At 47.1% G+C, this 70,871-nt stretch overlaps 2 protein-coding genes across 2 annotated transcripts; both read right to left on the bottom strand.

The window, feature by feature from the left end:
- Positions 1 to 5,027: 5,027 nt before the first annotated feature.
- On the bottom strand, positions 5,028 to 11,400 carry ELAC1 (elaC ribonuclease Z 1). The gene is made up of 3 exons (XM_069881019.1): positions 11,107 to 11,400; positions 7,220 to 7,687; positions 5,028 to 6,387 (listed from the first exon to the last, which is right to left on the bottom strand). Exons 1-3 carry the CDS (start codon positions 11,261 to 11,263, stop codon positions 5,924 to 5,926), a joined length of 1,089 nt encoding a protein of 362 aa, XP_069737120.1. The 5' UTR covers positions 11,264 to 11,400; the 3' UTR covers positions 5,028 to 5,923.
- A 5,341-nt stretch (positions 11,401 to 16,741) lies between these two features.
- ME2 (malic enzyme 2) lies at positions 16,742 to 64,432 on the bottom strand. The gene is made up of 16 exons (XM_069880995.1): positions 64,315 to 64,432; positions 52,972 to 53,098; positions 41,684 to 41,817; positions 38,711 to 38,860; positions 36,496 to 36,571; positions 35,599 to 35,760; positions 34,969 to 35,072; positions 34,521 to 34,630; positions 34,311 to 34,408; positions 33,063 to 33,176; positions 32,855 to 32,969; positions 31,633 to 31,775; positions 25,017 to 25,119; positions 23,962 to 24,032; positions 22,708 to 22,806; positions 16,742 to 22,323 (listed from the first exon to the last, which is right to left on the bottom strand). Exons 2-16 carry the CDS (start codon positions 53,077 to 53,079, stop codon positions 22,174 to 22,176), a joined length of 1,737 nt encoding a protein of 578 aa, XP_069737096.1. The 5' UTR covers positions 53,080 to 53,098; positions 64,315 to 64,432; the 3' UTR covers positions 16,742 to 22,173.
- Between the last annotated feature and the right edge of the window lie 6,439 nt (positions 64,433 to 70,871).

Below are 70,871 nucleotides of genomic sequence, written 5' to 3'. Positions count from 1 at the left end.
GGTGCTACCGTTGGTCTCTGGAGCCCCAAGCTTGGCATGGTGTCCATAAGCCTCCATGTCCACAAGCCTCCATGTGCAGTGGGTGTTGGGGACACAGTAAATCCCACAACAGCGAGATCGAGGGCACCCTCAGAAAGTCTGTAGATGACACCAAGCTGAGGGCTGCAGGTGTCACACCAGAAGGAGGGGATGGCATCCAGAGGGACCTGGACAGCGGGAGAAGTGGGGCTGTGAGAACATCATGAGGTTCAACAAGGCCAAGGACAAGGTCCTGCACCTGGGTTGCGGCAATCCAGAGCTTCCATACAGGCTGGGGAATGATTGAGAGCAGCCCTGAGGAGAAGGATTTGGGGTGCTGGGGATGAGAAGCTGAACAGGAGCCAGCAACATGTTCTCGCAGCCCAGAAACCACCCGTGTCCTGGGCTGCATCCAAAGCAGCGTGGCCAGCAGGGCGAGGGAGGGGATTCTGCCCCTCTGCTCCACTCTGGTGAGACCCCACCTGGAGTCCCATGTCCACTGCTGGAATCCCCAACAGAAGAAGGATATGGAACTGTTGGAACGAGTCTAGAGGAGGCCACAGAGACGATACAAGGGCTGGAGCACCTCTGCTCTGAGGACAGGCTCACAGAGTAGAGGTTGCTCAGCCTGGAGAGGAGAAGACTCTGGAGATACTTTAGAAAGGGGCTCCAGGAGAGCAGGGGAGGGACTGTCTACAAGCGCCTGGAGTGACAGGAGAGGGGGGAATGGCTTTAAATTGGAAGAGAGAAGATTTCGATTAGACATTAGGAATTAGAAATTCTTAATGCTGAGGGTGGGGAGGCCCTGGCCCAGGTTGCCCAGAGCAGTGGTGGCTGCCCCATCCCTGGAGGGGTTCAAGGCCAGGTTGGATGGGGCTTGGAGCCCCTGATCCAGTGGGAGGTGTCCCTGCCCATGGTGGGGGGTGGAACTGGATGGGGTGTGAGGTCCCTTCCAGCCCAAACTATTCTATGACTCTATGATTCTAACATCCAGTACAGCATGTGAGGAAACTGAAGTTCTCCATGATCCTGGTGGGTCTCTTCAAAGTCAGGACATTCTGTTCTATGATTCTGCAAAAGGACTGATCTGGAACTGGAAAGGGACTGTGGTGACCCCAGGTAGGTTTTTCTTTAGGGAAGATGGTGAGCTGCAGCCTCATATTTATCCAAGCTCAAACATCTCCAGCAACAGTTGGTCCTGGGGAGAACCTTCATAGCCTGTAACATTGATCTGAAAGGCTATAAGGATACCATGTCCAACAAAATGGTGCTTTTTCCAACCAGTTAAACTCCTTTGAACTCACTTGATTTTCAAATATCAAACACTGCTACCAGCAGGATCAATTTAACATGTTGTGGTTTAGCATCCATCCCCACCTCCGTCTCCAAAATCTGACTTTGATTGAATTTCTGCAGCTTGTTCTACCTCAAGATCAGAATCAATATGTTTTTATTATTAATAAAAAATGCATTAAGCTGCTCTAGTGACTACGGGCCAAACCATCGATTTGAGTGAGACTTGGATCCGTCCTATCACCTCACCAGAAGTTAGATTTCTAGAATGAAACCATATGAGGTAAATAATTAATAACCTTTCCTTATAAATGAGCACAATTCAGTAAGAGCAAATTATTTTAGAATAAGAAGTCTGTTTTAAAAGTTTAGAAGTCTGTTTTAAAAAAAAAATAACAATGCTCCCAAGTGAAGATTGTGTTTATTCTACAAAGACATGAAGAGCTGCAACATGGGACATGGGGAGCAGCTGATACCAAGGGCTGAACCACCCCTAGCATCAAGGATCCCTTTCCCACTTGGATTTAGAACCCAGATTCGATCTCGTTCTCCATCCTCATCACAGACTGCACCACGCTCAGACCATGCAGGTAGCTTATATCTCAAGCTGTATCACAAGCTCATGAAGATGTTGGCACAAGGAAGATTTACCCTTACCCCCTTGGATGAGTTTCATGAGCTACACATAAAACTCAGGCACATCTCTGCTGTTAAAAAACCCTTCACATCTTATTTCCCACCCTCTGCTCTTTCCCATAACATAAAAAGCTTCTTTTACAGTTTGTCAAGTCTCTCCGCTAGCACCAGCTAAATAAAGGAACTAAACTTTCTTCCAGGACAGCAGAACAATTTAAAAAATAAGTTATTCAAAGCTAAAAAAATGAAAATTATCTTGATTTACATACCCAGAACTTGTTAAAACACCTTCACGGTCGCTATGGGTCCAGACCAGAGTCCCTCACCTGCTGTCTGACAAACTGTGCTCAGGCAAACACACTTTGAGGCAAAGGAATTTTGTTCTTTGGTAATTAACGAATGGTTACTGGAAAGATAAAGCAATTCAGAAAATAAACAATTTGTGGTCCAAATTTTTCTGTCCTTCCTGGCGCACACGTTCCCATTAATTTAATTCAAGTCTCACCAGCAGTCAGATTTATGAAGTCATTTAGTATCCGGACTGAGATAAGAGGGGAGCCCAGTAAGCAAAGACACATGGGGCTGCTAAGAAAAGAGACAATGCTAAAACACATTATATCAAAAAACCAGGAATTTCACCTAACTCCAGCAGTAAATGTACCCATATTCACCGACACATCAATAAGTACCTGGACTCCTGCATTCAACCTGCGCTCAGTTCTGGCGTGCTCAGCACGCAAAGGACATGGATCTGTTGGACCAGGTCCAGAGAAGACCACAAGGATGATCCCAGGACTGAAGCACCTTTGCTGCGAGGACAGGCTGAGAGAGTTGGGCTTTTGAACAAGATAAGCTCTGGGGAGATTTTATAGCAGCTTCCAGTACTGAAAAGGGGCTCCAGAAAATCTGGGGAGGGGCTATTGATCAGGGAGTGCAGGGGTAGGATGAGAGGAATGGTTTTAAGCTGAAAGAGGGGAGAATGATATGAAATCTTAGGAAGAAATGTTCTCCTATTAGAGTGGTGAAACACTGGCCCACGTTGCCCAGAGCAGTGGGGGCTGCCCCATCCCTGGAGGGGTTCAGGGCCAGGTTGGATGGGGCTTGGAGCCCCTGATCCACTGGGAGGTGTCCCTGCCCATGGCAGGAGGTGGAACTGGATGGGCTTACGGTCCCTTCCAACCCAAACTATTCCATAATTCAGTAATTCTATGAAACTGTTTAAGAAATGTCAGCTGTAGTTAATCCAGCTTTCAATACAGAGCAGACAACTCGCAGCTTTTCTTCTCAGCTTATGTGACACGAGTATTTCCATCCTTGATGGCTCACACAGAATTAATTGCTATAAAATTGCACTAACACATCAACTCTGAGCAACAGAGCACCCAGACCTAATGCTTGAAAAGGACCTGGCCAGTTGCTTTGGTTTGATACACTCTTCCCCTTGCCATTCTTTATCCAAATGGACCCGTTCTCGTTTAGGATTTAGATCCTAAAACATTTTATAGGATGTTGCTGTGTGGTATGACGGACCCTAACAACACGAATGAAAATCTGTATTTGACAGAATCATGGAGTCATGGAATGGTTTGGGTTGGAAGGAACATTAAAGCCCATCCAGTCCCACCCCTGCCATGGGCAGGGACACCTCCCACTGGATCAGGGGCTCCAAGCCCCATCCAGCCTGGCCTTGAACCCCTCCAGGGATGGGGCAGCCACCCCTGCTCTGGGCAACCTGGGCCAGGGGCTCCCCACCCTCACAGGAGAACATTTCTGCCTAAGATCTCATCTCCATCTCCCCTCTTTCAGCTTCAAACGATTTTCCCCTTGTATTATCCCTGCACTCCCTGATCAAGAGCCCCTCCCCAGATATCCTTGTAGGTCCATGAAGGGATGGATAACCTGGTTGTGGAGCAGCTTTGTCCAGCTCCGCACGGAGATGAGCTGCAGTGGTGGGTTGCATGGGCTTCTGGATTGCTCTTTCTTTTCATTTCCACCCTTTAATTTTTCATTCAGAGGTCATATTCAGTGAATTTCCTTGAGGTTGCTCCCTAAGCCTCCTATCACAACTGGCTTAGAAACAGGAATATTTTGTTGTTGCCATGTTGAAGCAGACATAGCAGAGCAAGTCAGGTCAACAAGGGAAGTTATTCCTTCGCTGTACGAAACATGGAATAGCTGGAATCTGCTCAGCTTTTGCCAACAGAAAGCAGACTGCAATGTCAAGAACCCTGCACCTGCCTTTTTTATCTCAGAAAGAAAAACAAATATGGGGGGAAAGAATGTGCCACTGCATGATGTGTAGACTGTGCTCAATTTTTAACAAAGAAGTCATTGAGATCCAGAAGTTTCTGCTCCAAAAGTCGTGTTCTTCAAGTTTGCAACTTGCCTCAGTATTCATTTTTTATAGAAATCAGAGATCTCCTCTAGTTCTGAAGCACAAAATATTAATGTTGGTGTAATTCTGTTCAGTTACTGGAACCACAGGTAAAACAGAGTCTGTTTGAAGGCTGGGGAGAAGACATTAAATTCATCAATTTGGTCAAAATCATACCTCCTTTCTTTTTCTTTGAAGACCGTTTCTTCATTACAGCCAAGTATAGCAAAGAAAATGTAAGAGTATAGAAACATTATCTGCGGGATTTAACATCCTCATCACCCCTGCTTGGTCTGGGTGAGGCTTGTCCTTGGATGCCAGTAGATCTATGTCTATATGCACCATATACCATTTACAAGGGAGAGATCATCAAAGAGTGGGAGTGTTTTCAGGCTTTGGAACTTTGCTTTTCTACATTTAAAGCAGGAAGGGAAATGATAGATTAAAACCAACTCATTTTACTTCTGTATTACCATCAAAAAAAGTACAAACACAACCTCTCGCAGCTGTAATTAAACCTGCCAGGGTTCTCTGTGTTTATTAGAAAGCTATGAAGTATTTCAACTTTCAGGAATCCCTGCTATGGGAAACATAATTAGGGTGGATTTTTCAAAATACGCTCGTTTTATTTTTGAATAGAAAATTGAGCTAAAGTTTTGGAAACACTAACTTCCAGTTTGTTTTGAGGTGGTAAGAAAAGGAGATAAAACTTGGTCAGCATGTCCCTTAAATGAAAAAATAAAGTCATAGCAGAAATAGGCTGAGCTATACAAAGGTGAAATTCCTCCTGTAGGGGTATTCCTACAAACAGAAATTCGCTTTTGTCAGGATGATTTGTCTTTGAAAATGCACTTGGAGGAACTCTTCAGGAAAGACTATTTACCATCTGCCTGAAGATTTCCAGCATGTACTCCCAAAACTGTACCGATGCAGGGAACAGGAATGCAAACTTAGGACTCGTGCTTCAGAGCTTTATATGAATCAAGTTGTCTGGAGTGATTCACTTTTGACAGGAAGCCTAAACTATACTTATTTATGAGAAAACTTCGTACACAAAGGGAGAATTATGAGAGCTCCTCAACCTGAGCACAGCAACGCCCGAGGTACAAACACTTGGCAGAGTTATAAGCCCTTTATTAGCTTTGGCGTACTGATCCTCTTATGCAGAAATCCGGTAACAGTTACAAGATACTGTATGCACATTTGAAAGAGATGTTATTCAAAAGCTTCTAACAGGCAAGATTAAATTCTGGCGCAGAACAGAGATCTTCCAGGGGTTGCATTAAACCAAACGATCCAGTGCTCTGCTCTAGGAATCTGTGGTCCAAGGAAAACCCCTGGGCTATGCCAGGCTACACATTTGGCTTCTGGGGAGGCTAGGTGTCCAAAAGCACCACTTAGGAATTTATTCCAAGTCCCAGATGTTCCAGTATGCCTTTTAACTGCTTTACAAGAACAATGTTAACTGTATCTGGTACTCTTTCCAGTTCACAGTGGTTCTCTGCATCCACAAGACACCAGAAACCCAGACGTTATTTCCAACTGCTATCCAACACCCTCCTCCTTCACGTTTCCATACAGAGTTAGATAACAATGCTATTTTCACTTTTTCATTGGAATTTCTATTGTCATAAAGTCCTCAGCCAGTGTTACTTCTTGACCATCTAACGCCAACTCTGCTTGTCTCTTCAGTTCAGTGATGTCCATATCCCCCTCACCTCTCTGAGCAGCTGGTTTGTAACGCTGGCTGAAGTGAGTCAAAACCAGCCTCTTAACTTTACACAACTTCGCAAAATCCGATGCCATTTTTGGAGTGCTATGACCATGCTCTCTGGCCTTTTCCTCCTGGGTATCGTCCAGTGTGGCTTCATGTATCAGTACATCTGCTTCGCAGCAAAGCTTCATGGCCGCATCTCCAACCACCCCTGAACAATCCCCCAAAATGCAGATTTTTCTTCCAGGAATAGGGTCTTCTAAGACATCTGAAGGAGAAATCGTTACCCCATTTTCTAGAACAACTGTAGTTCCACTCTTCAGTTTCCCATATAAAGGACCTGGTTGAATTCCTGGTAAGTAAACACAAGTCCATAAGTATTACGATGAGTGTCAGGGTTAAAAAAGAACCCCTGAAGAAGAGGTACGCTATATATAGAGCTGTCTGACTGAGAAAATACAACCTCGGTGTAAATAGCAATTGATATCTCACATACTTCATACAAATGAGGAGCTTCTAATGTTAGCAGGAAGCGTGTTTGAGCAAAAGCTATATTCATCATATTAAAGTCAATAAAGTCATGCAAATATACCGGCCATGCATCTCCTTAAATGCCACGTGGTGCTTTTTAAACTTTTAACATCTCAAATTAATTGCTTTTCCCAGTTTGAAAATGGTCTGTAGTATTAATTGGCACTAGTGTTACACACTGGTTCAGACTGATGCATCCGTGTGAGGTTTTAAAATGTCTTTAATGCAAAATGGAAAATCGAATTAAAACGGATTATTCAGAAATACAGGAGCTCTGATTTGCAAGAACCCCCAGAACACTGGTCATAATAAGATTTCAGCTGTCTGGGAACCCAGTTCTGTTACATTTACTGAAAATCAAAGTCACTACTCGGCTTCAACACATAGCATTATGGAATCAAGCTTGGAGAAGACCTCCAAGATCACCCATTCCAGCTGTCAGCACAACCCCACTGTGCCTACTAAGCCATGTCCCCAAGCACCAAGTGGTTTTTCAACCACTCAGGGGATGGAGACTCCACTACTTCCCTGGGCAGCCTCTGCCAGGGCTTCACCACTCTTTCCATAAAGAATGTTTTCCTAATATACATTTCCACATTCATCTAGACTTTTAAAAAAAATTAAAAAGAGGAAAAATAAATCAAAGTGGTTACCAAGGTCTTTCAGTTTCTGTACACTGAGTTTACCAGTCCGAGGCTTCTCTTCCACCACGAAGCCAAAAGAAGGAATGCGGTGAAATAGGCGAAATGCTTTCACAACCAGCTGCTTATCCTCAACCAGCAAATAAGAGTTTTCTACAGGATCCAGGTGGAGTATTCTCCCTTTCACTCCTTGCGGAGACACCTCATCTCGCTCCAAGTAAGAAAAATCTTTGAATTCTTCTGTGGGGCATTGGTCCCGTGTGGGTACCAGCTCATGAACAGTGTAGGGAAACAGCAGTTGGGAGTGGGAGAGCTCCAGACTCCTCCATACGAAGTCTCGCAGTCCCAGTGGCCCATAAATTTCCACAGGTGGTTTGTTCGCGTCAGGGCTACTTTGGAGGCTAATGGTACACAACAGGCCAGGAAGTCCAAAAAAGTGGTCACCGTGAAGATGAGTTATGAAAATCTTGGTAATTCTGCCTATTGATATAAACAACAGAAAGAAAAAGAAGCCAGAAAAAAGAAAATAGATGAACATAATAACGACTCAGAAATAATCTTTTTTTTTTGCAAAAAATAGGAAATAAAGAAGGAGGGAAATTAAAATTATAAAAGTGTTTAAGAAATAAATCCCAAACCACAAAGTATCCTTTTTCCATAGTCGTAATAACTCTCCATGCAAGGTTCATTTTTAATTTCTTTCCATTTTAAGCTGCAGGAAGGGAGATGGAATGTTAGGTAGAAATGTTTTGCTGTGAGGGTGGGGAGGCCCTGGCCCAGGTTGCCCAGAGCAGGGGTGGCTGCCCCATCCCTGGAGGGGTTCATGGCCAGGTTGGATGGGGCTTGGAGCCCCTGATCCAGTGGGAGGTGTCCCTGCCTGTAGCGATTAAGGCACGGACCTCATCCCCCATCGATGAGGCAACAAGCAAGATCAACTTTATTGAGAGGATGCAAACCTTATATAATGTTTCTATATCCAGTAAACAGCTATCCCAGTGAATTCCCACCTGTGAGAATCCTGCAGTTACAGTGATAGAGTGCAACCCACTATTTTCCACAGGTGTGTCCCTTATCTTCATCTTTTCCATCTAGTGCAATCTTCTCTTATTGACTCGCGGGTGTTAGTAAAGATTCCAAGGCCTCACCAAGCCAGCAAGCATGAGAACACCGGCTGTTTGCTCCCTGCTTGCTGCTAACATTGCAGGTACACCAAGGCATCGGCTACTTGTCCCAGCACACACGCAATGCTGGAATCTTTTATGCCTGCACCTGCCCATGGCAGAGGGCTGGAACTGGCTGGGCTTTGAGGACTCTTCCAACCATGAATGGTTTAGTGTTTGATAGGAATGGTTGGACTCAATGATCCTGTGGGTCTCTTCCAACCTGGTGATTCTATGATTCTGTGATTCTATGATTCAACCGAAACCCTTCTATGATTCTACTTTGGCTTGGTTTGTCAGGAAAAGACCACTGAGACAGAAACTTTGGTTGCTTCCAAGCAAAACGTGGTACAAGCACGGAACAGAACCAACAGGCGATATCTGCCTTATTAAAAGAGTGCTGTAAAGCGGTTGCACTTTGATCCATCGCATGGACACTGTCAACTAATAAGAAACATGAAGTGGAATTTGTGTTGCTCCTAATTTTGAATTCAACACAGGAAATGATCATAATTAGGAAAAGTAAAACCATCCATGTTTGATTTTAAACTTCTTTAAAACACAAAAACCCTGCAGTTCCTGAGTGATTTGTTTCAGACAGATGAACAATTGCACTTAAAGATTTGAGCTTTGATTCCTGCCTGAGTTTGTCCCACTCTAGCTCCACAGCTCGAGGTCCTGTGCTTGCTAGATTAAAAAAGGCTCAGTATTTAATCTCATTACAGAGGAATGGTTGGACTCAATGATCCAACCTGGTTATTCTATGATTCTATGAGCAGTTTAATCAGGCGGCCTCAGTCTCTTCTTGTTGAGTTCCCCCTTCCTTGAGGTAAGGCATTTTTCCAGTATCTGTTAGGACTTAACAAACAGGAAGGACAGAATTTCTTTGTCTTAATTAAAGAATAATTCTGTAAACATCAGTAAATTTAGTAAAAGTTAATCCATGCACTTGGTCACTAAATCATAGTATCATGGAATCATTAATGTTGGAAAACACACCTAAGATCAACCAGTCCAACTGTCAGCCCAACACCACTGTGCCTGCTGAACCACATCTCCAAGTGCCACATCTACACTGCTTTTGAACCCCTCCAGGGATGGAGACTCCACCACTGCCCTGGGCAGCCTCTTCCAGGGCTTCACCACTCTGTCGGTGAAGGAATTTTTCCTGATACCCAATCTAACCCTCCAACCCTGTACAAGTTGAGGCCATTTCCTGTTGTCCTATTGCTTGTCACTTGGGAGAAAAGACTAGCACCTACCTCACCACAACCTCCTTTTGGGGAACTGCAGAGAGCAATGAGGTCTCCCCTCAGCCTCCTTTTTCTCCAGACTAAACAACCCCAGGTCTCTCATCCACTCCCCTGAACCCTGGCGCGCCAGCCGCTTCCTCAGCTCCGTTCCCTTCTCTGGACACGCTCCAGCCCCTCAATGTCCTTCTTGCAGTGAGGAGCCCAAACCTGAACCCAGGATGTGAGGTGTGGCCTCACCTCAATGCCTTTAGATTTTGGGGCAGCAGGAGAGTGGTTTTCTGTTTTAAGTGGTAATTCCAACTTTAGAATGTGAAGAGTCCGAAGTCTGCCCTTGCAGACAGCGAGAGCCTAGCAACCGAAGGCAAGTCTGATTTCTACACAAAGTAGAAACTTCATTGCCAAAATGTAGAAATTACCACAAATCCACACAAAATTACTCAAAACCAGAAGCATAATATCTACTGATAGAGCAGAATTTGGGGAAACACAAATTGTGCCGGATCAAAGTTAGTCTGCAGCTCACATTGGAAATCACAAAGCCCAAGGATTTAATTCAGGAGAGTTTGGTTCTCGAACACAATTCTTTACCAAAGGGGCAGTCAAGGACTGCTGTGCAGCAGGTTCAGCGACTGCCGCCCAAATGCAGCACGTCCAGGTGCTCATGCATGCTCTGTACATATTCAAACCCACGAGAACGAGGACAAGGCATGTTGTTTATATCTCACGAAACTTCTACCCTTCATAGAATCATAGAATCATCAGGTTGGAAGAGACCCACCAGATCATTGAGTCCAGTGATTCCCATCAATCACTAACCCATGTCCCTCAGCACCTCGTCCACCCGTCCCTTAAACCCCTCCAGGGAAGGTGACTCAACCCCCTCCCTGGGCAGCCTCTGCCAGGGACCAATCACCCTTTCTATGAAAAATATTTTCTTAATGTTCAGTGTAAACCTCCCCTGGCGGAGCTTGAGGCCATTCCCTCTCATCCTGTCCCCTGTCTCTTGGGAGAAGAGCCCAGCTCCCTCCCCTCCACAACTTCCTTTCAGGTAGTTGTAGAGAGCAATGAGGTCACCCCTCAGCCTCCTCTTCTCCAGGCTAAACACCCCCAGCTCTCTCAGCTGTTCTGGGCCCAGAACTGAACACAGGATTCGAGGTGCGGTCTCACCAGTGCCGAGTCCAGAGGGAGAAGAACCTCCCTGGACCTGCTGGTCACGCCGTTTCCGATCCAAGCCAAGATGCCATTGGCCTTCTTGGCCACCTGGGCCACTGCTGGCTCATGTTCAGTCGCTGTCAACCAACACCCCCAGGTCCCTCTCCTCCAGGCAGTTTCCAGCCAGACTTCTCCTAGTCTGGAGCTGCTCAGGGTTGTTGTGCCCCAAGTGCAGGACCCGGCATTTGGCCTTGTTAAACCTCCTGCCATTGGTCTCAGCCCAGTGGTCCAGCCTGTTCAGATCCCTTCCCCTACACCTTTCAAAAGCACAAACCTGCTTTGAGGTGGCTCTTCATAAACTGCGTTTGAGTTCCCTCTCCACAGTCGAAGAGCCAGCACTCTCCTTCCCGGCGAAGCACTAAGGCCGATGCTCCTCGTATTGGAGAGGGAAACGCTGAGCCTGTGCCGAGGAAAGTTATATCCATTGCCATTTTAAATATGTTGGTGTGCCACCTGAAAGAGAGGTTTTGAGCCACTGAATGTATGTATTTAAGCTGGGAAAGAAACAAAACATTTTGCTTTCAGTGAAGGTATCCCACGTACTTCAATGTGAGGATCAAATTCCTCATCCCTTAAAAAATGAAACCTCCCTGCAGTAGGGTATAACTTTCAAACAACACATTATCTACAAGGAGCAGGTTTTGGTCTTGTGTCAGTGGAAGGCTGCAAACACGCAGCCCACTTAAGACATTTACTCATTACCTGCAGAAATAGCTCTATCCGGATGTTTTCATCTATTATTTCTTCCTTCTTTGCTTTATTCTAACTATGCGTTTTCCTGCACATGCTTCTCTCCAAAAGCCTTTTCAGACTGGCTGACACCAAAGAGCCCCTGATGACATTTAAATGCTATTACCAGACATAAGGACTGGGCAGCCCCTCAACGCCAAGAGGAAAAAATTGCTCCCCTCAAAACAACTCCAGAGATCCCAGGAGGCCAGAGCGAACTGATTTACTTTGCCTTTGCTATGGTATTATTGAATTATAGAATCGCTTGGTTGGAAAAGACCTTTGACATCGAGTCCAACTGTTCCTGTCCACTGCTAAACCAGGTCCCTGAGCACCTTTTCTGCCTGTCTTTTAAGTCCCTCTAGGGATGGGGACTCACCACTGCCCTGGGCAGCCTCTGCCAGGGCTTCACTACCCTTTCAGTAAAGACATTTTTCCTAATATCTAACCTGAATGCCTCCTGGCACAACTTGAGGCTATTTCCTCTCATCCTATCACTTGTTATTTGGGAGCAAAGACCAAGACCCACCTTGCTACAAACTCCTTTCTGGGAGCTGCAGAAAGCAATGAGGTCTCCCCTCAGGCTCTTTAAATAACCCAGGTCCCTCAGCCACTCCTCATAAGGCTTGTGCTCTAAAACCTTCCCCAGCTCCGCTCCTTTTCTCTGGATGCAGTTCAGCTCCTCAGTGTCCTTCTTGCAGTGAGGAGCCCAAAACTGAACCCAGGACTTGAGGTGCATCTTCATCCCTGAAAGTGATCCGCATTTTCCTTCTCATCAGACCTAAGTGAAGGATGAAACACCACAAAACCTTCACGGAAGGCTGCGTGAGGGACGCAAAGGGCTCTATATAATCAACAGCCATACGTCAGCTGTGTGTGTATCCAGATGAGGACCCCGGTGCCTCTGCAGGAGCAGGACACCCTTCTAAAAGCAGTGGAGCTTCCACACACAGGAATCCGATGCCGCCTCACCTTATGGAGAGACTCAGATGCCTTTCTCCAGACTCACTCTTCCCAGACTTACTACCTGCCCGGCTTTCAGACGTATTTTCAGCTCATTTCCCAACTCCGCATGACTCAACAGCTCCAGGTACCTTTCAAAGGAAAGGATTCAGCATTTCTGGGGATGAGCTGTTTCTAGCAGAGACCCCACAGCCCTCCCAAGGGCAGCAAGGATTCCCAGACACCGCAAGGGGCCACATGGCATTACCTGACATTAGGGAGGGTGGAAAGTGTATAGAAAACACCTTTTTGTGCCCCAAAGGCAGATACAGCCACTTTGTGCCTGGATGAGGTCTCCCCTCAGCATCCTCCTATCAGGCTGAGCATCCCCACGTTCCCCAGATGCTCCCCATAACCCTTGCATTCCAGAGCGTTCCCTGACTCTATTCCCCTTCTACTGGGCCAGATTCTCTCTCTGGGGAGCCTGGTGCCTTTGCAGGAGCAGGATTACCTCCTAAAAGCAGCGGAGCTTCCACGCACAGGACTCTGTCTCACCTCATGGACAGACTGTGATGCCTTTCTCCGGAGTTATTTCCTGCCTTGCTCTCAGACGTATTTCCAGCTCATTTCCTCAATAGCTCCAGGTACCTTTCAAAGGAAAGAATTTATAGAATCATAGAATCATAGAATCACCAGGTTGGAAGAGACCCACCGGATCACTGAGTCCAACCATTCCCATCAAATTCCCTAGCACCTCGTCCACCCGTCCATTAAACCCCTCCAGGGAAGGTGACTCAACCCCCTCCCTGGGCAGCCTCTGCCAGTGCCCAATGACCCTTTCTGTGAAGAATTTTTTCCTAATGTTCAGCCTAAACCTCCCCTGGCGGAGCTTGAGGCCATTCCCTCTCGTCCTGTCCCCTGTCCCTTGGGAGAAGAGCCCAGCTCCCTCCTCTCCACAACCTCCTTTCAGGTAGTTGGAGAGAGCAATGAGGTCTCCCCTCAGCCTCCTCTTCTCCAGGATAAACACCCCCAGCTCTCTCAGCCGCTCCTCATAAGGCCTGTTCTCCAGCCCCCTCACCAGCTTCGTTGCTCTTCTCTGGACTCTCTCCAGAGCCTCAACATCCTTCTTGTGGTGAGGGGCCCAGAACTGACCCCAGGATTCGAGGAGCGGTCTCACCAGTGCCGAGTACAGAGGGAGAAGAACCTCCCTGGACCTGCTGGTCACGCCGTTTCTGATCCAAGCCAAGATGCCATTGGCCTTCTTGGCCACCTGGGCCCCTGCTGGCTCATGTTCAGTCGCTGTCAACCAACACCCCCAGGTCCCTCTCCTCCAGGCAGTTTCCAGCCAGACTTCTCCTAGTCTGTAGCTGCTCAGGGTTGTTGTGCCCCAAGTGCAGGACCCGGCATTTGGCCTTGTTGAACCTCCTGCCATTGGACTCTGCCCATGGATCCAGCCTGTTCAGATCCCTTTGGAGCCTCCCGACCCTCCAGCAGATCCACACTCCCACCCAGCTTAGTGTCATCCGCAAACTTGCTAAAACCTTACAAAGGGAAGAATCCAGCCTTCCTGGGGCTGAGCTGTTTCCATCGGAGCCCCCGCCGCCCTCCCAGGGGGAGCGGCCCCTTCCCTGGGGCAGCAGCGAGGATCCCCACGTACCGCGAGGGGCCACGTGGCATTACCTGACAGTGGGGAGGGTGGGAAGCGTGTGGAAAACGCCTGTTTGTGCCCCAAAAGGAAGATAGAGCCGGGATGCGGCTCCACGAGGGAACCGGGGGGAGGAGGGGAGGGAGAGGGGGAGGGAGAGAGGGAGGGGCCGCCCCGCCCCCCCCGCGTGACGCCATCAGCGGGCGGGAAAACCCCGCCCCGAGGGACCCGCGAGGGTTGGGGGGAGGGAGCTCAGAGCCCGGAGAGACCCACCCCGGCCACGGGCAGGGACACCTCCCGCTGGACCAGGGGCTCCAAGCCCCATCCAGCCTGGCCTTGAACCCCTCCAGGGATGGGGCAGCCACCCCTGCTCTGGGCAACCCGGGCCAGGGCCTCCCCACCCTCACAGCAAAACGTTTCTTCCTAAGATCTCATCTCCATCTCCCCTCTTTCAGCTGAAATCCCTTCTCCCTCATCCTATCCCTGCATTCCCTGATCAAGAGCCCCTCCTCAGCTTTCCTGGAGCCCCTTTTCATATCTTAAGCTGCTTTAAAGTCTCCCTGAAGCCTTCTTTTCTCCAGGCTGAACAACCCCAACTCTCTCAGTCTCTCCTCACAGCAGAGCGGCTCCAGCCCTCACATCATCCTTGCAGTCTCCACTGTACCCGTTCCAATAGGTCTGTGTCTTGTGGATGACACCAAGCTGAGGGCTGCAGGTGTCACACCAGACGGAGGGGATGGCATCCAGAGGGACCTGGACAGGCTGGAGAGGTGGGGCTGTGAGAACATCATGAGGCTCAACAAGGCCAAGAACAAGGTCCTGCACCAGGGTCAGGGCAACCCACAGTTTCCATACAGGCTGGGGGATGAAGAGATTGGGAACAGCCCTGAGGAGAAGGACTTGGGGTGCTGGGGATGAGAAGCTTGACAGGAGCAGGCAACATGCGCTCACAGCCCAGAAACCACCCGTGTCCTGGGCTGCACCCAAAGCAGCGTGGCCAGCTGGGCGAGGGAGGGGATTCTGCCCCTCTGCTCCACTCTCATGAGAGCCCACCTGGAGCCCTGTGTCCAGTGCTGGAATCCCCAACAGAAGAAGGACATAGAACTGTTGGAATGGGTCCAGAGGAGGCCATGGAGACGATCCAAGGGCTGGAGCCCCTCTGCTCTGAGAGAGTAGTTGTTCGGTCTGGAGAAGGCTCTGAGGAAACCTTATAGCAACTTTCCAGTCCTGACAGGGGCTCCAGGAAAGCTGTGGAGAGTCTGTTCCCAAAGGCTTGTGGTAATAGAGCAAGGGGCAATGCATATAAACTGGAGATGGGCAGGTTTAGGCTAGACATTAGGAAGAATTTCTTCACTATGAGGGTGGGGAGGCCCTGGCCCAGGTTGCCCAGAGCAGGGGTGGCTGCCCCATCCCTGGAGGGGTTCAAGGCCAGGTTGGATGGGGCTTGGAGCCCCTGATCCAGTGGGAGGTGTCCCTGCCCATGGCAGGGGTGGGACTGGATGGGCTTTGAGGTCCCTTCCAACCCAAACTGATCTATGATTCTATAATCCATGTCCTTTGTGTGCTGAGCACTCCAGAACTGAGCGCAGGTTGAATGCAGGAGTCCAGGTACTTATTGATGTGTCGGTGAATGCGGGTACATTTACTGCTGGAGTTAGGTGAAATTCCTGGTTTTTTGATATAATGTGTTTTAGAATTGTCTCTTTTCTTAGCAGGCCCATGTGTCTTTGCTTACTGGGCTCCCCTCTTATCTCAGTCCGGATACTAAATGACTTCATAAATCTGACTGCTGGTGAGACTTGAATTAAATTAATGGGAACGTGTGCGCCAGGAAGGACAGAAAAATTTGGACCACAAATTGTTTATTTTCTGAATTACTTTATCTTTCCAGTAACCATTTGTTAATTACCAAAGAACAAAATTCCTTTGCCTCAAAGTGTGTTTGCCTGAGTGCATTTTGTCAGACAGCAGGTGAAGGACTCTGGTCTGGACCCACAGCGACCGTGAAGGTGTTTTAACCATGTCCACTGGATCACGGCAATTCCAGTTTCAATACAGGCTGGGAGACAGCATGACTGGGAACAGCCCTGAGGAGAAGGACTTGAGGTTCTGGCGATGAGAAGCTCAACATGAGCCAGCAATGTGTGTTCACAGCCCAGAAACCACCCGTGTCCTGGGCTGCATCCACAGCAGCGTGGCCAGCAGGGCAAGGGAGGGGATTCTGCCCCTCTGCTCAGCTCTTGTGAGACCCACCTGGAGCCCTGTGTCCTGTACTGGAGTCCTCAGCATAAGAAGGAGATGGAGCTGTAAGAACAGGTCCAGAGGAGGCTACAAAGATGATCCAATGTCATTAAGCAAGGCTCCACAGACGTCCCTTTGCAAAAAGCATCTTTACAAGTGCTGTCAAACAACCAGATGTTCCAGAAAACCATCTTAGAAATAAAATATTAATTGCTTTGCCTGCAGCCTATGTACCTGTTTTGTTTGATGATCCTTTGGCATGGGACCAAGGGAAAAAAGGTAAATAACGTCCCTGATTTCAGCAACTGTGTACCAGTTCTGTGCAGGTCCAGCAATATTGTTTCAGAATAAACAAAGTCAAAACCAATTTAGGCAAAGGGAATGCATTTTACTAAGAAAATAGAAGACCAGAACACACATTTCAATAGAGTTACAACATTATAAAGGAGAGAAAAAAAAATCCCCAATCAGTTCACATTTAAATACAATTTTAGTTTCAGCTGAGCAATGACCCTCCCAGGTAAAGTCAACTGCAGGCAGATTAGGCTAGAACTGTTCCCACAAGCACTCCATTAAGCTTATGCTTATTTGTTTAAGGTAGATATGTTTAACAGAGAAATAAATGTAAGTTACTTTGATGTTTTATTTCTTGACGAACTGGCCACCTTACTGTGTATGTGTAGTCCTGTAAGTATTTTTTGTTTCCTTTTTCATTAGAAAGGAACTACTTAACGGATGGATAAGTCAAAGTCAAAGGTGCTTGGAGAGTTCCATGTTGTGTGTGGAGAACGTAAACGCACACCATATGGTTCCTGCACAGCGAGATAAACATCTGATGCGAGGCCGCTTCTCACACAGGCTGTAGCCATAGTCCACCGTGCCACCAGGCTCCAGATTCCCCATGTACCATCTAGCTGTGAGCACACGTTCCACCAGAGAAGGCAAGAGTAAGCTGCACCCTTGGGGGTCGATGGTAAGAAGCAGAGGTCTAAAGCACGATGAATTTTCCTCTCGGCTCACCCAGAACGCCTGCAGGCTTTCCAATACCATGAAAACGTGTATTTCGGGAGTAGGTCAAGGTAGATCCACACAGAATGAGATGTCCCTTCACCAGCAGCAAATGAATTACACTGCTCAAAGTCCGCTGTCAAGTGGGTGCAATTAGAACTTTGCTCTAGATTTTCTCCTTGCTCTAGATGTAGGACCAATCCCTGCTTATTGTGTATGGTGGTTATGAAACAGGATAGCAGTAGGCATCGTCTTAAAAACGGTCCAAAAATCATAGTGGTTTTCTTAAACTCAGGAATAGCACTTATAGCTGAGAAAGGAGTCCAAAATGTACTGTTCTCAGTCCAATCCAGAGTCTCGCAGACAGCTTTATCTGAATGACAGAGGTGCCTCAAATCCGCACCTTGAAGTCAAGACCCGGAGCAAACGAAGGAAGACAACTTGGATTTACTCAGGCCCAGACTCAGCTGAACTAAAATTCACAGTTGTAGCTGTACAATAGTCACTAATCAGAATACACTAAAAGGTGTATCATTTACCTTTACAGTTTCTACCAGAGGAGTGTGACAAAGGGTTGCTGTACCCCACCTGCAAAACAGCGTGCTGGCGTAAAACAGTACAAAGACACGCACCTACCAAAGGAAACCTGTGATCTTCTATAACACGTCAAGTGTTGTTTTGTTTCAGGCTTGGAAAACAAACACAATGTCATGAAACAACGCTGTTCACAAACATAACCGAGAACTTACACCAGGAGTCACATCTGGGTTTTAAAAATCTATCGGCCAAATGTTTTAATGGTCTTCCTCTACACGTCAGTTGTTGGCATGCAGGCTACACTTCAGGAACACACAAACCTTTGTAGTATCTTGAATATCACCACACATATTCAATAAAAAAAGGCTGCGCTCCCTTGGCTACCTTCCTTCTCGTCCCCTAGACATCCCCATTGCTACTAAAAGGCTCTGTCCTGTTCCTGTTGGTTTTAAGGAAGAAAGTCTTGGATCAGGCTTGGAAATACTGAACTCAGTGGGAGTTTATGATCCTCTTGGACGTGTTCTACACATCCAGAATAGAATCATAGAATGGTTTGGGTTGGAAGGGACCTTAAAGATTATGTAGTTCCAACCCCCCTGCCATGGGCAGGGACACCTCCCACCAGACCAGGCTGCCCAAGGGCCCATGAACCTGGCCTAGAACATCTCCAGGGATGGGGCCACAGCTTCCCTGGGCAACCTGGGCCAGGGCCTTCCCTCTCTCATAGAGGAGAAATTCCTCCTTATGCCTAGTCTAAATCTGCCTCTCCAGTTTATCCCCATTGACCCCCCGTCCTCTCACTACAAGGACTTGGGGCAATTCAAGCTATTTCCTCACAAAAAATACATGGAAGACAGATTTGTGCAACATGCGGAGGGCAAAAGCCACCGGGGCTGGGTGAAGAGCTAGGCCAGTCATCCTTTACATAATAAACCTTCTTAAAGAACAGTATAAGCTTAACTTATGCTATGCAGCACTACAAAATACATCCTGGTGACAGCTTTTTCCCTTTGCATACCGTGCAAGAGAATTTTCTGTGTAAATAAAGACCAGTAAATGCTTTCGAGTACAACAGCAAACAGTAAAAATCAAGATAAGTGGAATATGTAAAAAAGATACTATGTTTCCTTACTAACATTAGCAGTTGTAATTAATTCAAAGATTAATTAGATCTGAAGAATACACAGAACTGAAGATGAATCTATGTCTTTTATTTTTAAAAAGTCTGAAAAGAAGATGAAAGGGAGGGTGAAATGCACGTAAAACTTTGTGAGCTGACAGGTTCCCTGTGGCTGACAGAAAACAGTGGCTGTACATTAGAGGCAACGTTCTGCCGTGTCCAAATCAAAAGCTGTAGAAGATCCATTAAACCTGACTAAACCATGTCCACAGGTCGGTATGCATAGATTAAGTCTAACTGGTACCACTGGGCTGCTGTAACTGGGAGAAGTTAGAGATGAAGCCAAGGCCTTCTCTGCTCCAGAGCTCCAACACATCTGCAGCCCCATCAGCGTAGGGCTGTGTTGTAACTGGAGCCTCTGAGAAGTTCAGGACTGGTTTGCCTCTCACCCTTGCAGTGGGATTTACAGAGAAATTGTGGACAACCCTTTGGACTTGGGAAAATCCTGCTGCTGGCCAGTTCTGAACAATCCCTCTCAGCACCTGCCTAAAGCCAGATGGGAGCCTGTGCCAGGAAGGGAAAGGACTGCACTTCACGAAACACGCGCCTTCCCTGGGCTTGACAGCAGCTGCTGCGAATTCCCTGCACGGATGCTCCCTTTGGGAAGCAAAACCGCTCTTGCCCAAAGCCAGACTCCTGCTGCGTGCAGGTAACGCTATTTTCTCACGCGCCAGGTTTTCCTGAGTCCTATCAACACGCACAGATTATGAATCATGACTGCACGTCTTGCCTGGAAAAAATAATCCGACCAAACAGATGGATGCAGATCTTTATGTTGTAAGACAAGGCTGTATTTACGGACTGATTGCCCTGCCTCCCTGATCCTTCTCAGCTAGGACAAGGGATCAGTGCATGGGATATTTTTGTTACTCCTCTGCCTAATTATTTTGTTGGCAGAAGAGAGGAAGTGTGCGTTCCCAATATACCTGAATCCATTGGTGCAGAACTCCACTGAAACACTGCAACAGGCTTCAGCTAGAGCTGGATTTTCAGAAGGTAAAAACAATTCGTACACTAAATAAATAATTTTTCAGTAGGATCACAACTTTAAATACAATAAAAACCAGGCATAGCAAAAATAGATGAAAAAAAGCATTCTTTGTAAAAACATCATGCGTGTGTTGGTCTTTTTTTGTACATATACTTACATATACAAGTTGCGAACCACCAATGTTGCCCAGCTTGGCCATGGAGCATTTCGAGCCTCACTAGACCGCACTTTACCACAGTCTGAATATTCAGTCTTTTCCCCATATCACCAGGGTCTGCGTTTAGGTAATCAGTCTTCTTTCCACACTTAGGTAAAACCTTCCTAAAATCTACTAGTTTTTTATCTAATACATGAACATAACTTTAAAATCAGATCCTAGGTGACAGAGATCATGTTCTGGGTGGGTACAGAGACTATTTTCCTCATTCTGTTTTGGGCTTGTTCTGTGGAGACTGCATTTTCCAATATAAATGAGGATATGAGAGCTGCTTGGCATGGGTAAATCCTGAGCAAGCTTTCCTTCCTCTCTTTGGATTACAGCTTCAGGTTTGCCAGTATAGCCCTTTCACATTGATCTTTTTGTTTTGTCCTCGTTTGCCTTGATGCAAACAAACTATGGAACGACACGTAGCATTTATTTCTGTTCCTGACATGCCATTGTTCTTGTTACAAGAGAGCAGATTTACAGAACTCACAGACTGTAACTGTTGCTGGGTGCCCTTGCCTGCTAACACAAAGTAATAGAGGGCACACAAACCTCACATGAAAAGGAAAAGGAATGCACATTGTGCTGTCTGCATCAAATGTGGGGAACAATTCATTGCAAGTAAAAATCAAACTCGGCATTTTTGCTTTTCACACAAGAATGCTGGCAAATTAGACCTATAAAATGGAGAGAGGAAGATGGAGTGATCGACCTGGAGCTTCTAAGCATTAAATCTTTCGAGCCCTGCATTCAAACCGAACTGAGACTACAAGGAACATTCAAACTTCTGTAAATGTGTGTGTCCATAGCTGCCTGCAACACTTTCTGTTTCAGCTTCATCAGCTGCACATGGGGGGTTTGTTCAAAGTGGCAAGTGAGTCCACTTAGGAGGTTTTGTGTCAGCGATGTCATGAAGACATCACGCACAGAGGTCTTTTTATGACAACAATGGTATGCAAGGGAGAAAACAATTTAGCTTGGAAGAAACAGAACCTTGAAATAATTAACAAATGAAACAAAAATCTTATGGTGCATCACCTTGGAGTCCACTGCAGAAAATCCCCTTGTAAAAATCTCTTAGATTTCCATAGATTACTTCAGATCCTGCCTTTATTATGCAACAGCGTAGCTTTGCTTTTAAAACCTATTAGAGTGATTAGTATAATTTTCAGGCTTTCTGAAGGTAATTTTAACTAGTTCACTTTTTGTTTTCCCTGACAACAGATCTCATGCAGCGCTGAAAACACAGAATTCAAACACTGCTGCAGGCCCCACTGTGCTCACCACACTGCTCCTCAAAGCACATTGATAGAAACAGAGCAGCTGATGCCACTAGGACAGACACAGGCATCTTTAACCACCAGACTAAAACAGGAAGCCCATCGACCGTTAAGCCTGTCTTAAACTGTCCTATTTTTTTTTAATGACAAATGCTTCTGGTGATGTCACAGATTATGCAGTGTGACAACACTAGGAAGAGTAGAAGACTGATTATTAAAAGCAGGAATAAATCATACAGCAATGAGAGAGCGTAAGTTCATCAACAAATGCAGGCAAAATGTCATTAATGGATTCTTCAGTGGGGTGCAGGTTCTAAGCTAGAAATGCAATGCCATTATTTAAATTAATTTTGGAGAGCTCTCTCATTCCTGCGACAGATGCCATCACCAATACAATTTATCAGGTACTTAGGAGCGTGGGGAGAAATCTACATCAAGTGAAAAACAAGGCAAAAGGGGAAAAAAGACAAGAAAATGAGTGAAAATAAATTACAGGACTCGAAGATCATGACTTAAATTGGTCTGAAAAAGGGATCCCTGCAGAGTAGAAGATACTGCCTGAGGAGTGCCATCTTCTGATGCATCAGTGAACCTTAGATTCAGGCCAGTCATACACATCTGGCATGAAGGATTCATATTCGTAGGTCCAAACCTTGGATCGAATGTAACGGTTCTTGTCCGCAGGCTCAGGGTAATGGAAAGCCATGTTGTTTGCATACAAAAATTCCATAACCTGGGAAGTTAAATCACCATGTGGTTTGTGCCTTTTACTACATTCACATAACATCCACACTTCCACTGCAATATGTTTAGGACTCACGAACGGGATAAAGGCAAAGGCTTTTTAAAATTCCAAAATGCTTTCCAGGGGTCTGAAAATTTAATTTCAGAAATCAAAGGACCATCATTTTGGCCCTTTATTGCTGCCAAACTGAAGCATCCTACAAACGTAGGTTTTTTTATAATTGCCTCTCATTAAAGGCATTTATTCCCAGACAAAGAACTGGGAATCTTGTGCCCAATCACCCAGTGTTCAAGGGTCATACTGTGCAATTCAGCAAGTTAACGTACACGTAAACCACTTTTAGTTTAGTCCAGTTTTATGCGTCGTACTCACCTTGACAGCAATATAAATAGAAACTTCCCTGATATTAGACAATGGAGGATAAAGTCTTCCTTGTGCAAGTTCTTCATCGGTCAACTGTTCTGCCAACGCCTGAGTTAGAAAAACAAACAAGTTCTATTTACTGCATCCCAAATGGGATCAGCAACATGCTAAAACACCTGTGAGAAATAAGCTGCCATATTCTTACTGCAGGAGTGCTCCCAAAGCACTAGGATATGACAGTCACAAGCTCAAAATTCTCAAAGATCGACTCTGCAATCTGTCCTTGTATCAGTAAATTCTGCTTGTGGACCATTTAGTAAAACAAGATCCTTTTTTTTTTTTTTTTTGAGGCTGAACTACCCATAACCACAGAACCTATAAGGGCACAACATGCCCATGCATCTGGCCAGTCGATTCACTGACTATTCTGATGTGGTAGGAGCTCCTGCTCCAGAGTGGAAAGGCAAGAGAGGACGGGACACTGGGGGTCACGTACATTCCTGACCACATCATCAGCTGAGGAACCCAGAGACGGGGCAGGAGGCAGCAAGACTGCTGCCAGACTTAGGAGACTGAGAACCAGTTTGCATATGGCTTTCCTACTTCAATGTTTGGTTTTAGGATGAAAAATTAAATACCATAGAATCATAGAATGGTTTGGGTTGGATGGGACCTTGAAGATCATCCAGTTCCACTCCCCTGCCATGGGCAGGGACACCTCCCACTGGATCAGGGGCTCCCAGCCCCATCCAACCTGGCCTTGAACCCCTCCAGGGATGGGGCAGCCACCCCTGCTCTGGGCAACCTGGGCCAGGGCCTCATCACGCTCGGTGTGAAGAATTTCTTCCTAATGTCTCATCTAACAGATTAATCTTCCCCCTTCCAATTTAAAGCTATTCCTCATCATCCTATCCTTACACATGTTATGTAGTCACTTGTAAAATGTCCCTCCCCAGCTTTCCTGGAGCCCCTTTCAGTACTGGAAGCTGCTCTAAGGTCTCCCCGGAGCCTTCTCCAGGCTGAACAACCCCGACTCTCTCAGCCTGTCCCCAGAGCAGAGCTGCTCCAGCCCTCGCATCATCTTTCTTTCATGTCATGGAAGACAGAACTTCTCACAATTCTGTTTGATCAAAACTTTTTTTTTTTTCCATTGGGGATGGATAAAACCAACAGAAAACAAATAGGAAAACTGAGAGTTTCAGCAAGAGTTGAGAAATTGCCCATCATGTCAGAAGCCACGGCCTACGCTGCTTCCACACTTACCTTAGCAGCCTCTAGGAAAACCTTATCACTAATATGTCGAACGCTGCTGAGGATCACAGCGAGAGCCACGCCTACAATAAAATTATTGCCAATTAGGGCCACAGCATTTTAAAACATGCAGCCTGCTGCCAAGAAGCTGTGAGTCATCTAGGGTCATAGAATCATGGAAGGGACCTTAAAGACTATCTGATTCTACCCCCTGTTACGGGCAGGGACACCTCCCACTGGATCAGGGGCTCCAAGCCCCATCCAACCTGGCCTTGAACCCCTCCAGGGATGGGGCAGCCACCCCTGCTCTGGGCAACCTGGGCCAGGGCCTCCCCATCCTCGCAGGAAAAAAGTTCTCCCTAGGATCTCATCTCAATCTCCCCCTCTTTCAGCTGAAAACCGTTTCCCCTTGTCCCATCCCTGCATGCCCTGATCAAGAACCCCTCCCCAGCTTTCCTGTAGCCTGTTTCAGTACTAGAAGATGCTCTAAGGTCTCCCCCGAGTCTCTTCTTCTCCAGGCTGGAGAAACACAACTCACTTCTAAAAACATTCCCATTGCTTTCTACGCACATTCACAAAACTATTACTATGTGCTACTCATTTACCATAACAGGTGATTTTCAACAAGAGGCTGGATCTTAGTAGCTCAGGGAAGAAAAGGAGGAAAGAGGAAGCCAGGAAAATATCTCTAGTGCTTCTTTTGTACCCTCAGTTGTATAGACTAACTTCAAGAGGATCATATCGACACTGATTTTCTCCTCTTCCCACCCCAGAACAAGCAGAAGAACCCATAATGCAGCAGCTTTCAAAGCCTTTAATCGCACTGTTTTGTTTTCTCAGAAATTTCCAGTTGGGTGACCTCACTGTGTGCGTGTAGCTGCACAAGCCAAACATCCATCCTTAACCGATTTTCTCTCTTTCATTCGTTTGGTTAAGTTCTCAGCTTTAAATGCTGCTAACGTCTCTCAAGCTTCTTCAGTACCTGTGCCTCATGTGGCAGGGGAACACAAGAAGAGGTCCTAATAGCCTAATCTTGAATATGAGAGGAAGACAACTTTATTTGTTACCTGGAAAGATATAAGCATTGTTTCCTTGGCCTGGTTTGAAGGTTCTTCCATCTTTCAGAGTGACCAGGTCAAAGGGGCTTCCACTGGCAAACAAGCAACGGCCCTGAAAAATAGAGGGACAATCACAGTCACGCAGCTTCCAAAGAGCCAATGGTACGGAGCAATAGAATCATAGAATAGTTCAGGTTGGAAGGGACCTTAAAGCCCATCCAGTTCCAACCCCTTGCCAGAGGCAGGGACACCTCCTGTTGGATCAGGGGCTCCAAGCCCCATCCAACCTGGCCTTGAACCCCTCCAGGGATGGGGCAGCCTGGGCCAGGGCCTCACTGCCCCCACAGGAGAACATTTCTCCCAAATGACTTATCTAAATCTCCCTTCTTTCCGCTTCAAACCATTCCCCCTCATCCTATCCCTGCTCTCCTTGATAAAGAACCCTTCCTGTAGGTCTCCCTTCAGTACTGGAAGCTGCTCTATGGTCTCCCCAGAGCCTTCTCTTCTTCAGGTTCAAAACCCACAGCTCTCTCAGCCTGTCTTTGTAGGGGAGGTGCTCCAGCCCTCGCATCAACTTACGTTACGAAATACAGGGACACCAGAGCCCTGCAGCTCCCAGGCAGTTCTAGGACAGTCAGGAAGGTGCTCAAGCACAGAGCCAAATGCATAAAGGCTTTCTGAATGCAACTGGACACAGGCACATACTTAAGTCCCTGTCTGATTCAATTCCTACCGTCCTAGAAGAACAACCACCAAACCCACCCTTCCCAGCAGAACCAGGCAGAGATGCAAGAACCAGTGAGCATCTGCCATGTTTCTGCAGCGAACATCTGGGAAGCAAAAGGCACAAGCATACACATCAAATTGTGCAGCTTTATAAGGGATGGAAGGAATCTGTTTGTTTTATCATTCACCTTTCTTTAAGGCAGCAGAGACTTTGAGGAACCACTCAAAACCAAAACAAAGCATTATTATAACCATAGCCATACATCAGGAACCGTGGCCACGAGCCAGGACCCACCACCACAGGGACTGCACTAAGACAGCTGAATAACGGCCCTTCCAAAAGGAGACTGAAACAGAGGAACGCGAACAAAAACATTGCTTGTTTACTGAAGGGTGGGAGGGTGAAGGGAGGTACTTCTGTATCATACTTCCATTGCTGACAGCTCTCTCTCAGCAATAGAGTGAATAATGCAGTTTGTTTATCATTCCTTTGAAAAGGATTTTAATCAGCACACAGTATCAAAACAAATCCAGAGTTTGTAGTGTGCAATGCACCCTCCAGATCAATGATCTCTTCCTCAAGCAGAAAAAGCCCTGTAGGCAAAGCATCTTGGACTTTCTTTTGAATAATCAGTTCAATAACATTACTTTAAAATATTTAAGCCTCCCCAGGACCACTAAATTTGGGAACAAATTACCAAAGAAGCTAAAGACTCGGGAACTACGTTAGGGCATGTTGCAAAAGAATGTGAGCTGTTCTGAACACCTTGACAGTAATCACTGAAGGACCAAGATTTGTTTATTTTAAATAGAACAGCAGAACTTGTACTAAGTGAAACATCAAAGCAGTCCTAATCTGATGTAAGGAATGCCTTGGACATCTGGGCTGAATGAGGATGTATTAAATCAGGCCTTGTCATCAAGATTGCCAGTTAAGCAGAGGAACATATGGGAAAAGTGTCCTTAGGGCAGACCATGACTCACTGAATATGTGCACTAGAAAACTTGCATGATCTCAGAATCATTAAGGTTGGAAAAGACCTCTAAGCTCATCCAGTCCAACCATCAGCCCAACCTCACCGTGCCTGCTGAACCCAAGTACCACAGCTACCCATTTTTTGAATACCTCTAGGGATGGTGACACCACCACTGCCCTGGGCAGCCTCTGCTAGGGCTTCACCACTCCTTCTGTGAAGACACTTTTCTTAATATCTAGTCTTAACCTCCTCTGGTGCAACTTGAGGCCATTTCCTCTCATCCTATCCCTTGTTACCTGGGAGAAGAGACCAGCACCCACCTCACCACAGCCTCCTTTCCGGGAGCTGTGGAGAACAATGAGGTCTCCCCTCAACCTCCTCTTCTCCAGACTAAGCAGCCCCAGGTCCCTCAGCTGCTTCCAGAACCCCTGTGCTCCAGCCCCTTCCCCAGCTCCATTCCCTTCTGTGGATGTGCTCCAGCCCCTCAATGTCCTTAGAGTATGGGGCCTAAAACCAAACACAAGATTCAAGGTGCAACCTCACCAGTGCCAAGTACCACATGAATCGATGCAACCACATGTAATTGTATTAAATCACTGACCAACCACTTATAGAGGGAAGTACTTGGAATGTTTTCACTCTGTAACTTTTGTAATAAGTTGAGTGTGGAGGCTCCAGTCATGGCTGCTTGACTGGAAAAGCCACCAAGCACCCAGACTTGCATAACTCGAATAAAATCAGTGTCACGACTTGGTGTGTGAGATTGGATGTTTGCATGCCAGGTAATGAATCTGACTTTTCAGACAACAGGCATATCTCTAAGAGCAGCCTGCTGGTGTAGGGAGCAAAAATATTCGAGGACATGACCAAAAGATGATGAAAATGACAATACAACAACAGCCCATGGAATACAGGCAGCAGAGGGCACTAAACCACCATCGGGCTTTTACAGGTGCCATCTAGTGGAAAAAGAATAAGGAATAAAAGGTTAGTGATGAATGGTAGCTTTGTTTCCTGACTAATGTTCTAGGTTAGCCTAAGATTTCACACCAGCCAGGATGAGGCCGTTTCCAAGGCCAGGAGAAACATGGGGCTGACAGCTCTGATCCCAAACTGCCTGACAAACTTTGTTAATTAAATGTCAAAATAAAGCTGGAGAGGATTTTCTAGGAAATTGCTGTTACGTAAACAAACATGAGACCTGGAGAAAAGTCAAAGGAGTCAAAACCAAAGTCACAGAGTCAGAATGGTTTGGGTTGGAAGGGACCTCAAAGCCCACCCAGTCCCACCCCTGCCCTGGGCAGGGACACCTCCCACTGGATCAGGGGCTCCAAGCCCCATCCAACCTGGCCTTGAATCCCTCCAGGGATGGGGCAGCCACAGCTTCTCTGGACAACCTGGGCCAGTGTTTGATCAGCCTCATGTGTAATCTAAACCTGCACTCCTTCAGTTTAAAACTGTTACCCCTCGTCCTGTTACTACAGGACATGATAAAAACCAAAACAAAATTACACCTGTTCATCTGCTGACCAGTAATATTTACGTGTCTGAATAACCCATGTCTGTAAAGAGTAACTTACGGAAAGTAATGGACAAAAGGGTATAACGATCCAATACAGGGAAAGAGAAATAAAGACCCTCTTCTCCATTTCATAGAATGACAGAATTGTTTGGTTGGAAAAGACCTTTGAGATCATCCAGTCCAATCGTACCTGACCACTGCTAAACCAGATCCCTGAGCACCTCATATCCCCATCTTTTAAATCCCACCAGGGATGGGGACTCCACCACCTCCTTGGGCAGCCTCTGCCAGCTCCTGACAACCCTTTCAGTGAAGAAATTTTTCCTGAGTCCAATCTGAACCTGCCCTGGTGCAACTTGAAGCCATTTCCTCTTGTCCCATTGTCTGTCTCTTCAGAGAAGAGCCCAGCACTTACCTCACTACAACCTCCTTTCAGGCAGTTGTAGAGAACAATGAGGTTTCCCCTCAGCCTCCTTCTCTCCAGGCTAAACACCCCCAGCTCTCTCATAAACCTTGTTCTCCAGCCCCTTCCCCAGTTCCATTCTCTTCTCTGGACTTGCTCCAGCCCCTCAATGTCCTTCTTGGAGTGAGGGGCCCTAAACTGAACCCAGGATTCAAGGTGTGGCCTCACCAGAGCAAATCCAAGGGCACAACCACCTCCCTGCTCCTGCTGGCCACGCTGTTTCTGATCCAAGCCAGGAGACTTCTTGGCCCCCTGGGCCGCTGCTGGATCATGTTTAGCCACTGTCAATGAACACCCCCAGATCCTTCTCCTCCAGGCAGCTTTCCAGCCACTCTTCCCCAGGTGCTGCATGGGGTTGTTGTGTCCCAGGTGCAGGACCCGGCACTTGGCCTTGCTGAACTGCATCCCGTTGGTGTTAGCCCACGAATCCAGCCTGTCTACGTCCCTCTATAATGCCACGAACTTTTAAAATACCTTGGTCCTCACACAGCTGCATCACTGAAAATGTCACCACACCTCGATGTACCCAGCACTGCCTCCCTTCTGCATCTGATAGCGACAACTGCCCTGAGTGTCCAGCTCCTTGGGACTCAACACACAGTCACAGGGGATAAGTGAGCTTCTTCCCTTTAAACACTTAGCGCTCTGTTGATATTCTATGAAAAGTGCAAAGAAAAATCAGGTTGATTCACCCTGTAATAGCGCCGCAGGCCCCCTTTCACCATCATGGCACTGGTAGTTTTTATATTTATTTATGCCTGCTAAAGGCTTGGTTGCATAACTAATTCGTGTTTACTTTCTATCTCAGATACAGGAATTTGATTTAATATACTGAAACACTGCCTAACTCCCTACTCTGGCTAACATAAGACACCCAAGAGATATTAAACCATCTTCATTTAAAAGTGCTCTCCATTACTATTAAAAGCTAAGGGCTAGATTTCATCTGGAGGCTGTTGTTCGTGCCTAGGGCTCACTCTGGACCTGCACATCTCTGTAGCAAGTTCCTTCCAAGCTGTGAGGCTCAGAAACACAGACGAGAATCTGGAAGCCAATTGGATATAACGGAGTTCTGTCTTTCCCAGTGCGAGCTTAACACTACTGAGGTTGTTACACTGGAAACTGAGCCGCACTAACACTGGAAGGAAGATGTTCATAGCTCTGTACCAAGAAAAAAGGAAAGATCTCCACCCATTCATTTTCACATAAATGAATCACTTGATATGGGGCTGTATTAAAAAAAAAGCAACAAATAAAGAGGAGAGATCACAGCAAGCTGGCACCTACAAGGTAAACAAAAGGCATTCCCAGGCAGCTCAGAGCATTCAGGCTGCTTCTTTGCTGCTGCGTCCTGCTCTTAGGTTCTCTTCTAAGATGATCAGTCCTATATAAAAGCTATACAGAAGGATAAAAAGCTTGCCTCACTAAAGGCAAAACCAAGGTCTGGATGTGCTGGTGATAGCGTTAGTGAAAAAACCCCACCCCAAAACCTCAGCCGACACGTCTCTACAGTGTAATGGCTGGAGCTAATGGTGTCGAACGAGGTGTGTTTATTCTTGGTTCAATCATTTTGACATTTGGTGATGCCAGTGTACAAGACACAGACGTTGTGAGAGGGGAGCATGAGGACAGAGGGCCACCACAGACTCGTGAACTAGAGGCATCAGTCGCCAGCACCTCCCTGGCCAGTGCCGCAGAACCCTTTCTGTGAAGAAATTTTTCTGATATCCAGTCTAGACCTGGCCTGGTGCAACTTGAGGCCATTTCCTCCTGTCCCATAGCCTGCCACTTGGGAGAAGCCACCAGCCCCCACCTCACCACAATCTCCTGCAGGCAGTTGCAGACAGCACTGAGGTCTCTCCCCAGACTCCTCCAGGCTAAACAACCCCCAGCTCCCTCAGCCACCTGCCTTCTTGATCACCTGGGCCACTGCTGGCTCATGTTCAGTCGCTGTCAACCAACACCCCCAGGTCCTTCTCCTCCAGGCAGCTTTCCAGCCACACTTCCCCAAGCCTGGAGCTGCTCAGGGTTGTTGTGTCCCAAGTGCAGGACAAGATTGCACCTAGTCTCTATTATGATGTTAACATAAGATGTCCTTTCTGAAACCCCAAATAAATGAAAAGCATTGTGGGAAACAGGTAACTGATCAGAGCTATGAAACTGTACATAGTGGTTCTTCTCTTAAAAAGTAATAGCAAGATTTAGGCTGTCCTAAGCTTTTCAAAATGTCATTATTTAAAAACCAAAATTTCTTTTCAAATAGCCTCCTTTCAAATTTACTTTTACCAGAAGAAAAATCTGCATTATTATGTCAGTAAGTCAAGTAATAACAAAATAGATTCATAGAATCACAGAATGGTTTGTGTTGGAAGGGACCATGAAGGTCATCCAGTCCCACCCCTGCCATGGGCAGGGACACCTCCCACTGGATCAGGGGCTCCAAGCCCCATCCAACCTGGCCTTGAACCCCTCCAGGGATGGGGCAGACACAGCTTTTCTGGGAAACCTGGGCCAGGGCCTCACCACCCTTAGCACGAAGAATTTCTTCCTAACATCTTATCAAAATCTTTCCCCCTTCCAATTTAAAGCCATTGCCCTGTGTCCCATCACTCCAGGCCCTTATAAAAAGTCCCTTCCCAGCTTTCCTGGAGCCCCTTTCAGCACTGGAAGCTGCTCTAAGGTCTCCCCAGAGCCTTCTCTTCTCCACGGTGAACAACCTCAGCTCTCCCGGCCGGTCCTCAGAGCAGAGGGGCTCCAGCCCTCGGATGATATTCATGGCTTCCTCTGGACACAATTCAACAGTTCCAGCTCCTTTTTCTGCTGGGGATTCCAGAACTGGACACAATACTCCAATAATTTGGGTTCTTGCACTTTCACAGCCAGCAAACAGCGCTATTTACCAGTGCCAACAATTCAGCATTTCTAAGCCCTACGTACCTCTGTTAGCGTATAGGCCTCCTCTGCTGTGCACTCAGCTTTCACTGTCGGGTTACTCAGTGCAAATATGATGGGTCGCTCATTGATAGAGGCCATCGCTTTGATCACGTCCTGAGAGAAGAGCCGCCCAGCTCCTGCAACTCCTGAAGTAAATGGAAACACATGGAAATCAGAATCAATATGTGACAGCATATTGACAGCAATTGTAGATTAAGTAGGTTGGTTGTAGCAAGATGGGTGTTGGTCTCTTTCACTAAGTGAGAGGATGAGAGGGGAGGGCCTCAAGCTGCGCCAGGGCAGGTTCAGGCTGGACATTGGGAAAATTTCACCAAAAGGGTTCTCAGGCACTGGCAGGGGCTGCCCAGGGAGGTGGCAGAGTCCCCATCCCTGGAGGGGTTTAGAAGATGGGCGGATGAGGAGCTTAGGGATCTGGTTTAGTAGTGAACAGGAATGGTTGGACTTGATGATCTCAAAGGTCTTTTCCAACCTAGTGATTCTATGAGTCTATGAGGTTCAAGTCACCCCAAAGATTCCCACTCAGAGCACAACATCACAGGCTTTTCCAGCAGCAGGAGAAGCAGACCACGCGCTGCTCTGTTAGTAGTGGCTTAAAAATCTCGTTTTCACAGGAGCACCTGATTAATGGCTCCAAAAGCCTATTTTACATGATTTTCTGTACTGATCTGTGTAAAGAACACTTAACACTGCCCTAAATAAGGAAGTGGGAACCCCAGCCCTTCCACAGATGATTCATCTTAGCTGGGTGTTAACTGTTCAATGCAAATTCCCTTGATATTGGTATTTCAGACCACACCCAAACAGGTACAAATACATAAAAATGGGGTACATTCATATGCTGGCTATGAACTTCAAAGTAGCTGCTCAGCCAAAAGCCTTTTCTTTTCCAAGCAAATCACGTGCAAAGGACATTACAGAGTTGTACCATGGAACATCTGTAATCTCATCTGATCTCTGCAGGCAGCCACAGTTATAAATCAACACATCTATCAGTGACCTAATGGGTATTGGTGATCTGCAGGACAAAACAGCTCCTTCAAGACATGTGGCCTCAGTGTATTTTCAAGCAGAAAATGGACCTCACATTTTCATCTTACTTACACCAGCAGAAACACAAACCAGTGCCACCAACCTCTTTGGAGAAAATTAAATGCAGCGAATAACTAAATGACGGAAACATAGAAATTAAATTAACTTTACTTACCAATGATAGCTGAAGGCCGAAGTACATTTACTGCCTCTACAAACGTCTTTGGTAACTGCTCTGGAGCCTGATGCGCAAATGGTTCTTGATTGGAATCTACATTTTGTTCTCGGCCCTAGGGATAAACAGTAGATTCTTTTTGTGAGAAGGACACGGGAAGCACTGACCATTGTGTATTGTGGTGTATCAAGGGATGGTGCAGCCGTACCTGAACGAGTAACCCGTATTTGTCAAACATCCATATTCTCCTGTAGGCTTCCTCAGCAGAAACACCGCTTTCCATCATAGCCATAACAATGAGGTTTGCAATTCCCAGCGCAGCCTTGTGGATAAAAGGATTTTGATTTTTAACAAGACACAGAAGAGGTCTGTCATGACAAACTTCACCCTATTCCAAGATCCCCACAAAAATAATTTCATAAGCCAGCTATGGAACACAAGCAACGATTTCCTCGATGGGGGCAGGTGTCTGGGATCAAGTGTCGTGTCTTCAAGCAACAGAGAGAGGCAGGTTTTCCAGGTGCTGTGCCCCAATGCTCGTACCAGTTCAGCAGCTGCAATAACGCAGCCCAACCAGGCAGCACGAACAAGCCAGCACTGCAGCCCTCCTGTCAAGAAACCACAGCCTACTGTTTTGTGCCCAGCTGCCACCCAATCCTGTCTCTGCTCCCACTGCCTGTGGTAAAAGCCTGGCAGACAGAAGGTGGAACATGGATGCTGGCAGCACATCCCTTCACATCCCTTCTCTCGGCTGACTGCTCGTGCTGCTGAGTCTGGCAAGAGAAATGAGGTAGAGGGAAGCACAGTGCATGGCTCGGTGCTCAGGCAACAACACATCAGCCACCCATTACTGCAATCAGGACCTTTCCCAGATGGAGAAATTTGCAGCTAATTAAGTTATTTGTCAGCACCATAGAACCAATTTTCCTGAACTGGTCCTGATGCCACTGCCCTACTAACAAACTAGTGTCTGCTGCAAACAGCCACTGATACAATTTGCTAAGAAAACCAATGTGTACCTCTCATGTTATCAAAATTAACAAGATGTTCTTGAGTTGGGGTTGTTCAGCCTGGAGAACAGAAGGCTGCAGGGAGATCTTGGAGCAGCTTCCAGTACTGAAAGGGGCTCCAGGAAAGCTGGGAAGGGACTTTTTCCAAGGGCATAGAGTGGCAGGACGAGGGGAAATAGCTTTAAATTGAAAGGGGGAAGATTTAGATTGGACGTTAGGAAGAAATTCTTCATGCTGAGGGTGGGGAGGCCCTGGCCCAGGTTGCCCAGGGACGCTGTGGCTGCCCTATCCCTGGAGGGGTTCAAGGCCAGGTTGGATGGGGCTTGGAGCCCCTGATCCAGTGGGAGGTGTCCCTGCCCACGGCAGGAGGTGGGACTGGATGGGCTTTAAGATCCCTTCCAACCCAAACCATTCCAGGATTCTCCAGAGCCCCTGAGAGTACTCACCTCTCCTGCTCCAAGGAACAGCACTTTCTGCTCTGCAAGTGGTTTACCAGTGGCTTTCTGTGCCGCCAGCAGTCCTGCCAAGGCCACTGAAGCCGTCCCTGCAAAAGCAGCACCCATCTAAGGAGAGCTGAATGGATCTACATGACAGATTGTGTGTTCAGGTGAGTTTTCTGCATATACATAAAGAAATATAAACAAAGAGTCTCCTACCTTGAATATCATCATTGAAGGTACAGTATTTCTCTCTGTATTTTCTCAAAAACCGAAACGCGTTGTGGTTTCCAAAGTCTTCAAACTGGATGAGTGTGTTCTGACCATATCTACGGAACAGATATTTGTATCACTAGGCACATATAGAAATACAACTCTTCTAAAACAAATCCTGCACGTAATCCATTATCTTTGGAAGAAGGATGCCCTTGGGCCTCTCACTACTTAAAACAGTTCCATCTCCATTCTGTGCGTACTTAAGAGATAACTACAAGCAGAATGTTCCAGGTCACAGAGAAAATCACTACAGAGCAAGAAATAAAGCTGTATCTCTTGACTTCTTGTCCTGTCCTTATTCCGTAAATGCCTTTTTCAAGGACAATGCGTTATGGATTTTATTGGCCAGCACTTCTGGCCATATTCCCGTGCAGAATATCCAGTGTTGTACCTGTCTGTAATGGCCTCCATAAATTCATCAATTAGGTCATCATAGAGCTGCGAGCGATCCCTTTTTTGGTACAGGCCCATATAAAATGGGTCTTTTAGGAGTGTCTGAAAAAGAATAAATCAAAGACAGCAGCAGAATGAATCACTTCCTCAATACACACTCTCCAGAGTCCACAGTAACACATTTCACAGCAAAGACTCTGCATTTACACAGCCACTGTAACTGCCTCCAGTCTGTATCAGCGTTCAGTAATTCCAGCTGGCACTTGAGGTTTGTGACTGAGGCCGCTTTTAGAAGGGAACAAATCAATACTGTGAACAATAAACTGCTTTAATAAATCTGACACATATTCCCAACTTCTTAAAGTCAGGTCAACCCGACTCTCTATTTCAGAGTGTTCCAGCATTCAAATCACTTCCAAATGCTCCATTTCACTGACAAATCAACTGGTGTTTTTCAGTCGCTGATATGTAACTGTATAGCAAATTCCAAATCACTTACTCTTCCTTAAAATATCTGGTTTTATCTTAAACAAATTGCCCCAATAACAATCTTCTTTTAGAGTACTAAATACTCTTAAATAAATACTTTTCATAGAGGTGACTCATGGCAGGCAAAGCACAAACTCACTGTGTTATCAGTTCCAACATCGATGCACACAGGCAAGCATTTATCTGGATGTATTCCTGCACAGGCTGTATACAAACACAGTTTTCCTACTGGAATTCCCATCCCATACACACCAAGGTCTCCGAGACCCAGTATTCTTTCTCCATCAGTGACAACAACAGCCTGAAAAGAAAAGCAGGTGAAATTGTATACGATCATGGAAATTTATGAATTTTAGACCTATACTAGTTGTGTTTCTTTCCAGGCACAATTTGGTTTGTGCAGTCAAACAAAGAATAGATTACAAGGAATACCTTACAGCTTAATGTGAGAATCTACTATGCTCCTTCTTTGCTTCAAATACTTGAAAGTTAAGTGGGAAGGATCCAAGCTGCGGTGTGGAACAGCAGCTTGTAACTTGGGTTTATGATTTCCACTCATAAATCCAGACATCAGAAAGTTCAGGTAAGTATCTTTCACCTTATCTCCCCTCACGGTCCTCGACCCAGCTGGGTCATACAGAATTTAATGGCAAATCTGGGCCTTCCAACTACCACTTCTGTGTCCTAATCCGAGGACCAGATCACCTCTCCTACTCCTACATAGCACGATGGGGAAATTCCAGAGGTGCATCCCCCGATGCCTCTCCTATAGGTGGAATAATGAAGTAAAACAAAAAGGTTGGCAAGTCTTATTCTCATCATCACTACTTGCTCAAACCATAAAGCTCATATTTAGAACAGAACACTGCTCTTCAAGGTATTATGTTATTTTCATTAGCTGTATTTTGCCATCATCATCAAATAACTGCCAAGGATACACTGTCTAGCATTCACATCTCTACCAAACACTAACAAATCTCAAGAAACTCAATTGAGATTAAATAACAGCTAGAGAAAAGCGATACAGAGGTAGTACCTTGACATCATTCTCTGGCCAGTTGTTCACAATTGACCTGATATGGCCTCTGTCCGAGATGGAAATAAATAATCCTCTGGAATAAAAAAAAGAAAGCAGAATTGTTTTATAGGTGGCAACTAGAGATTTCACCTTGCTTTGTAAAACTTAAACAGTAAAATTCTCTTAAGACGGGAAGCATTGTGATCACTGACATGAATCACTCGAAGGACAATCTCTAACACATGTATCTATTTGGCTACTTCAACATTCTAGAATAAGAACACAGGGAAAACACTTTTCATGGTGCTACCTGGATTTTACGCACTACAGATATTCACCTTTGAAACTCCTCTAGGGTAAAACACCTCTGGTGTTAGCATCAGACATGACAGGATCTACGCTCCCCTGTAAGGATATGAGAAGGGAACGTGACCCTAAGCCTGGCTTTACCTTAGTGAGTCTCCGCTCACCACTTTACACAAGGAGAGGAGAGGGAAAAGAATGAAAGAGAAAGACAGGGAATACATGAACTGTCTTCTGCAAGAGAAGGAGGAGAACAGTGCTTCCCACTGCCGAGTGCTCCTCCGTGGGAACACGGGAGGGGAGGCAAAGGAGCAGAAAGGAACAGAGGATAAGAAAAGTGTGTGTATGTTTTCTGCTCCAGCAATCCCTGTGTGATTAGGAGGAAGAGAGGCACAAAAGGCTCAGCAGAGGTGGTTACAGAGAAATTAGCCAAACTTGGGAAATGCTGGTAAAGTCTTGGGAAATGTTAACAGTCTGGTGAAGTGTTGGTTCTGGGAAAGAAAAGGGCACATCCCAAGGTCCAGTGCATGCTGCTGTTTCTTGCACACGCAACTTCTAGAGGAGGACAGTTTCCAAATTGGTCTATAATAAAGAGACGTGGAAGACTAAAACATTTATATGAGAGTCAAGAATCCATCCTTCACATCCCGTGTCCCAGATGAGGAACAAAACCATGAGCTCCTTACTGTCTTTACCACTGGAACTGCACCATACACTGGAGTCCTCACAGCAGTGAAGGATTAGCCCTTCCTCCACACAGCATTAAAGCCTTTGAGCGAGCAGGCTCTGGAAATGCACCCTGGATTGCAGCTAGTGCCATGGAAATGAGCTGAAATGACTGCTAGTCTGAACTGGTTTCTGCAACACACAGTTAATTACCTGAATGGTTACTGCTGAACCCAAACCAGATCCCCACCAAGTGATTTGCTGTGCTGGAACAACAGAAAGGTGACACGCAGTAGCACAGCGTTAATATGGGGACCTGGCACCCAACAGAGACAGCAAAGCTACCGTGAGTCAAGGCTTTCCCTCCTGGCTTTGCCAATGTCTCTCTTCACACACTGCTAACCAGCATCTGCTCCTGTATCCAAGGTGCCACACTGAGCTGCTCTGCAGAGCAGGGCGAGGGAGGGGATTCTGCCCCTCTGCTCCTCTCTTGTAAGACCCCACCTGGAGTCCTGTGTCCAGTTCTGGAATCCCCAGCAGAAGAATGAGATGGAACTGGTGGAACAGTTCCAGAGGAGACCACAGAGACAATCTGAGGGCTGGAGCCCCTCTGCTCTGAGGACAGGCCGAGAGATTTGGGGTAGTTCAGCCTGGAGAAGAGAAGGCTCCAGGGAGACCTTAGAGCAGCTTCCAGTGCTGAAGGGGGTTCCAGGAAAGCTGGGGAGGGGCATTTTACGAAGGCCTGGAGTGACAGGATGTGGGGAAATGGCTTTAAATTGGAAGGGGGAAGATTTAGATGAGACATTAAGAAGAAATTCTTCACGCTGAGGGTGAGAAGGCCCTGGCCCAGGTTGTCCAGAGCAGTGGTGGCTGCCCCATCCCTGGAGGGGTTCAAGGCCAGATTGGATGGGGCTTGGAGCCCCTGATCCAGCCAGAGGTGTCCCTGCCTGTGGCAGGGTGTGCAACTGGGTGGGCTTTGAGGCCCCTTCCAACCCAAATAACTATGATTCTGTATCTCTACAGCACTGGGACCCTTTCCATCAGCTTGAATATGTTCATGGCTTCGATTCTGCCAGGACTGCAGTTAGCCAGAGCCTCCTGCAGCAAATCTGCTCCTGAGAAGCAGCATAACTTTACTGTCCTGAATTAGCACTAGCCTTGCATAGCTGAAACCATGAAAACAAAGCAAAACATTTCAAAACCTCAGGCAAGTATACAGGAAAACGATGATAAAACAGGCACAATATATATCTGTTACCCTTACTTTGGTCTCCTGAAGATGTGTCCATACTGGGAGCAGGCAAGGCCCACTGTTGGTGTGTATACAATTGGCATTAACCGCTCAATGTCATCTTGTAACACCCTGTAGAATAACTTTTCATTTCTCTCTTGGATTCCCATTATGTAGATATACCTGGAATCAAGCAAAAGGGAACAAAAAAAAAAATCAAAATTACGTTGGATGGCATCTTGAGCCGCCTGATCCAGTGGGAGGTGCCCTTGCCCATGACAGGGAGTGGAACTGGATGGGCTTTGAAGTCCCTTCCAAGCCAAATCATTCTATGATTTTATGATTCTTCTGCTTCAGATTTATGCCTATCTAAAACAATATGAAAAATGTCAAAGCGAAAATCAAACTTGCTTCATATTATTCTTCATGAAATTCTTTCTTCCACTCAAGATGGCAACGATTACTAAGCAAAAGCTGGAAAAGAAAGAGTAGGAGTACTGAAAAGCTGAAATGAAAGTAGTGGAAATGACATACCATGCATGCTAACAAGATAAAATACTAACAGGCACTGCAACAGAAGATAACCCGTGGATTTATTACAGGATGCAGCTGGGAGTCTCATCACTCTTAACAGAAATTATCAGTGAAAGAATTTTTCATCTGAAATAAGATAGGTCCTGACAGTAAGGTCTTGTTCATCCTAACATGACACAGCTGTAAAACAAATTAACTCCTAACAAAAAGGCTATTTTGAAGCACTTACCTAGGCATGTAAATTAAACCTGCATTTTTGCAGATTTACCTACTGTTTAGCCCCAGCGCGGCCAATTTCGGCAGCTAAAACAGAGCAGTTGGGCTCCCAATTCCCTTCCTCCCCAACCCTGGGGAAAGGGAAATGAGAGGAAAAGACTTGTGCGTTGGAAACTGAAACTACAGCTTTAATGAAATAATAATAAAGAAAATAATAAGAAAATAATAAAATATATACGAATATATGGAATTGCACCCCCCAACCTCGATGACTGTGTGTCACCACAGATGCTGCAGAGCAGACATGAGGGAAGGGATTTGAGGTGAGGAGGAACCTGGTCTCAGAACTGGATTCAGGATCAGAGGCAAACAGACAGACGAGGTCCTCACTGGGCATCGTCCATCGAAGAAGAGAGAGAGACCCTTGTGATCTCTCGGTTTCATCCCCAGTATGAGCTGTGTGGGATGGAATCCCCTGTTGGTCAGTTTGGGGTCACCTCTCCTGTGTGACCTTTCTCGCCCCTTTCCCTTTCGGCTCCTCCAGCTCCAGGATGGCCTTGGTGTCCGTAGGGCTGAGCACGAGCACTGGCCTTTCTGCATCCCAGTGCCTGTGTGGTCGCTGCTGGAGAGGAGCCCTGTCTGACACACAGGCATTAACGCTCAGACGATGAAGCTCCTCAGACGAGACTGAGCTGAAGTCAGAAAACTGACTCTAATTTAGCTCAGACCACAACACCTACCAATCCACTGTTTACCATTTCACAATTCAGTCTTGCTGACCCAACAACATAAAGATAATTACATATCTGTCTCAGGCTACAACAACCGGGCGCTCTGCCCACACAGATGACACGACAGTTTCAGATCAGCAAGTGACATGATGTGGATTTAAAAGCCCTCTTTCAGTTTCCATGAGAACAAAAGAGTTTTGATGTGGTCCAGTAAGCCTCAAACCATTCCACTGCTCCTCTGTCCACAGGCTTATATGGAAACAGGAACAGGATGCTAAAATTTGCCATTCTAAAAAACACCAAATCAAAATAATTTACATTTATTCACCAAAGCAGTGAGTTAAACAAAAAAAAAAGTGCCTTCCAGTACTGAAAGGAGCTCCAGAAATGCTGGGGAGGAGCTCTTGATCAGGGGGTGCAGGGATAGGATGGGAGGGAATTGCTTTAAACTGAAAGAGATTGAGATGAGATCTTAGGCAGAAATGTTCTCCTGTGAGGGTGGGGAGCCCCTGGCCCAGGTTGCCCAGAGCAGGGGTGGCTTCCCCATCCCTGGAGGGGTTCAAGGCCAGGTTGGATGGGGCGTGGAGCCCCAGATCCAGTGGGAGGGGTTGGAAATGGATGGGCTTTAATGTTCCTTCCAACCCAAACCATTCCATGATTCCATGATTCTGTCAAATACAGATTTTCATTTGTGTTGTTAGGGTCTGTCCTACCACACAGCAACATACTATAAAATGTTTTAGGATCTAAATCCTAAACGAGAACGGGTCCCTTTGGATAAAGAATGGCAAGGGGAAGAGTGTATCAAACCAAAGCAACTGGCCAGGTCCTTTTCAAGCATTAGGTCTGGGTGCTCTGTTGCTCAGAGTTGATGTGTTAGTGCAATTTTATAGCAGTTAATTCTGTGTGAGCCATCAAGGATGGAAACACTCGTGTCACATAAGCTGAGAAGAAAAGCTGCGAGTTGTCTGCTCTGTATTGAAAGCTGGATTAACTACAGCTGACATTTCTTAAACGGTTTCATTGAATTACTGAATTATGGAATGGTTTGGGTTGGAAGGGACTTCAAGGCTCATCCATAGCAGTGGGCTAGAACTGGATGGGCTTTAAGGTCTTTTCCAACCCAAAGCATTCTATGATTCTGATATTTTATCTAGCATGTGCTGGTTTCCCTCTTCCCCCCCAAATAGCTCTGTGCTTTAACAATGTCACCAGAATCGTACATATTAAAGAAATACATATTACACCTCACATCTTACAGTAAGGTTTGTTACTGGCTAATTTGTGCACATTCTTTTTTGTTGCCTTAATTCTATGAAATATAAAAACCTGCCCCCTAACCTCATTTAGCCACGTGATGAACACATGATCGATGAAAGCAGTTTTCTGTGCAAAAGTGAAAATAACCTCCAGCAACTGAAAAACCCAGTGGAGGAACAGAAACCTTGTCTGGTTATCCCCACGCAATATTTTACATCAATTTCCAGGTACTTGCATGACAAAAGAAGGCCAGGGGAGTGCTTACTTTTCCAAGGGGTCAGTCATTTTTGCCAAATTCTTATGGAAACGTAACGCTTGAATGTCCTGTGTCTCTATTTTAGGAGGTAGAAGTCCTTGCAACCCAAGCATCTGTCGTTCAAGTAATGTAAAGGCCATGCCCTGAAAACAAGAGAGGTGAGAAATAATTAACAGTTCTGTTCTAGCACGTCTATAACATTAATAAAGTATTTCTGTGTGTCATTTCAGACTGCATCCTTCATCCTCTTCTTATGGCAGGTGCCACAGCAGGCAGGGTTTGGATATATTTGCCTCTGCTGGGGTTCTCCACATCCTTAGTGGGTACTCCTTTCAATTCAGGTTTTCCAGATCTCTCAGAGTCCTCATGCCCTTTCCCAGACTTCATTTTCCTCTGTGAAAACCTGAGAGATGGCACTTGCAGACAGGCTAAGATTTAAAAGTCAATAAAAGCTGCTTCTTAAATTGTTTCATGGGAAGATAGAGTTGACCAGGCACACATTGGTCTGCCAGTCTGGTCCCCACAATTGCAGACAGGGACATGTATTCCACAGAGCTTTCTCTGAATTGCCCCATTGCCTGCTTTTTAATACATAATGTAGAAAACTAATCATAAAAATCATAGTTTGTAATGAGTTTCAGAAGAGATAAGCTAGAAAAATACCCCATCATTTTCTTTCTTCTCTGCTTCAAGGTGGATGAGAAGTTTAATTTATTCTTATTTAAGCACTAATTCAAATTATTTAACAACAATTCATAGAATCACAGAATGGTTTGGGTTGGAAAGGACCTCAAAGCCCATCCAGTCCCAACTCCTGCCATGGGCAGGGACACTTCCCAATCGATCAGGCTGCTCCAAGCCCCATCCAACCTGGTCTCCAGGAATGTAACCTCCAAAAGAGCGATGATAAAACTTCCCTTGTTTCAGTTTACCTAACTGGCTCAGTTCAGTTGATTGATTAAATCAATATTTGGGAATGCAGGAGCTGAAACCCCAGGAGAGCTTTTGTGGTGCAAAAGCTGTGCATCAATCTGTGAGCAAAAGCAGAACTGGAGACAGAAAAGTCTGCTAGGCATCATTTTTTGAGCGAGATGGAAACAAGAAACATCAGTTTTGCTCACAAACAACACTTTATTTGTTTACGAAGGCGACTAGATTAAAAAACAAGAGCACATTTTCTCAGATTTCCCACACTGAAAACAGACTCTTTCTGCCAAGCTAGAAAAAGTTATTTAGAAAAGGTTTTCTGCCTTGTAATCACACTTCAAATTCCTCCTGCAATCAGAAAAACCACAAGAAAAAAATATTTTCCAACTTTGAATAAAACCTATAAATTAAGATTAGAACATACATATTTTCACCTCTGCTTACGTTTGAACAGACTTCCACAGGTATTTGTAAAAAACATACCCATTAACAAAAAAAATCTCTGGTTTACAGGCTATACTTAATGTAATTCAGCATATTTGAATGGTTTACAACCAATACAGCTACTGCTTCAGAAAAAACATAATAAAATTAAGTAATATTTACATAGCTCTTCTCTTTGCTTATTTAAATCACGTTTAATATACGTTGTTTTGACTACACTGACTTAAGCAGCCCATCTGCTTATCTGTACTAATTGTATACTGTGTTCTAAAGTAATAAAATATTGGAAGAGTTAAAAAGCAGGCTCCTCTACCTCAAGATAAAAATGAAGAAGTTCAGTTTTGGCAAAAAAATGTAAGACTTCAGCCCTAAAACAGATAAATGCTTTATAATTCTGACAATCTTCCACGTAGCAGATTTGTCAATAAACACTGAGCTCAGTTAATCATAGAATGGTTTGGGTTGGAGTCCCATCCCCTGCCCTGGGCAGGGACACCTCCCACTGGATCAGGGGCTCCAAGCCCCATCCAACCTGGCCTTGAACCCCTCCAGGGATGGGGCAGCCACCCCTGCTTTGGGAAACCTGGGCCAGTGCTTTCCCAGGCTCGCAGGAGAACATTTCTTCCTAAGATCTCATCTCTAACTCACCTCTTTCAGTTCAGAACCTTTCCCCCCATCCTCACACTTTCCTAATACCCGTAAGTGATTCACAATCCATTTTTTCTTAAGCTGTTGTTACTCTCAAGTACACTTCCAATATTGTCTGTAAGTGAATTTCCCAGACTTTTTACCCCTGCTGTTTGCCTTTTGCTGGAGGTAGCAGCCACTGCAGCCATGCGATGCATTTTTCTGATTTGAATAATCTAAAATTTCCAGTGAGCACACAACCAGGAAGCAGCACTGGCACGAAAACCAAACCACAATGAACACGTGCCAAACAGCCTTTTCTTTTTTTCCTACCTACTTTAGTTTCACTTCTGTATACTTCTCAAGAAACATAAAAGGATCTCTGGGAATGTAAATCCCCCTTCCAAAGCTTCATGGAAGGAAACAAAGCTGGGGATAGGTCTGGAGAACAAGCCTTGTGAGAGGTGGTGAGGGAGCTGGAGTTGTTTAGGCTGGAGAAAACGAGGCTGAGGGGAGACCTCCCTGATCTCTGCAGCTCCTGAAAGGCGGTTGTAGAAAGGCACGTGCTGGTCTCTTCTCCCAAGTGATAGGTGATGGGATGAGAGGGAATGGCCTCAAGTTGCACCAGGGCAGGTTCAGATTGGACATCAGGAAAAATTCCTTTACTGAAATGCTTCTCAGGCACTGGCAGAGGCTGCCCAGGGAGGTGGTGGATTCCCCATCCCTGGAGGGGTTTAGAAGACGAGCAACTAAGGTGCTCAGGGATCTGGTTCAGTAGCGGACAGGAACAGTCGGACTGGAAGATCTCTAAGGTCTTTCCCAACCAAATGATTCTGTGATTCTTTGAAACTGTGCAAACACCCATCTATGCTACCTTCCCCTTTACCTTAACTACTCCCCAACTCGTTACCATCAGGAGTTTGTGCCATTCTAAATCAACCGTTTCTCAACACAAACCACACTTGCAGAGCTCGTGGCTCAGGGTAGGAAGCTGGGTGCAGCTGGTAAACATCCGTACCATTCTGACTGTTACTGCAGGCACTACAAAACCAAAAGTATGCCAAAAGACTTACGATATTAAGAAGAAAAAAAAAAAAAGCTTAGTTTCTTTTCAGAAGATATATGATTGCTGGTCAGGAAAGCCACTAACGTCAGCAGTTTAAGGAATGTGAAAGGTCAGGATCCCTTCAGAGCTACCACACCAGCTACACTGACATTTCACTGGGATAACTCACTAGCAAAACATACATCCTCCCCATCAGAAACTGCCAAGTCCCTGAAAGATAAAGTATAACTGATTAGAAATTCTGATTTCTAATTCCCACTGCTATCATGACACTGGGACGTGGCTTTTCTGTAATTTCCCTGTTCAGTGAAACCAATGACCTTACACCTGGCTCGGGGCAATCTGCAGTTTCAATACAGGCTGGGGAACAATGTGATTTGGAGCAGCCCTGAGGAGAAGGACTTGGGGCGCTGGGGGTGAGAAGATTGACATGAGGTGACAATGAGCGCTCACAGCCAAGAAATCACCCGTGTCCTGGGCTGCATCCAACGCAGCGTGGCCAGCAGGGCGAGGGAGGGGATTCTGCCCCTCTGCTCCGCTCTGGTGAGACCCCAGCTCGAGTTCTGCACCACAACAAAAATTCCAGACCCCAACCACCTTTAGGTTTCCTTTAAAGCACAGTGCTCTCTGTCCTTTCTCTGAGTGTCAGGGAGTGACTTTCACTTGGATTAGTTTCCTTAATCCTCTTTACAGCTCAGAAGCAAAAGGTGTCCTCTGTAAAAGAGGACAGACAAAGCAAGGAGTGTATCTGGGAGAAAACCCAGCACACTTCAAAGACCTCAAATTAATTGACTAATATACATGGACAAATTTACTGCAACAAATCCAACATGCTATCGTGGCAGAAGGAAAAGGGGGGTTAATACCCCTCTCTACTCCTCTCTCGAAAGACCCCACCTGGAGTCCTGTGTCCAGTTCTGGAATCCCCAGCCGAAGAAGGACATGGAATTGTTGGAACAGGTCCAGAGGAGGCTACAAAGATGATGAAAGAGCTGGAGCCCCTCTGCTCTGAGGCCAGGCTGAGAGAGTTGGGGTTGTTCAGTCTGCACAAGAGAAAGTTCCTGGAAGACCTGAGAGCAGCTTCCAGTGCTGAAAGGGGCTCCAGGAAAGCTGGGGAGGGACTTTTTGTAAGGGCCTGGAGTGATAGGACAAGGTGAATGGCTTTAAATTGGAAGGAGGAAGATTTAGATCAGACATTAGGAGGAAATTCTTCATGCTGAAGGTGGGGAGGCCCTGGCCCAGGTTGCCCAGGGAAGCTGTGGCTGCCCCATCCCTGGAGGGGTTCAGGGCCAGGCTGGATGGGGCTTGGGGAATCCTGATCTATTGGGAGGTGTCCCTGCTCATGGCAGGGGGTGGAACTGGACGAGTTTTAAGATTCCTTCCAACCCATCCATTCTATGATTCTATTAATAAAAAGGAGTTCTGACAGATTTTTACTTCAGAGAAGCCCATGTTGAATCACCACTTACTGTGCCTTTAATCCACAAAATATCTGGCACCTGGATGTCACTTTGGCCCCGAGAACTAGGCTCTGCTGCACAAAGCAAGTGCTGCTATAAACACCAGGATGTAAAAATTCTAGTTGCCTGCTTTGCATGAAGGTGAAGAGGAGAGCTGAATGCTGCAAGGGTTTTATTATAGCTCCACTGAGTAATAAGGAGAGGTTTCTAAGCTGGGAAGTGCAAGAGGTGTTGATGTTTCCCCACCTGGAAAGTCTTGCAGGAGGGGATACTCTTATCTCATACCACAAATACCCTCCAGCACACTGAAAACCTGCACGGTTCGTAGCAAACAACACATTCAAAGCCCCTGATAAAGACATAAATGCAGAATATATTTAAACACGTCCCTGTTTGGAAAACGAGAGTCAGCCTACCTCACAGCGAAGATTTAATCAAATGGTTGTCATGTAACTTGTAATCACTGTTATCACATATTCTGCAGCACAGCATAGGCTTTGAAGCAGCATCGTAAACATACTTCAAAATGAAGTAGATTTCACGTTGGATTGTGGGTTGCTGCTACGCTTAACTCTCCCTCCTGCTAAATCACAAAGTTTCACAACACCTCCCCACTGCAAATTGATAAAAGTTCACTTGTATGAAACAAAGGTGCACTCGCTACCTCAGTCATAGATTCAAAGTTTCCCTGTGTTTATGGGAAATGCATAGAATATGGAAATCTCCTTTGATTTCTTTCCCCCTTCAATTTTTAAACTCCATCCTAAATCTTTGTTCTTCCAGAAACAGCATAGTATGCTATCCATTAAATTCTTCACTGTGAGGGTGCCCAGATTTCCCAGAGCAGTGGTGGCTGCCCCATCCCTGGAGGGGTTCAAGGGAGCTTTGATGGAGCTTGGAGCCCCTGATCCAGTGGTAGGTGTCCCTGCCCATGGCAGGGGGTGGAACTGGATGGGTTTTAAGACCCCAAAACCATTCTATGATTCTATGATAAATCACAGGCATCACAACTGGAATAATTCATCTACACCATTCAGTATCGCCGAATGCCTCGGAGACTCTGCATTAAACTATTTTTCTAACTGAGTAGACACCACTGCTTTTGCTTTTCTTTAATGGCATTAATTGGACAATAAAAACAACACCAAAAAATTACAAACGTGACAGTTTCTTTCTTTCCTCCACTGCAATCCTGGACAGAAGAGCTGACCTAAGCCAAACGAGGTGCAATACAATGTGCCACCTTTGGCACTTACAGCACCTTTTCAGACAGATGATAAAAGCTGGTTAGAGATTAAAAAGGTCCATCTTTCCATGTTTAATTCCCTTTGAAAGCACACAGATGTCAAGGGAGCTCACAAACCTGCAGAAGCACAGCCATGCAACCTCTACCCAACAATCTGTGCACCTCCAAACCGGATGGGCAGGACATAAAACTTGTGGTGGGTCTTTCGGACTGTGTGTGTGCACAAGGAAACTAGCAGTTTCTATCAGTTTCTTGCCTTCTAGAAGGTTTGTTTGCCCCTGATCAGAAACTGCTGGCAGTGTTTCCAGCACTGCATTTCTTAGTGACACGAGTATTGCCATTTGCAGCACATCCCCACACCCTGTTTATCCTGGTTTCCCTAGGACGGCAGATGAGCATCTTGTATTCCACACCCTGGCTGCTCAACCCAGCTGACACAGTCTCAAAAGCATTAAAACAAAAGAAATCAAATGTTTGAAAAAGACAGCACAGTGAGAAAGGAGAGAAGAAAGGGAAGGGAGAGTCTGCTTCAAGATCTTAAAGTTCACACTATCCTTCTTCACAGTCTCTTGTCCTGTCCCATTCATCTTGTCCAACTGCCTTAAGCTTTGGGTTGGGTTTTGTTTGTTTGCTTGTTTTTCATTCTGAATTGGAAACACACTGTTCAGAAATTTGCCAGAAGTCAGCAAGGTCACCTAAATCTTTGTCAGGAGAAGTGGTTCTTGAAACAAAGGTAATCTATCAGAGTTTTGGGGACTACTCTGTAAGGCACAGATGGAAATAAATCAGGCTGCAAAAGCTGGGAGTGAAAACATATGAAACTGTGATTAATGGTCAGGCTCAACGCAAGATAAGAGAAGATGACCACCCATATGGAAAACAGACGCTGGGGCAGTTCCTCAGAAACTGGTCTGGGAGTCAACTGTGTCTTGTGATGCTGTCAGTGAATTCTTTTATGCCATTTATCATGTACACCCACAACTGTGCCCAGAAATTTCCACACACACAAATGCGTGTGCACACATGGGGGTATTTAACACAATGTCCTAAAGGTATTTGCTGAAGATAGAAATTCAGGAGGCACTGTCAGTACAGGAGAATGATATCAAAGAATGAAATAACCAAACGACATTGAGGAATACAGTAACAGAAAAAGGAGAAATGGTAACAACTGTACAAAATACAGTCATGCGCTTAGAAAATAATGAGAAGAATTAATGCCACAAGGTAGAAGAATCAACTAAACTACAGTAAGTGTATTCAGAGTCACAAATTTGCTGCAACTACACAGAAAGCAAACACACAAATAAGCACAGAATCACAGAATGGTTTGGGTTGTAAGGGATCTTAAATCCATCCAGCTCCACTCCCTGCCATGGGCAGGGACACCTCCCACTGGATCAGGGGCTCCAAGCCCCATCCAACCTGGCCTTGAACCCCTCCAGGGATGGGGCAGCCACCACTGCTCTGGGCAACCTGGGCCAGGGCCTCCTCACCCACAATGTGATGAATTTCTTCCTAATGTCTCATCTAAATCTTCCCTCTTCCAATTTAAAGCCATTCCCCCTCGTCCTATCACTCCAGACCCTTGTAAAGAGTCCCTCCCCAGCCTTCCTGGAGCCCCTTTCAGCAATGGAAGCTGCCCTAAGGTCTCCTCAGAGCCTTCTCTTCTCCAGGCTGAACAAGCCCAACTCTCTCAGCCTGTCCTCAGAGCAGAGGTGCTCCAGCCCTTGCATCATCTTTATGGCCTCCCCTGGACTTGCTCCAACAGTTCCATGTCCTTCCTGTGCTTAGAACTCCAGAACTGGACACAGAACTCCAGGTGAGGTCCCACGAGAGACGAATAGAGGGGCCAAATCCCCCTCCTTGCCTTGCTGGCCGTGCTGCTTTGGATGCAGCCCAGGACATGGGTGGTTTCTGGGCTGTGAGTGCATGTTGCTGGCTCATGGCAACTTCTCATCCCTCAGCACCCCAAGTCCTTCCCCTCAGGGTTGCTCCCAATCACATCATCCCCCAGACTGTATGGAAACTGTGGATCGCATAAAAATGTTACAGTATAAAGAGACTGATGCCACTCTACATGGCAGAATGAGCATCACCAAGGTCGAGGATCACCTATTCATGCTTCATCTGTTCTGTGCTGGAATAATACTCGCCCTTGAGTGAGAATCCAAATCTTTACTGCCATATAAATAACAATTTAATTGCCAGTACTAAAAACGAGATTGTCCTAATGGTGTTCAAAGAGCCCAACAAGCTGAAAATGCTGCCTGGGCATAGCAGAGACCTCCAGCAAAATAAAAGGTCCTGGAGCCAATTAACTGTAATCCGAATCCCTGCCACAGAGCAGAAATCAAACATCATGGAAGATCATAAATATACATGGATGCCAGCAAAGCAGTTAGTGTGTCCTGTGATTGTCTGGCTGCGGCACCAAGGGTGTTACTGATACAGCTCATAACCTTTTCCGAGCCGCCCTGACAATAAACACTGGAAAGCTGGCCTTTCAAATGCACAAACCCAAAACAGCTGATGCAGGTGCCGTGAGGTCCTGCAAAAGATAGGTACGGGTGGGAATGAAAGGAAAAAAACCACATGTGGTAAGAGAAAAACCTACCCCGACGGCACAGAACAGCAGCAGCTTAATCTACACAGGGGGAAAAGGGTGGTTTTGTGTTAGTAAAACCATCCTTCTGGTGTGACAACTGAGTGGTGCAGATGACACACCAGAAGGATGAGATGACATCCAGAGGGATCTGGACAAGCTGGAGAGGTTGCCCAGAGCAGGGGTGGCTGCCCCATCCCTGGAGGGGTTCAAGGCCAGGTTGGATGGGGCTTGGAGCCCCTGATCCAGTGGGAGGTGTCCCTGCCCATGGCAGGGGTGGAACTGGATGGGCTTGGAGGTCCCTTGCAATCCAAACTATTTCATGATTCTGTGATTCTTTTAAAGGAGACCAAGTGTTCTGTAGAATTGATAGGGATTGTAAAAACTTACTATAAGGGACTAAAACAGGAGTCATAAAATGACAGTCCCAAAAAGCTGTGAGCAAGAGATAAAGCCCTTTATATGTGCCTGTATGTATACGATGTGTTTCTTGCACCTTTGGGCAAGAAAGCACAAAGGGTAAAGTATTTTGCATATTTAGTCAATCATTTATTTCTCTGCTGAACTTCCAAACAGATTTGTGTACAGATACTGCACCCAATATCAAGCAGTATCATTTTAACTAGCTAACATATCCATTCAAAACAGCATCAGCTGTAATGACAGCCTGATATAACAGAGCCTGGACAATGTGGGAAGTTTTTTGACTCTCACTGGTATAATTTCATGGAGACATTAAAACACTAAAAAATGAACTGCTATTAATAAAGCAACTCTCTGTTCTTCTCTAGTCTTCAAAAAACCAACTAAAAATACTGCATTGTGCTCAGTCCACCAGAGAATTCCAGGCTTAAAAGAAAAGAAAAAAAAAGAAAGCAGATAGATGTTACCACTAGAAAAACAATGAGAAATGACCCATTGTTTTTGTTTCTGAACGCTGTTGCATAATCAGCACTTGGAAAATCTTACAGGGCTTGAAATAATTCCCACTGACATGTCAAAGTGTTTATAGCTCAGAGAAGTCCTGAGATAATCTGATCTTGACAAATCACACGAATCTATTCTTCACCCCTTTCCTAATGCTGTAATCCCAGTTTTATTCTTGCAGCCAACCCATCACTAACTTCTGCAGCTCTTTTTACATACATAACCTGCATTCATGTGGTATCGAGGCACCTCGCACTACGCTGCGCTGTGCAAGAAATGCTAAGTAATACGACTATTGTTCTTTATCTTCTATCCATTCTCTCTTTTTAGAACACTGAGGAGTCCATCTTGCCAAAACACACACTGGAGCAGTTCTCCCTGTAGTTACAGGCAGGGCACAAGGAGATGTAGCTGGCAATTCTCAGCTTGAAACCCTCCCCAGGTATTGTGAGCCCACGGACCAACTTCTAATTCTGACATAAAGAGAGGGAAAAAAGAAAAGGGAGGAGGGGAGATGGATGGAGAGGGGGAGAGGGAGACAAGAAAGGGAAGAGAAGGAGGGGAAGAAGCTTCTATAGTTCCATTGCTCAGGAAATATACAGCACCTTTCTTGGCCATTTTAGACAACTTGGATCAGATACCAAAAGCCCTCATCGACTTTCTTACTGGTTTTAGTTTACAAATTAATTGCTTCAGTATTCCTGAAGGCTTCAACCACTCCAGGGAAAAAAAAAGAGAGATCAGGGATGGGGAAGCAGAAAAATATGGGGGGAAAAAAAAGAAGGGAATTTTTATGGAGGGAAAAAGAATGCTTTCCTAGAAGTTCCTACTGACAGACAGAATTACCATAATGTCTCTACCTTCCAGCTAGCTCCAATCAAGGCCTATGTTTAGATGCTCTCTGTCTGACTCTCCACACAAAGATGTTTCTTTCTGATACAGCCCAGAAGGCAGCAGCCCAGAAGGCCAACCATGTCCTGGGCTGCATCCAAAGCAGCGTGGCCAGCAGGGTGAGGGAGGAGATTCTGCCCCTCTGCTCCTCTCTCATAAGACCCTACTTGGAGTCCTGTGTCCCTGGAATTCTCAGCAGAAGGATATAGAACTGTTGGAACGTGTCCAGAGGAGGCCATGAAGATGATGCGAGGGCTGGAGCACCTCTGCTATGAGGACAGGCTGAGAGAGTTGGGGTTGTTCAGCACAGACAAGAGAAGGCTGCAGGGAGACCTTAGAGCACCTTCCAGTGCTGAAAGGGGTTCCAGGAATTTTTTACAAGGGCCTGGAAGACAAGTGAAAATGGCTTTAAATTGGGAGGGAGAAGATTTAGATGAGACATTCAGAAGAAATTCTTCATGCTGAGGGTGGTGAGGCCCCAGCCCGGGTTGCCCAGGGAAGTAGTGGAAGCCCCTTCTCAGAGGTGTTCAAGGCCAGGTTGTACGGGGCTTTGATGAACCTGATCCACTGGGAGGTGTCCCTGCCCACGACAGGGATGGAACTGGATGGGTTTTAAGGTCCCCTCCAACCCAAACCACTCTATGATCCCATGATATGGCTCACTCCCAGTTCCCAGTCTTGTAGGAAAAAGCCAGGACTGCGACAGTGAGGCTAACATTTTCTATCCCTAGCAAGACTGAACTCAGAACTAACCTTTGCAGGCTATGAAAAGAGACAGTCTGTTTGCTAAAGCTTTACTTCAATTCAACCAGCCCCAAAAATAAGCCAGAAACAGGCAAGAACCAGTAACCCTTCATTTGGTACAAGGAAGCAGCAGGATTGATGGTGTAAACCCCACCAAACCGGCAAAAGCACAGGCTGATGTCCATGTTATTGCACGTCCTTGTACTCCAGGTACTTGAAATTAACTGGTTCTTCCATCCTCTACACCCTTGTTTTGGCTGTGGCCCAGCACAACTCCCAGAGGTGGTTCAACCCTGGAGCAAGGTCCATTGGACGATTACTGGATGAAGATAAGATATTTGATAACTACATAGTACCAACCTTGTTTGTTCGTGGGTTTAACATCAGTGGTTTGCCTTTTTCTTTCGTATGGGCACTGCGACATGCCATCGCGCAGGGAGTGGCAGCTATTCTGAGTCGGGAGAACATGGCTTTTCTTACAGTGCACCTAGAAGAAGAAAAGAACATCATTCAGGCACAGAAGCAGTGGAAATAATGTTCATATTCATAGGACATCTGTTGAAAAAGAAATAGGTGCATGCTAGATAAGACTGTGCTGAAACATCATAATAATAACCCAAAATTGCCTTGCAGCAGCCAGGAGCAAAATAGAGGAGGAAGGGATGATGATAATGAGAGCGTATAAGCGAGTGAAGAGAATGTAAAGCAACGTCGGTGTAAACTCACACTGTGCTCTGGGCTGCAGCCAGCCAGCATTCATGAGGTATTTGTGCAATAGCTGCTGCTCTGTAAACCCTCAGCTGAACTGCCATTAGCAAATAACAGCCTATGCGGTGACCACGCAGCTGGCACCAGGGAAATACCAGAAAAGACAAAGTGGCTTTGGCTAGGAGAGCAGGCGATTTTAAACTGAGCTTCTCGAACAGCTTTCTGAAAATTAAATCATAGGATCAGTCAATTGGAAAAGACTTTTGAGATTGAGTCCAACCTTACCTGTACACTACAAAATCCTATCCCTGAGCACCTCGTCTCCCGTCTTTAAACACCTCCAAGGATGGTGACTCAATCACTTCCCTGGGCAGCCTCTGTCAGTGCCTGTGAACCTTTTTGGTGAAGAAATTTTTCCTGCTATCTTATCTAAACCTCCACTGGTGCAACCTGAGGTCATTTCCTCTAGTCCTATCTCCTGTTACCTGGGAGAAGACACTAACCTTCACCTCACCACAACCTCCTTTCAGGGAGCTGCAGAAAGCAATGAGGTCCCCCCTCAGTCTCCTTTTCTCCAGGCTAAACAACCCCATCTCCCTCAGTCACCTCTAATAACCCTTGTTCTCCAGACCCTTCAGTAGCTCTGCTTCCCTTCTCTGGACACGCTCCAGCTCCTCAATGTCCTTTTTGGAGTGAGAGACCCAAAACTGAACCCAGGATTCAAGGTGCAGCCTCACCAGTGCTGAGTTCAGGAGCACAATTCCCTCCCTGCTCCTGCTGGAACACTGTTTCTGACACAGGCCAAGATGCCATTCGCCTTCCTACATTAGATTCCTGTGGCTGAAGCCCCGTCATCCTCTGGCCCCACTGTATGTTCACATATAAGAAACACACAAGCACAGTAAAGCAGGTACTGAGACATTTTTAAGGAATGAAATGATGCATGGCTTGGATTTTTAATTTCTTCCAGACAGGATACAAAATTAGATTAAAGAACAAAACTTCATTATCTTAAGTATAAGCACCAATACCTTAGACAGACTCTCTAAAATCAAATCTACACATAATCAACTTTTGAGATGGCAGGCTGATCTCACAAGTCGCAATTTAGAGGATTTTCATAGGATTATAGAGTGGGTTGTAAGGGACCTCAAAGCCCACCCAGTCCCAACCCTGCCATGGTCAGGGACACCTCCCACTGGATCAGGGGCTCCCAGCCCCATCCAACCTGGCCTTGAACCCCTCCAGGGATGGGGCAGCCACCCCTGCTCTGGGCAGCCTGGGCCAGGGCCTCCTCACCCACAATGTGATTAATTTCTTCCTAATGTCTAATCTAAACTTCCTCCCTTCCAGTATAAAGCCATTCCCTCTCATTCTGTCACTCCAGGCCCTTGCAAAAAGCCCCTCCCCAGCTTTCCTGGAGCCCCTTTCAGCACTGGAAGCTGCTCTAAGGTCTCCCCAGAGCCTTCTCTTCTCCAGGCTGAACGAACCCAACTCTCTCAGCCTGTCCTCAGAGCAGAGGTGCTCCAGCCCTCACATCATCTTCCTAGCCTGCTCTGGACCTGTTCCAGCATTTCCATGTTCTTCTTCTGTTGGTAATTCCAGAACTGGACACAGGACTCCATTTTCCTCAAAAACTTTCCAGGCATCAAAGAATATGCAAACATTAAATATTTCTCCTCATCAGTGATATCCAAGTTTCCCTTCTATCTGTTTTAAAGGAAAGCAGTGCTGACATTCATCAGGATCCCTATCTCTCATCCCTTATTTGTTTGGTTAGTCCTTGCAACTGAACAAAGTTCCACCCAAAACCCATGTGTTTGGTTGTTTTGCGGTAAAGAACATAAATTGTCTGTGTGGAGACAGGGTAAATGACAGCCTGCCAGCACTACAAACAGATGTGGCTTCTAACATGATAATTCCTCCCTAAACCAGTGAGCAGTGGACTGAACACAGCTGCTCTGCCAGAACTCAGGGCAGCTGGAAAATCAGGATCAGATAAGCAAAATTAATTTTGCGCTGCAAAACAACCAGCCTTTAGGAATGCCAGACTCAGGTTGTGCTGGTTTTTTTTTTTAATTCTGACTGCTCATTTGTCATCGTTACACAGCTGCAAGGCCATCTCCTCACACACGTGAGGCCGATTACAGCATCACAGCCAACCTGACCCCGCATCCCACCCACTGCTGTTAGGGTGACTCCAACCTGTCACGAGCAAATACCTTAAATGAGGAATTAGAAAGCCAGCCAACCACCACACCTTTCCTTACTCTAATTAAACTAAAATTACTTCATTGCAATTAATCAGCATTCAAGGACTAAACAAGATTGTGGCCCAGATTTCTCCTAACTTGATCAATTAACACTTAAAGTACCGAAAGGTGCCTAGAGGAAAGCTGCACTCCCAAGAGGGAGTGCAGGGATAGGAGGAGGGGAATGGTTTTAAGCTGAAAGAAGGGAGATCGAGATGAGATCTTAGGGAGGAATATTTTCCTGTGAGGGTGGGGACTGGGAGGTGTCCCTACCCATGGCAGGGGTATTGGAACTGGATGGGCTCTAAGGTCCCTTCCAACCCAGACCATTTCGTGATTCTATGAACTCTCTAATCAACAGAAGAGAAAGAGACTTTTCACCGGTGTGACACAGATCCTACAAATCTTCTTCACTGCTCTGTAGGAGAGAAGACTTGCTCCTTTCCAGTGCAGTGCCACAATGCCACCTAAAATGATTCTCTTGGTGGAGGTTCTCTCAGGAGGTATCAGTGAGTAGGAGGAATCAGGCTTTGTCTTCCACTCAGTCCCTCTGTTTAGACACAAGAGGTGCAATCCCAGTTAATTTATACACAGCATAAAACCTGACTGGTTACTCAGTCCTGATCTCCCTTTTCTCTGCTCTTCTAATGGTATCCTATTTCTGTTTCATCTCCCATCTTGCACGTCTATAACTCCCCTTGTCACAGACTTCTAAACTCTTCTTAGCAGGAATCTGCCTCCAGAACTCAACACAACTTACCCTGAAACCACAAAGCAAGCATTCTTCCCCATCCCACCTCCATATGCCACTGTAGAGGGCCAAGAGCTCTGTGCCTTGCTGTGTGGCCATGGCTCTCCTCTCCACCTGTCCTCTCCTCCCAACTATGCTGGCCACCAGCCTAGCAAAAAAATGAGCCCCCCAGCTGTGTTCTGTGTTACAGTGTTCGGTCTGGGGCCCTGCACTCCAGGCAAGACATTGAGGGGCTGGAGGATGTCCAGAGAAGGGGAATGGAGCTGGGGAAGGGGCTGGAGCACAGGGGTTCTGGGAACAACTGAGGGACCTGGGGCTGCTTAGTCTGGAGAAGAGAAGGCTGAGCGGACACCTCATGGCTCTCTACAGCTCCCTAAAAGGAGGTCGTGGCAAGGTGGGCGTTGGTCTCTTCTCCCAAGTAACAGGGATAGGACAAGAGGAAACAACCTCAAGTTGCGCCACGGGAGCGTTATATTGGATATTTGGAAAAATTTCTTTACTGAGAGAGTGGTGAAGCCCTGGCAGAGGCTGCCCAGGGCAGTGGTGGAGTCTCCATCCCTGGAGGGGTTCAAAAAGTGCATAGCTGTGGCACCTGGGTATGTGATTTAGTAGGCATCGTGGGGTTGGGCTGGTGGCTGGACGATGGTCTTGAAGGTCTTTTCCAACGTTACTGATTCCATGATCCACCCAGGTCCTTCTGCTTTAAAAGTCCTAATTTCTCCTCAAAAATACATGCACAGAACAATCTAGTCACCTATATGTTTAAAAATCAAGGCTAAATCTACACATACCACCACTGGCTTCATGCTTTTTCAGGCTGAGCTCCCAGGCTGACTTGGCTCAGCCCCAGCCAAGACTCATGGGATAAGCCAGACACAGCTGTAAAACCAGCTCACAGCAGGAGTCTGGGACCACAGCTGACAGCTTCTCAGCTGCAAGACACCATCAGACAACAAAACCACTCCAGACACAGCAAATAATGCTGGCCTGGGCAGCTCTGCTTCTCCTCTGGCCACCTGGGAGAGGAAGAAGGGGCATGAAACTTCCAGCACGGTCGTTTATGTTTACCAGCACTGCTCCTCGGAAGCACTTCAGGCAGGCAGCAAGTGGCAAAGACACGTCTGCAGGAAAGGTCCCCTAATTGGTATCAAGGAGATGAAAGGGTTGGGTTACACTGCTGTTAAGCCTTTTAGGAAACTCTTTTTAAATGGTTTATGATGGGTTTTGCAGAAGAGGGGCCAGGCTTGAGGTGGTACTTCAGCCATACAAAAAGGAGAGCTAATTTTGGCAGCACAGGCTGATAAAGAAAGGGGAAGGATGTCACTGAGAGAAAGACAGGGGCTTGCAACGACAGGACTGAGGTTATGCAATGTTCTGCTCAAGGTATTAGGAAGAAAGTGGAGGAAGTGAAAGAGGAATAACATTCCTGTGAAAACACGCGTCAGCATAAACAGAACAAGAACTTCTCTTCTTCTAGTACTGAGAATGGAATTGTTTGATTGGAAACCTTTCAGATCATCAAGTCCAACCGTACCTGCCCACTACTAAACTAGATCACTGAGCACCTCGGCTGCCTGGCTTTTAAACACCTCCAGGGATGGGGATTCCTCCACCGCCCTGGGCAGCCTCTGACTGTGCCTCAGAACCCTTTCGGTGAAGTTTTTCCTCCTACCTAATCTAAACCTGCTCTGGTGCAACTTGAGGCCATTTCCTCTGATCCTATCGCCTGTTGTTTGGGAGATGAAACCAACACTCATCTCACTACAGCCTCCTTTCAGGCACTTGTAGACAGTGATGAGGTCTCCTCTCAGCCTCCCTTCCTCAAGGCTGAACAGCCCCAGGTCCCCCAGCCGCCTCTCATAACCCTTGTTCTCCAGACCCTTCCCCAGCTCTGTTCCCTTCTCTGGACTCGCTCCAGCCCCTCAATGTCCTTCTTGGAGAGAGGGGCGCAAAACTGAACCCAGGATTTGAGGTGCAGCCTCACCAGCACAGAGTCCAAGGGCACAGTCACCTCCCTGCTCCTGCTGGTCACGCCGTGTCTGATCCAAGCCAAGATGCCATCGGCCTTCTTGGCCACCTGGGCCACTGCTGGCTCATGTTCAGTCGCTGTCAACCAACACCCCCAGGTCCCTCTCCTCCAGGCAGCTTTCCAGCCACTCTTCCCCAAGCCTGGAGCTGGACAGGGTTGTTGTGTCCCAGGTGCAGGACCTGGCACTTGGCCTTGTTGAACTCCAAGCCGTTGGCCTCAGCCCATGAATCCAGATCCCTCTGCAGAGCCTCCCTGTCCTCAGACTGACACTTCAACCCAACTTCGTGTTATCCACAAACTGACTGAGGGAGCACCCGATCCTCTGTTCCAGATAAAGGCATCAAATAGAACTGGACCCAGCACTGAGCCCCTGTGACACCACTTGTGACCAGCCTCCAACTGGATTTGACTCCATTCCCCACCACTCTCTGGCCCCGTCCATCCAGCCAGTTCTTTACTCAGCAGAGGGTTTGTGTGCCCAGGACAGCGGCAGCCGGTTCCTCGAGCAGAACACTGGGAGAAACGGTGCCGAAGGTTCATAAACTCATGTTGACTGGGCCTGATCCCCTGGTTGTCCTGTACTTGACGACAGAAAGGACTAAGCAAGGACGTGGAGCACCACTGGGCTGAACCCGATACGAGTGATACCAGAAACAGCGTGGCCAGCAGGGCCAGGGAGGTTCTCCTCCCTCTGGACTCGGCACTGGTGAGACCGCTCCTCGAATCCTGGGGTCAGTTCTGGGCCCCTCACCACAAGAAGGATGTTGAGGCTCTGGAGCGAGTCCAGAGAAGAGCAACAAAGCTGGTGAGGGGGCTGGAGAACAGGCCTTGTGAGGAGCGGCTGAGAGAGCTGGGGGTGTTTAGCCTGGAGAAGAGGAGGCTGAGGGGAGACCTCATTGCTCTCTACAACTACCTGAAAGGAGGTTGTGGAGAGGAGGGAGCTGGGCTCTTCTCCCAAGGGACAGGGGACAGGACCAGAGGGAATGGCCTCAAGCTCCACCAGGGGAGGGTCAGGCTGGACATTAGGAAAAAATTTTTCACAGAAAGGGTGATTGGTCCCTGTCTGAGGCTGCCCAGGGAGGGGGTTGAGTCACCTTCCCTGGAGGGGTTCAAGGGACGGGTGGACGAGGTGCTAAGGGGCATGGGTTAGTGTTTGATAGGAACGGTTGGACTCGATGATCTGGTGGGCCTCTTCCAACCTGGTTATTCTGTGATTCTATGAGTGGTCATTTCTGACTTATTACCATGTACACGCTGTGTCACAATTTAAGAGCGTTAAATTCTACAGCAGGGCAGATGACAGCTCTCTGCTGTGCCTTATCAGGAGCCATCAGGCCAGGTCAAACTAATTACAAGCCCTGCACAAGCACCCTTATCTGGGAGCAAATGTTTTGCCACTGCCATTATGGATCTGTCCAATTGCAAAGGCTACTTTTCAGGGAAAGGTTCATCCTACTTTCAAAAGATACAATTACGTTGTTCAGAGAGTTGGGAAGCTCTGTGTCAATTAAAGCAAGGTCTGCTTCAATTACCAGGCAGGCTGCCTGACGTGTGGATTACACCTTAATACTGTGGAGTGTTTCTCAGCAGCTCACGCCTGATGACTTTGCAGACTTCCTCCAGTTCAAAGCGTGACTAAACATAAATATGTTTAAAGCATTCCTGAAATTCGGTGTCAAAGAACAGTTCCAGTCTTTCCTTCATGTACAGAAATTAATGAGACTGGTGTGTTAACAGGAGCCTGTTCCTGATAATACACACTATTAGTTGAAGACATACAAGCTTCACAGCTTTCAATCTCTCTAGCCTCAGCTGGTTCTGATTTTTTTAAGCGCCAGTGCTATAGAGCCAGCAAACATTTTGGCTCGAGTGAGGTGATTCCCCCTCTGCTCTGCTCTTGTGAGATCTCATCTGGAGCTTTGTGCCCAGTTCTGGAATCCTCAACGTAAGAAGTACATGGAACTGGTCGAAGGGGTCCAGAGGAGACCACAAAGATGATCTGAGGGCTGAGGCACCTCTGCTGTTGGGGTCATTCAGCCTGGAGACGGGAAGGTTCCAAAGAGACCTTAAAGAAGCTGAAGGAGTCCTACAAGAAAGCTGAGGAGGGACTACTTCCAAGGGCCTGGAGTGATAGGATGAGGGGGAATGGCTTTAAATTGGAAAGGGGAAGATTTCAATTAGAAATTCTTCACGCTGAGAGTGGGGAGGCCCTGGCCCAGGCTGTCCAGAGCAGTGGTGGCTGCCCCATCCCTGGAGGGGTTCAGGGACAGGTTGGATGGGGCTTGGAGCCCCTGATCCAGTGGGAGGTGTCCCTGCCCATGGCAGGGGGTGGGACTGGATGGGCTGTGAGGTGCCTTCCAAATCAAACCAAACCAAGATTCTGCGATGCTCTCTCGCACACTCACAGCAGCCTGTTCCACCAGCCTTCATCACAGCGAGCCTGGTACAGATGCACCACCACGCTCTATGCTCTCTTTTAGTAAACAGATGAGCCTACCCAAGCGTGACACAAACCAGGCACACGCTCGCTGGTTTCATCACTTCAGTAATGATAACACAGTCTAAAGTTATTACATTAGTCAAGTGCCAGCTATAAATGCATTTCCCAATGAGACTTGTGCTTAAAGCAAGCTCTGCCCGTGCCCACAACCCTGCACGCTCCAGTAGGTGCTCACAAATCGAGGGGGAAAGGGGGCATTTTCAGTTTGCTGCAGGAGCACCCCAGTGCATAGCAGGTGGATGAAGGAGCAAAGAGGTGAGGCTGGGTGACACAGTTTTGCACAGCAGCTCAGTTCCTCTGACTCCCTGACCAGACACCTCGGGGAGAAGCCAGCAGAAAACAGTGGTAATAACATTCCAAGTCCCTTCCAATAAAGTCCTGAGCCATGTTTTTTAATTACATTTCTAAGATACCGTGAGATCTGCAGATTGGAACTAAGAAGCATATGGAGAGGTGTTACTAATAAAGCATTTGGCAGTGGGAAGCAGGTCATTTTGGAAGCAGATTTTAAAACTACTTTTCCTCCCTTTTACTCTGTGGCAGCCAACTCAACCAACAAGGAAAAAAGTCAGATGAAAAGCATTTAAGTAGAGTTAAGTTCACAACTTGAGGTTTGTTCCTCTTATTCAGCAAATAAAGCATGCTCAGGTGCATTCAAGTGAGTAATTTCAGAACACCTTCATTATGTTCTCGGAATATCATACGATATTAGCAAATTTCTCACAGCATGATTAGAAAACAGTACTGAATTGTTTGCCGCTGGGTTTTCAGTTCATAAAAGCTCTTACCACACACTATTGAGAGACCTTTTTTTTTATACTTTAATGGATTTGACCTAAATATTTTTCCTAAGCACCAGGAAGTCCATTATCTCATACTGTGGAAACTACAGTGGCAGTATTTTGGCCTGCTCCGAAGAGATGTATCCACATCCTTGGCTTTATTCCACTTTTCTTATGGAGAGTGGTACCAGTGGTTACAGTAAGAGCATTTGCGCATGCAGGAACAAAGCCTCATCCTGCAGAACGCTCAGGAAGGCTGCAGAAATAAACAGAGCCACTGGTGCTTTATTCTGGGGAACTGGTACACAGCCATGCTAAGGGCGTTCAGTTCAAAAATACAGGTCTTCTGGCTACAAGTTGAGAGAAAACCAAGAACGTTGCTGTGCACTTACAAAAGGGAATTCTTCCTGGAAGAATAACTCAGCTACAAATCCTGAGCTGCTTGCTAATTCAGTGCTGATCAGGTGAAGTTTAAGCTTGCCAACCACTTGTAAGCCCTGGTGTGCTCAACTGTTAGGACTCCAAAATAAAAATACTGCTTAAATTACAGAAAAACCTGAAAATCTACTCATACACAACTAGTTATCAGCTCAAGCAGGAGTGAAGTGCTCCTGTTGTGATAAAAGTTCTGCCACTAGCAGTAAAGACAAACATCCAGCTAAGCATTCACTCAAACATGGCACATTACCACACATTTTGACAGCTCCTTCCTAAGTTTGCAACAGAAAAAGTTTCAAATCTTGTTTGTCCACACGCTGCTGACTCACAACACTACACAGGATTACCAAAAGTTTTGTCCTGGGGTTGTAACACACACTTTTTCTTAAAATACACACTTAAGAGTACATTTCTACCATATCTTATAGAGCAAACGGCACCTCAGACACTGCTGGCTGCATGTAAATCACTTCCAGTTTCATATTCAGCACAGTTCTTTGCATCACCCGTAACACAGAGAGAAAATTTCCCCTTGGTGTTTGTGATTAACTTTTAAGAATTAAGACCATAAAGATAACAAATAGTTAACAGCCTGCTTAGCTGCAAGATCGACTTTCTTTATCAGCCCTTTACTGACATTGCTGCATGCTTTGGTGTTTCTTGAAGTAGTCAGAGATCCTATGAGATTGACATTTTTTATCACCCAGTTATCAATGTTGCTGTAAGTTTTGGGGTTTCTTTAAGCAGTCAGAAATCCCTGTCGCTATGAAAAGCATACGGTGGCTGAGAGACCATGGTTTTAGCATTTAATGTTCCAGCGCAGCGAAGCCAAGAGCACGGGACCTGTGACGGTGGCATTTCAAACAGCCCAGAGAACTGGCGCTTTCCTCTGGAGAACTGGTACATAAAGATAACAAATAGTTAACAACTTCCTTGGCTGCAAGGTCAACCTTTTTTCATACCAGCCATTTATCGACATCACAGTGTGTTTTGGGGTTTCTTGAAGCAGTGAGAGATCCTACAAGACTGGCTTATTTTTTATCAGCTCTTCATCGACATTGCTGTATGGTTTTGGGTCTCTTCAAGTAATGTGAAAGATCAACCTTTTTATCAGCCCTTTATCGACATTGCTGCATGTTATTGGGTGTTTTTAAGCAGCCAGAGATCCGTGCCATTATGTAAAGCAAAAGTGGCTTAGGGACCAGTGCTTTTCATGCTCAACGTTCGGGTGCAGGGAATCCAAGAGCGCGGGACCTGTGATGGTGGCATTTCAAACAGCTCGACAGGCACAGCCCAGCGACTGTGCAGGCTAAAAATACCAAGCAGCCTGACAGCATTTCCCATTCCAGCAGCTCTGCCACTTTCCAACTTGTATTCCCCAGCTCCAGGGCTGCACAACAGCAGTTCCCTGCAGGCTAAGCCTGGTGTGGGGAACCGCGAACAACGCTGAGGAGCTGAACCCAAAGCTTGGAGAGCTTGGGAGTGACCTCCAGCCTCGACCCAAGGAGCTGCTGCCAGTGAGGGGGTGGCAGCTGGGTTTGTCAGCTGGAAAAGAAGGGCTGAGGCACCATCCTGATCCCCTTCGCTGCTGCTCACCTGTCCCAGGGCGATGAGGGGCAAGAGGGGATGGGCGCTGAGTCCCACCTGCGTGGGGACTAGCAAACAATGCCGAGGAGCTGATCCCTCAGCTTGGGGAGCCTGGAAGCGACCTCCAGCCCCGACCCAAGGAGCTGCTGCCAGCAAGGGGGTGGCAGCTGGGTTTGTCACCAGCTTTGACAGCTGGAAAACAAGGGCTAAGGCACCATCCGGACCCTCTTGCTGCTCCCCACCTGCCCCACAAGCTGAGCCCTGCGTGGGGACCAGCAAACAAAGCTGAGGAGCTGAACCCTGAGCTTGGGGAGCCTGGAAGCGACCTCCAGCCTCGACCCAAGGAGCTGCTGCCAGCTGGGTGTGGCAGCTGGGTTTGTCACCAGCTTTGACAGCTGGAAAACAAGGGTTTAGGCTCCATCCTGACCCTCTCACCGCTCTCCACCTGCCCTGGTGGGGGGTTCGCTGCAGCAAGCCCGGCCTCGGGGCCTCCCTAGGAGCAGATCGAGGGAGAGGGAGCTCCTCCATCCCTGCTCCTCGGCTGCAGCCGGGCAGGGGGGGACGCAGCAAGGGCGGAGGCTTTTTACCCGGAGACGCACGGCGTGCAAACGGGCGCGGGGCCTCGGGCCCGCGGCTGCCATCGCAAAAGCGTTTACCCGGCCGGGATGCGCCTCCTCCTGCGGCTGCTGCTGCCCTCGGGGCGATGGGAGCGGCTCCTATTGTGCGGCGGCGGCGAGTCCCGCGCCGGGAGCTCCGCCCGCCTCGGCCGCCGGCGCGGAGTGCGGCGCGCGGGGCGGGGCCGGGGAGGGGCACCCCGGGGGCGGGGCCGGAGCGAGACTGACAGCGCCCGCAGCCAATCGGGACGCGGAACGCAGCCCGCCGGCGGCAGCGGCAGCCAATGAGAGCCCGGCGCGGCGTGAATGATGGGAAAACGGCACGTGGGCGGGGGGACGTATGCAAATGAGGGGAGGGCGGAGAGCCAATCAGAGAGAGGGGGCGGGGCCAAAGGGTGGGGGGGGGGGTGGGCGGGGCCTGACGGGAAGGCGGGAAATGAGGGGAGGGAGTGAGAGGGGATGGAGTGAGAGGGGAGGGAGTGAGAGGGGATGGAGTGAGAGGGGTGGGAGTGAGAGGGGGTGGAGTGAGAGGGGAGGGAGTGAGAGGGGTTGGAGTGAGAGGGGATGGAGTGAGAGGGGAGGGAGTGAGAGGGGTGAGAGTGAGAGGGGTGAGAGTGAGAGGGGGTGGAGTGAGAGGGGAGGGAGTGAGAGGGGATGGAGTGAGAGGGGATGGAGTGAGAGGGGAGGGAGTGAGAGGGGATGGAGTGAGAGGGGGTGGAGTGAGAGGGGAGGGAGTGAGAGGGGATGGAGTGAGAGGGGATGGAGTGAGAGGGGGTGGAGTGAGAGGGGATGGAGTGAGAGGGGATGGAGTGAGGGGGTGAGAGTGAGAGGGGATGGAGTGAGAGGGGATGGAGTGAGAGGGGGTGGAGTGAGAGGGGTGAGAGTGAGAGGGGATGGAGTGAGAGGGGAGGGAGTGAGAGGGGAGGGAGTGAGAGGGGATGGAGTGAGAGGGGTAAGAGTGAGAGGGGATGGAGTGAGAGGGGTGGGAGTGAGAGGGGTGAGAGTGAGAGGGGTGGGAGTGAGAGGGGATGGAGTGAGAGGGGTGAGAGTGAGAGGGGTGGGAGTGAGAGGGGAGGGAGTGAGAGGGGTGGGAGTGAGAGGGGATGGAGTGAGAGGGGTGAGAGTGAGAGGGGAGGGAGTGAGAGGGGTTGGAGTGAGAGGGGATGGAGTGAGAGGGGAGGGAGTGAGAGGGGTGAGAGTGAGAGGGGTGAGAGTGAGAGGGGGTGGAGTGAGAGGGGAGGGAGTGAGAGGGGATGGAGTGAGAGGGGATGGAGTGAGAGGGGATGGAGTGAGAGGGGTGGGAGTGAGAGGGGATGGAGTGAGAGGGGGTGGAGTGAGAGGGGATGGAGTGAGAGGGGATGGAGTGAGAGGGGGTGGAGTGAGAGGGGATGGAGTGAGGGGGTGAGAGTGAGAGGGGATGGAGTGAGAGGGGATGGAGTGAGAGGGGGTGGAGTGAGAGGGGTGAGAGTGAGAGGGGATGGAGTGAGAGGGGAGGGAGTGAGAGGGGAGGGAGTGAGAGGGGATGGAGTGAGAGGGGTAAGAGTGAGAGGGGGTGGAGTGAGAGGGGTGGGAGTGAGAGGGGTGAGAGTGAGAGGGGTGGGAGTGAGAGGGGATGGAGTGAGAGGGGTGAGAGTGAGAGGGGTGGGAGTGAGAGGGGATGGAGTGAGAGGGGTGGGAGTGAGAGGAGATGGAGTGAGAGGGGTGAGAGTGAGAGGGGTGGGAGTGAGAGGGGATGGAGTGAGAGGGGTGAGAGTGAGAGAATCAAAAATCATAGAATAGTTTAGGTTGGAAGGGACCTCAAAGCCCATCCAGTTCCAACCCCCGTTCATGGGCAGGGACACCTCCTGCTGGATCAGGGGCTCCAAGCCCCATCCAACCTGGCCCTGAACACCTTGAGGGATGGGGCAGCCACAGCTCCCCTGGGCCACATGTTCCAGAGCCTCACCACCCTCATGGTGAAAAGGTTTCTCCTTATATCCAGTCTAAGTCTGCCCCTTTCCAGTTTATCCCCATTGCCCCTCGTCCTATCACCACAAGCCTTTGTGAACAGTCCTTCCCCAGGTTTCTTGTAGCCCCTTCAGGTCCTGGCAAGTCACTATAAGGTCTCCTCAGAGCCTTCTCTTCTCCAGGCTGAGCAACCCCAACCCCCTCAGCCTGGCCTCAGAGCAGAGCAGCTCCAGCCCTCGTAGCTTCCTCTGGACCTGTTCCAACAGCTCCATATTCTTCTTCTGTTGAGGATTCCAGAACTGGACATGGGATTCCAGAGCTGGACACAGGACTCTGGTTGGGGTCTCGTGAGAAAGGAGCAGAGGGGACAATCCCCTCCCTCCCTGCTGGCCGTGCTGCTTTGGATGCAGCCCAGGACACAGCTGGTTTCTGGACTGCAAGTAGACATTGCCGGGTCATACTGAGCTTCTCATCCCCCAGCACGCCGAGTCCTTCTCCTCAGGGCTGCTCCCAGTCCTATCATCCCCAATCTTTTATTGACCCCAGGGATTGCCCTGACCCAGGTGTAGGAAGTAGGAGTGAGAGGGGATGGGAGTGAGGGGATGGGAGTGAGGGGATTGGAGTGAGGGAAATTAAATGAAATGGGATGGGAGCGAGGGGACAGGGATGGATGCTGCTTTCCTATGGCAGGGCCACTCTGCTGGATCCCCTGCAGTGATCAGGGATCCTCAAAACACACAGAGCAACAGCCTCGCTGAGTGTAACCTCTGTTTTGTGTTGCCTTTCAGTGTCTGCGGGGCTTGAGCTTGTGTAATGTACAGTGCTTTGAATTAAACCAAAGAACGTGGCCAAAGACATCGAGGCAGCTCCTGCTGCAGGTCAGCACCAAAATCACCATGCCTAAAGAAGAATCATTCTTTAAAGAAACATCACTTTTGATATCAACATAGGCGTGTTCTCCATGCCCTAATGCGTCTCTCACCTTGAAACGCTGCTCTCCCCTAGTTCAGCTTTCACAGAGTTTGGAGAGGGAAGGTACGATGGTCTGAAATGTGACCACTCAGCTCACTTAGACTTCATTCTTCTGCCCTCCAGCCCAAACGCTGAGGTGTTTCCCAGCATTGCAAATTGTGAGGCTCTTCATTCTGTTCAGGCACTTCATCCTACTTATATTGTTAGACGTACATCTAAGCATTCATAGAATCATAGAATAATTTGGGTTGGAAGGGATCTTAAAGAGATCATCTAATTCCAATCCCCCTGTGATGGGGAGGGACACCTCCCACTTGATCAGGCTGCCCAAGACCTCATCCAACCTGGCCTTGAACCCCTCCAGGGATGGGGCAACCGTTTGGATAAAAGAAGCGGAGTTGCTATAGTAACTGGAACGATAAATATATAAGCCCACTTAGTCAAAACCACATCTTCTAATCGCTGTTGTGAGGCCTGTCATGAAGCACAGGTTCTGCCGCTCTCCCCACCGTCGGCAGGACTGTGATGGCTTTGAAGTGTTACTGAATAATGTGGTGCTGCACCTGTAAACAAAAGGGATTGCTGAAATAACATGGAAGGTCATGTCTTTGTGCCTGACTAAAACCAGTCCACATTAAAGGCATTTGAAAACCAAATGGCATAAATCAGTATCACTGTAAACCCATGTCATTCTCAACTGTTTGAGGGTTCTTGCCCAACGTATCTAATGAACGGTTAATGCCTTGCTGAAATACACACTTCCTTGCGAAAGAACGACAGTCCTGAAATCTGTGTTGTAATTAGTCCCAACAAAGAAAAATCCACACCTCAGGGAATGAGATTTGGCAGGGCTGAGGGTTCTGAAGCTCCCAGCCACGATTTTTAATGGCAGGAAGAACTTTTGTTTCTAGACAGCACACTTGCCGTGCATTCACACTGGTGTTTTCTCATGGACGCTGTTTTCTATCAGTTAGATTCATTCCCAAATCCAGACTCCAATCCACCAAATCCTATGCAGCGTGGGATCCTGCTTTCTCATGACAAGGCTTGGTTTGAATATCAGGAAAAAGTTCTTCACCTAAAGGTTTGTCAGCCACTGGCAGAGACTTCCCAGGGAAGTGGTGGAGTCACCATTCCTGGAGGTGTTTAAAAGACACAGAGATGTGGTGCTTAGGGGCATAGTCTAGTGGTAGGGTCAGCAGGGTTGGGTTTATGGTTAGGCTTGATCATCTCCAGGGTCTTTTCCAGCCTTAATGATTCTTAGATTCAGTGATTCATCTCAACGCTGCTACTCAAGCACTGAGCGGCTGTCACATTTATAGCTAATTCATGTCACCGCCTGTGCTCTAGAACGAGTGAAGCAGTCATTTCTGGGTCCTCCTGAGGATTTTTATCACCATATTTGGTCCTCAACGCAGAAGAGTTTCTTTTGGCACACATGATGTTGCATTGCAGTTGCCAAGAGAACAACTGGGAGCCCTTGGCATTCCTCCTCAGCTCCATAAAGACAACTGGCACAGCTCTGCTCTCTCTTTTGGCTGTGCAGGACAAGCCTCGGGCACTGTCACAGCTCAGTCACCACAGCAGCAAACAGATCTGCAAGTTTTTAGTACAAGAGGAGACTATTTAGTTATCAGAGCGGATTTCCCACGTGCAGAGTGCGTTACATTTTACTGGAGTTCCTCTGCAGAGGAAACTCTGCGGTGGTCTGTGCCAAAGTAAAATGCATCTCCTGGTAGTCATCCAAGTGCAGATTAAACGCATACATCAACACATTTGCATCACTCATGCTCCCAAAACTGTGCTGGTTTAGCCCCTTGGAGCTTTCCTGGACTTTTCATCACCTGCTGTTGGTCTTCTCTGTGCTAAATCTCAGGGCTGGATGCTTCTGGTTTCATTTTCCTCACAATGAACCCGACTGATCATACCCGAGTCTGTCTGGTAAATCAAAAAGAAGGCTTTTGTTTCCCATTCTTGAGGTAGGTCTGTCTCTGCTTGCTGTAAAAGTTAGAGTTTGTCAAATACCCTTTCTAAAGCAACAGCAGCAGAGCTGGACTCAGTGTTCTTTGGTTTTACATCACTGATTCTTAACGGGATTACTTTTAGAAGAAAATCACTTCTCTGTTCTATTATAGAATCATAGAATGGTTTGAATTCCTTCTCCTTCTTCTTCTTCTTCTTCTTCTTCTTCTTCTTCTTCTTCTTCTTCTTCTTCTTCTTCTTCTTCTTCCTCCTCTTCCTCTTCCTCTTCCTCTTCCTCTTCCTCTTCCTCTTCCTCTTCCTCTTCCTCTTCCTCTTCCTCTTCCTCTTCCTCTTCTTCCTCCTCTTCTTCTTCTTGAGGTGCTAAGGGGCATGGTTTAGTGTTTGATAGGAATGGTTGGACTCGATGATCCGGTGGGTCTCTTCCAACCTGGTGATTCTAGAATTCTATGATTCTATGATTCTATGAATTGGATGGGATCTTAAAGCCCACCCAGTTCCAACCCCCTGACATGGGCAGGCACAACTCCCACTGGATCATGCTGCTTTCAACCTGGATCAAGCCCCATCCAACCTGGCTTTGGACACCTCCAGGGATGGGGCAGCCACCGCTGCTCTGGGCAACCTGGACCAGGGCCTCCCCACCCTCATTGTGAAGAATTTCTTCCTAATGTCTGGTCTAAATCACCTCAATCTCTCCTCTTTGTTTTTTTTTTTTAAAACCATTCCCTCTCATCCTATCCCTGCACTGCCTGATCAAAAGCCCCTTCCCAGCTTTCCTGGAGCTTCTTTCAGCACTAGAAGCTGCTCTAAGGTCTCCCTGGAGCCTTGTGTTCTCCAGGCTGAACAACCCCAACTCTCTCAGCCTGTCCTCAGAGCAGAGGTGCTCCAGCCCTCGGATCATCTCTGTGGCCTCTTCTGTTCCTGTTCCAACAGCTCCACATCTTTCTTCTGTTGGGGATTCCAGAACTGGACACAGGACTCCAGATGAGGACTCACAATGCTGAGCAGAGGGGCAGAGTCCCCTCCCTCACACTGCAGACAGCCTGTCTGAGGAAGAGTTTCTGCAACTCAATACAAACTGTCTTGTGCACTTTCCACTCTTTATGTCTGTTAAGAAGCGCTGAGGAATAACTGAATGATCAGGCTAATCCTCGTGTGGAGAGATGATCCCCCAACTCTTCTCATTTGTGTTATGAGACCGTAGTGGGAACTGGGCAGTAAAGCCGATCGCTGCCTCAAGGCAAGCTTTGTGAAGAAAAATAGTGTCTTTTATCAGACCAATTCCACTACAAGACATTACTTCTCTCTATAAACCTTGCCTCTTTCACACCTTTAGAGCAACAACCCAGCAAATTACCTTTATCCCGCTTCCATTATTTTGATCCTACTTCTGCCTAGCAATTTTGTTCTGTGTTTTAAAGCTAAAATTTCTCATGTAGTGTTTTTGCAACGAAGATTGTCCAGCCAGTCCCCCGGCTGTGTGACCAGCTCGCGTGGGAACAGCCCACATCCATGCTCTTGAAGTGTTTTACTATCCAGACATTCACACTCAGACTGTATTTTGGGAACAGTGTCTCCTGTGCTAATTCCCACGCTGCCTCCAGCAATTGTTTGGGAAACCTCCAGTTGGCCCAACCCAAAACTACACTTGGGATTGTGCTAATGATTTAGCAGCGTGGAAGAGAAAGCTGCAGCTT

The sequence above is a fragment of the Phaenicophaeus curvirostris genome, chromosome Z (assembly GCF_032191515.1).
Source record: "Phaenicophaeus curvirostris isolate KB17595 chromosome Z, BPBGC_Pcur_1.0, whole genome shotgun sequence".
NCBI classification, from domain to species: Eukaryota; Metazoa; Chordata; class Aves; order Cuculiformes; family Cuculidae; genus Phaenicophaeus; species Phaenicophaeus curvirostris.
Note: the sequence above shows the minus strand (reverse complement) of the source record. Positions and strands in the feature narration are given on the sequence as shown.

Bases quoted from the DNA above. Each gene is read 5' to 3' on its own strand.
- ELAC1 (XM_069881019.1), bottom strand. From the start codon at position 11,263: ATGGCAATGGATATAACTTTCCTCGGCACAGGCTCAGCGTTTCCCTCT. The intron at 7,688-11,106 runs GTTTGTGCTTTT...TTATATCAATAG, and splicing joins GAAGAGCCACCTCAAAGCAG to GCAGAATTACCAAGATTTTC. The intron at 6,388-7,219 runs GTAACCACTTTG...TTTACTTACCAG, and splicing joins ACAGAAACTGAAAGACCTTG to GAATTCAACCAGGTCCTTTA.
- ME2 (XM_069880995.1), bottom strand. From the start codon at position 53,079: ATGTTCTCCCGACTCAGAATAGCTGCCACTCCCTGCGCGATGGCATGT. The intron at 33,177-34,310 runs GTGAGTACTCTC...TTTATCCACAAG, and splicing joins TGTTCCTTGGAGCAGGAGAG to GCTGCGCTGGGAATTGCAAA. The intron at 31,776-32,854 runs GTAAGTAAAGTT...CATTTACTTCAG, and splicing joins TCGGCCTTCAGCTATCATTG to GAGTTGCAGGAGCTGGGCGG.